Source organism: Populus nigra, chromosome 1 (genome assembly GCF_951802175.1).
Source record: "Populus nigra chromosome 1, ddPopNigr1.1, whole genome shotgun sequence".
Classification (NCBI taxonomy): domain Eukaryota; kingdom Viridiplantae; phylum Streptophyta; class Magnoliopsida; order Malpighiales; family Salicaceae; genus Populus; species Populus nigra.
Genome location: NC_084852.1, coordinates 26,655,691 through 26,727,779, shown reverse-complemented (window position 1 = coordinate 26,727,779; position 72,089 = coordinate 26,655,691). Strand labels below are relative to the sequence as shown.

At 33.6% G+C, this 72,089-nt stretch overlaps 5 protein-coding genes across 6 annotated transcripts; 1 reads left to right on the top strand and 4 right to left on the bottom strand.

Annotated features, from left to right (window-relative positions):
* Positions 1-4,940: 4,940 nt before the first annotated feature.
* On the bottom strand, positions 4,941-7,705 carry LOC133680878 (thaumatin-like protein 1). The gene is made up of 2 exons (XM_062103903.1): positions 7,663-7,705; positions 4,941-5,359 (listed from the first exon to the last, which is right to left on the bottom strand). The coding sequence occupies exons 1-2, from the start codon at positions 7,703-7,705 to the stop codon at positions 4,941-4,943; spliced, it is 462 nt and encodes a 153-aa protein (XP_061959887.1).
* Positions 7,706-14,839: 7,134 nt separating this feature from the next.
* Positions 14,840-16,189, bottom strand: LOC133680868 (thaumatin-like protein 1). The gene is made up of 2 exons (XM_062103889.1): positions 16,132-16,189; positions 14,840-15,586 (listed from the first exon to the last, which is right to left on the bottom strand). Exons 1-2 carry the CDS (start codon positions 16,187-16,189, stop codon positions 14,892-14,894), a joined length of 753 nt encoding a protein of 250 aa, XP_061959873.1. The 3' UTR covers positions 14,840-14,891.
* A 14,660-nt stretch (positions 16,190-30,849) lies between these two features.
* Positions 30,850-32,884, bottom strand: LOC133668103 (calmodulin). Its single transcript, XM_062087849.1, has 2 exons — positions 32,621-32,884; positions 30,850-31,525 (listed from the first exon to the last, which is right to left on the bottom strand). Exons 1-2 carry the CDS (start codon positions 32,694-32,696, stop codon positions 31,152-31,154), a joined length of 450 nt encoding a protein of 149 aa, XP_061943833.1. The 5' UTR covers positions 32,697-32,884; the 3' UTR covers positions 30,850-31,151.
* An 8,575-nt stretch (positions 32,885-41,459) lies between these two features.
* Positions 41,460-48,142, top strand: LOC133683072 (oligoribonuclease). Of its 2 annotated transcripts, none has more exons than XM_062106587.1 (8): positions 41,460-41,646; positions 41,848-41,979; positions 42,063-42,154; positions 44,691-44,772; positions 44,866-44,921; positions 45,727-45,813; positions 47,184-47,274; positions 47,746-48,142. In XM_062106587.1, exons 1-8 carry the CDS (start codon positions 41,478-41,480, stop codon positions 47,862-47,864), a joined length of 828 nt encoding a protein of 275 aa, XP_061962571.1. In that variant the 5' UTR covers positions 41,460-41,477; the 3' UTR covers positions 47,865-48,142. The 2 variants fall into 2 exon arrangements, with proteins under 2 accessions (XP_061962571.1, XP_061962579.1); XM_062106595.1 differs by having other exon boundaries at positions 41,461-41,646; positions 42,078-42,154.
* A 5,272-nt stretch (positions 48,143-53,414) lies between these two features.
* On the bottom strand, positions 53,415-57,365 carry LOC133694250 (mitochondrial arginine transporter BAC2). Its single transcript, XM_062115746.1, has 6 exons — positions 56,962-57,365; positions 56,790-56,865; positions 56,577-56,672; positions 55,934-56,450; positions 54,237-54,372; positions 53,415-54,003 (listed from the first exon to the last, which is right to left on the bottom strand). Exons 1-6 carry the CDS (start codon positions 57,076-57,078, stop codon positions 53,770-53,772), a joined length of 1,176 nt encoding a protein of 391 aa, XP_061971730.1. The 5' UTR covers positions 57,079-57,365; the 3' UTR covers positions 53,415-53,769.
* Positions 57,366-72,089: the final 14,724 nt, after the last annotated feature.

The window sequence follows — 72,089 nt, the reverse complement described above, 5'->3', positions numbered from 1 at the left end:
AAATAATAATCACATCAAATAAAAATAACAGCACAAGAATCAACTAAAATTACTTCCCCGGCAACGGCACCAAAATTTATTACGATGTCGTGGTTGCACAAATTAATTACCCTAGCTTAAAACACAACACACAAGATAGTATAGAGCAAGCAAAGGGTCGATCCCATGATGAAAGTTCAAGTCAGATTTTTACGTTGTATGATATGCAACTGGGAGGGGTTGTGAAGTTATCTAGGCTAAAGCAAAAGAAAATAGAAGACAATCAAGCCAAATCAAATAAAATTAGAAAATAATCAAGAAAACAAACCTTGGTCACAAGTAAACGTCCACTTACAGAAATCAGAACTAATCATGAAAATGAAACATCAATTTATATTCTAAATATTTATCTCTTATTAACATTGGTTAGTTAACGGATCCGTCGTATAACTAACCCTGGCCATCAAACAACCACAGTGTCCGCACTAGTAATTTAATTCAATGACAGCCTTAAGAACTAGATAAGTTGATTAATCAAGAAAAAATAATTGTCCACAGTCTATGTTTGATTTGATTGAATGTTCTCCTTAAGATTAATAACATAGATCTATCACAATTATTAAACTCAGTTGCTTCACAAGTTCATATACCACAACTTTTGTTTTGATATCAAACTTAGCAATAGATTATCTACAATAATAACTTAGAGTCCGCTCTAGCAATTAAAATAAACAATCCTAGAAAAAATAAGCATAGGAGAACAAACATATTCATCATATAAACTGGAAAGAAAAGGTAAAATAAATTTCACAGTTCTTGAAATCTGAAGGTTTTTGTGTCCTTGCAACCAAGAAAAAGATTTTAGCCTTGGATGTTTATTGAACAACTAATCAAAACGAAGGATGAATGCATGATTTCGGGTTTCTTAGAGGAAATGGGCTTTTTTCTCTTCTTGGCTTGCTGCCTCCCTTCTCTTCTCTCATTCTTTTTATATCCCAGGAAACCCTAGTCTCTATTTTACAAAATAGTCCTCCCTTAAGTAGACAACTTACATTTAAGTATTTCAATAACTATTTTCCTAAAAAAAAGAAAAATCCTTGCATGAAATCTTTAATCTTTGACTTAGAGGAGATAAATTGATGAAATAAAAACTTGGATGTCGGTTTAGATGCCTCTGAACGTAATTTGGACTCGTTTCTTCATGAAATCTGTTTGTTGGGAGAATTCAGATGTCATCTTTGAAAAATCATATCTCCCTCATATGACATCAATTTTTGGCTGAAATTTGAAGCGTTGATATTTATTTGAGTCTAGAATGCAAAAACATTGAATTTACATCAATTGGACTTCTATAGCTCAAGATATTCAAGTTGCAACGGTTGAAGGTCAATACTGGCAGATTGCGAGATTTGACTTTGAAGGCTGCGATTACCATGCTCTTATTTTATTTTCTTGCCTTAGATTTCCAGAAACACTAGGTAAATGTGAGTGAAACTACCAAATAATATGGTTACATCAATTGTGCTACTATTAATAAGCCACACAATCTGCAACGTTGATTCTGCTTCTTCTATTGATTTTTGATTTCTGATTGCTACTACTTCTCTACTTCAACCATCAGCGTGTTATTGCTTATTTATGATAATTGTTTCTGCTCCATTCTACAATGTTGATTCTTCTATTGCTTCTCTGCTTCAACCATCAGCATGTTATTGTTGATTTCTAATTACTGTTTCTACTCCATTCTGCAACGTTGATTTTGCTACTACTTCTCTGCTTCAATGTTTTCTGCTATTTTCTTTGCTATTGTTTCATCTTCCCTGCAATTATCTGCTATCAACTTCTGTTTTCTACTCATCTTCTGTAATATGGATCCTTTGTTTTTTGCTACAGTTGGCACCACTAGCAGTCCTTCTTCTCCCAACATTAATGCAGTCATGCTTCCCTCTACTGCTACAGCAGCTGTTATTTCACTGCCAAATACATAGCAGGCCATCAACCTCAAACTCACCAATTCCAATTATTTATTTTAGCGTATGCAAATGAAGCCATATCTGATTGGCTAAGGGTGTTCTTGTTTGTTGATGGCTCGATCTGCTTGATCTGTCTAGTCACTCTACTGTCACCTCTACAAACATTAATTCTGGTCCTTCCTAAATGTTTCTCTCATGGAAACAGCAAGATCAACTCATACTCAATGCTTTACTCCCATCCTTCTCCATTGATGTTCTTCACCTTGTGGTGGACTGCCCAACTGCAGCAAGTGTTTAGAGCACCCTTGAAAGTACCCTTGCCTCTCCATCCAACTCTAGGATTATGTAATTACATGGCTCTCTTCAGAATCTTCGTCAAGGTGATGATATTGTCACTCTCGACCTGCAGAAAGCTAAAAGCTTATTTGACAAACTAGCCAGGCAGGCCTATCTCCTTCACTGACTTTAATCTCTATGTTTTTCGAGGCCTTCGTGGTGAATTTTGAGATTTGGTTACTAGTCTGTTGACCAACGTTGAGCCTCATCCATACTGTGAGCTCTATAGTTACTTGTCTACACATGAATTTTTACACATGAGCTCTCTTCAATCCATTCCAGCTATTGCACCGTTGCTACCCACACTCTCCCTCTACATATGTTGCACAACGTGCCTTTGTTAGATTTAATGGCAGTGGCTCCTCTTCTCATCGGGGTAGAGGAAGAAGAGGAGGCTGGAGAGGTAACTCTTGCAGCAATTATAATCGGTACCCTAGCCAGCCTTACTGTGGAAACAGTGGGAGCTCCTCCTAGTAGAATATAGGAGCTACGACATCAATAGAAGCAAGAAGGGCAACACCAGTGGCCTCGACAGATTAGATGCCAACTTTGCAGCAACATCAGACACTCTGCACAACAATGCTCTCATCTTGTGCATAATGGGAATCAAGCTTCAACCAACCTCTCCTTTAGTGATGCTTTAACAACAAACCCTATCACTTGGTTCAACGATACAGGTGCAAACCAACATGTTACTTCGAACATTGTCGGTATGACACATGCAGACCCTTATCTTGGTAATGATCAATTATGTGTTGGTGATGGCAAGACACTTATTATATCTAATACAGCTCATAAAATTTTGCATGCTCTAAAACAAACCTTTACTTTGTCTAATATTCTACATGTTCTAAAAATTAAGAAAAGACTTTTATCTGTTCAATAATTTTGTCATGAAAATTGTGTCTTTTTTAGTTTCACTCTTTTTTTTTCTATGTGAAGGATCTTATATCCATGATAGTGTCTTCCCCAGGCTTTTCTATCTACCTTTGCTGATGTTTGGCATCGTTGCCTCAGTCATCCCAGCTCTCATGTTCTAAGTCTCTTAGCGTCAAATAAAAAGGTTGTTTGTACTTCTTGTCCTTTAAATTTTCAATCTCAAGCTTGTCCGTTAGGCAAATTATCTCGTCTGTCTTTAAGCCCTATAGGTCATCAAACATCTGCTCCTCTTGAACTTGCTTTTAATGATGTGTGGGACCTTACTCCTATGTTATCTTCGGATGATTTTTGTTATTTTTTGTTATTTTTATGGATGCACATACAAATTTTATCTGGTTTTATCCTCTTGTCCTCAAATTTGATGTCTTCAATGTGTTTCATCAATTTCAAGTCTTCGTTGAACGACAATTCTCTCGAAAAATTAAATTTGTTCAAACTGACTGGGTGCTAAATATCGTAAATTAAATTTATTCTATAAAACCATTGGTATTCATCATCACCTCATATGCCCACATATGCTTGAACAGAATGGTATTGTTGAGCGTTGTCATCGTCACAATGTTGAAACTAGTCTTACCCTTCTTGGTCAATGTAAGGCACCTTTAAAATTTTGGACTTATGCTTTTGAAACCTCTTTTTACCTCATTAACTGTATGTCTACACCGGTTTTACGCAATAAATCCCCTTTTGAATGTCTGCTTCGTCAACTACCTAATTGATTTTTTATGTACTTTCAGATGTCTATGTTTTCCCTTCCTTCGACCTTATAATGCTCATAAATTAGACTATAGCTTTACTCCATGTGTGTTCTTAGGCTATAGTTCATCTCATCTAGGGTATCATTGTCTGGACTTATCGTCTCTACATCTCCCGTCATCTTCGATTTAATGAACACGTGTTTCCATTTCTCAAGTCTGCCCATCTCCCTCCACCCACCAGCCATACCCATCCGCCTACCGCTGTCACACACCTTCCCTCTCTCACCATCTTTCTGTCTACCACACCATCAGCCTCACCACCAATTTCCTTTAACCCTGATGTCCCCTTATCACCATCTGCCTCCATATATATTGATCATTTTGCAAGTACAGGGTCTGCAACATCGATGTTGTTTGTGTGTGCGTCTCCTCCAGCTGTTGTCTCTCTAGCACGGTCATCCAGCTCTTCCTTTCCATCCAAATCATCTACCATGTCTTCACCAAGTCTGGACCTCTGTGTTGATCTGTCCAGTTATACTCTTGTGTGGCACTGTTCCCTATTAAGACCCCTGCTCCTTCAGCACAGCGACAACACCCTATGGTGCTTAGTCCCAGATATAACAGGACTGTCAACATCACTTCAGTCGCTTATTCTTCCTCATAACCTCCAGCTTCACGGGTAATGTCTCCCTCCACTCTCAAACCTCTTACTTTTAAGGAGGCCGGCCGTTTTATTTGCTGGCATACTACCATGAAGTCATAAATTGCAGCTTTACATGCCGATGGTACCTGGTACCTTTTGATCCCTCCATGAATGTGGTTGGCTATTGATGGGTGTATAAAATAAAGTGTTAAGCCAATGGTGCTATTGACCGCTGATAATTAATAAAGAAATAGAATAATAGATTTGGTTAACAACTCTTTATTAATTATCATAAAAAAATATTAATTAAATGTGTTGTCCTCCAACTCTTTCCATAAAAAGAAAGAGTTGTGAGCCACCACATACATTTGATCATGGACAAAAGGTAGTCAAATAGTTGCCTCCGCTAGGACAAGTAAACGTGCTGGATTTATCATCATAAGCATAACTATAAGCTTGAGGACACTGCTTCTTGAAGATCATCGAATAATGGTTAGGAGGACATTTGTCAGGTGTACTGTACTCTCCTGTGCAGCAGAACTGCGGCTGGTTAAATGCCAAACACGCGCTCTTGCAGGCAATCACAGTCCCATCTGGCCCCCTCACTGCTAAACGAGGATCACAAACAGCATTCACGTTAGCTGCACAGCTTGTAGAACTGCAGCCAGGAGAACCTCCTTGCGGGGTTACCGAAATTGGGATGTTAAAGCCATCAACAAGGCTTATATCATAATAATCTTTCCCACCATCACCGCTTAGAGTAAATTCTGCCAAGGATGCTGAATTTTGACCTATATAAAAAGATATTTGTTATGTATTTAGATATTTTAGTTTTCAGATCAAGATTATGCTTTTACTCTTTTTTTTCTCTCTCTTTATATTTGTAATGCTTAAATTTTATTTTAGATCAGGACAATTTTATAATTTTTTTTGCGAATCATTTTTGTCTTAATGAATTTATCCTTACTCTAGGCTTATTATCAAATATTAGATTCATATCAAATATTTAATGAATATTAAAAATAAAAAAATCTTTATTAATAAATTAAATATATACACTAACATGAAGCTCATCCACCTAGATGTATTGGAAAATAAATGAGGCATCAATCAGTGGATATCTCTATATGGTGGTGACATTTATCATTGACTACCCCAGGTATGTCTGGTGCATTTCATAAAAGAAAGATCTAAAACCTTAGCAAAGTTTTAGAGTTTAAAAAGAAAGTTAAAGTGAGGTTAGTAAGAAAATGAAATACTTATAGTTGAAACAAGGTTTGTGATAATTGAGAGGCTTGACCTAATGAGATAGTTATTAGTACTTAAAAGTGTATTTTCATTAAGATTTTATATCATCATATTGCACTTAAAATATCATTAAATTCCCTAACTTGAACATATTTTATAATAGCAAGCACGATAACATAAGATATATTTGATTTATGGTAAATGTTCATTTTAAATGCAGGCAAATCTCACATTCTAAAGGATTGATTGATATGTTTAACTATTGAAAGTGAAAAGACAAAAGGAGGGCTAAGCTTAAAGAAGAGATGATGGTTCAATTCAAACTAGAACACCATTCGGTTATTGGATCATAATTGGAGCTGTAGAACTTGGATTTAGGTCTGGTTTATATGGATGAAAAGCTAAGACATAGGCCTAAAACTTTCATGAAGAGTCCAAATTCAAATGGGCCATTTTCAAGTTCAAATTGTAGCAACAAAAGAGAAGTCGGAATCTATCTTGCAGCCCAAACACTGTTCAGTGTTCAGCTCATATCTAGAGTTCTAGATATCCAAATGAGCTCATTCTTGTTTTGTTGGAAAGCTGAGACAAATGCCCAGAACGTTCATGTAGACTATCTATTCAAATTCTGACGTTAGCAATGATGTTTTGTTCAGACAAGAAGACAATGGTTGTCACCAAGTCAAGAGGTGGTCATCCACTCAATAATTAGTCATCAAATCAATAGTTCTGAATTTTAGCCTATAAAAGGAGGCATTTACCATACATTTAGACATTTTGGTTTTCAAATCAAGATCACTCTCTCTCTTTTTATTTTAATGTTCAAGTTTTATTTTATGTTATATCAATCTCTTGTTTATGCTTTCCATTTCCTTTACTATTCTTAGTTAACTTATATCATGTTCATGTTCTTATATTGTTTATTTATATTTTTCTTCTTCATGATGTTTAGCTAAGTTAATTTTGTCAAGGTGAAAAGGTTACACTAATAGTATAAGAATAAGTATAGTATAAACTCAATATGGACTTTAATGTTTGATACTAACATATTTTGTATTTGTTATCTTATTCACTTTTAATACTTTGCTTGTTAAATGGTTAATCTAGATTTATGTTCTATAACCCTTGGTACAAAAAATACTTGGCATTTTCATAGCCCAAACCGTATGGTATAACCGACACATGTGCTATGAAAGGAACTTGATTTGTTGTTAACATAAGTTATAATCACAAATATCTAACAACATTTACAAGTATTAGCATTATTCGAATAAGATAGCTAATGTAATCATGTTAACAATTTATAATCCGATTGGAACCTCCTTTGTGTGTGGTTTCTAGTTGAGTAATAAGATTTTATACTATACTTGTTTGAAATACCATTAGTGGATCCTCTAACCTTAACAGTTGTTTTTATCACTGTTTAATCTTTAAATCAATCTTACATCTCAAAGTCCTCATTATTATTATTATTATTATTATTATTATTATAGTTAACCTCTATGTGGTTCTACCCCGGTCTTGCTGAGTTATTTATTACTTCGACACTCCTGCACTTGATAGAAGACATCAACTCTTTGGTCATGTCACCTTCCCTTCCCTTTCTTCCTCTCTCTCTATCCTTTCCCTTGTTTCCTTCTGCTCTCCTTTTCTTTCCCCTTCTATTTCTCTCTTTCTTTCTGTTTTACTCTGTTCTCCTCTCTATAATCTCACTCGTCTCCCCCTCCAGCTCCTCTCTCACCCTAGTATTTATAAGATGGAAAAGGGGGAGAGAGGGCTATTATCCTTGTCCAGTCATGGTGTAGGGGTAGGGTGGCTATGGTGGCCTACCCCTAGAGCCACTTACAGGGAATGGCTCTCCTGGCCTTTTCATCATAGTGGTAAGCCATGAGGGGGTGTGGGTTGTGTTGGGGTTTTGGGTTTTTGGGAGAGAGAGAAATGAAAGCTGCAAAGGAAGGGAAGAAAAACCTTCTTCCCCTGCCTTTGCATGTTAGGGAAGAAGAAGACACATAGTGCCATTCAAAACAAAATTATTTTGAACTTCTTTTTATTGAACAGTGCATAAAACAACATCGTTTTGAACAAAATGTGTCGTTTCATTTAAAAGAAAATGGCACCAAAATGTATTAATTTCCAAATCAGTCCTTAATTTTTTATTTGTTCAATCAAGTCTTGAATTACAATTTTCATTTTAAGAATCAGTTCAATTACGTCCCTGCCAAAATTGGATGTCAGTCCTAAAGTTGGCCTCTTTTTTCACTTCGATCCTTGGTCTCGAATTTATGCCATTTGACCCTCAATTGGTCAATAAACTTTCAATTATCCAATTTAGCCCCTGATTTAAACAATTTCAGTAGCTCTATTTATACGCTTTTTCCAGTTTGGTCTTTAGGTTTGGATTTCTTCAATCAAGTCCCTAATTGGCCATCAAACTTTGATATTTATGCAATTAAGCCCCTGATTTGACCAAATCAACTTTTAAAAATTGTAATTTGACCTCTGAACTGTAATTTCTTCCAATTAAAGCCCAAATTGACTAAAAAATCAATTATTCTTGCAATTAAACCCTCTATAAGTTTACTAGGCTAAACCAGTTCCGGCCCAGACTAAAATGATTGGGTCGGGTCCGGCCCAGTCCCCCTAGAATAGAGTATGTTGGGCCAAAATTGGCCCAGCCCTTGTTTTGGGCTGATATTGGCCTAACTCTGTTAGGCCTACCTTGACCTAGTTTCTTTTTCGGCTAACCTCGACCCAGTTTCTTTTGGGCTAAATCTCAGCTCAACCAAGGTGGGCTCAGCCCATATAATTGGGTTGGGCCCAACTCAATGTATTTTTATAATATAATAATAATATTATATATTAAACAAAAAAACAAAAAGTTCCAAAAAAATTCAAAAAAACCTTTCAAAAAATTTCTGATTTTCTTGCATATTTTTCTACCAATTTTGATTAATATTGGTTTGTATTTGTATACTGTAAAAATATAAATTTGGTACTAAATTCCCCCAGATTTCTCCGAAATGTTGTAAAAATACAAATCTGGTATTAAAACAAAAAACAAATACCTTGTTTTCATGCATACGACCAATTATCTCAAAATATATAAAAAAAAATATCTCATATCGTATTTTCATGCAAAATAAAATTAAAAAAGAAAAATATATGTTAACATGCATTTTGAGCTTTAATAACCAGTTTATTAAAGTCATCAGAACTACGCCTATATTTCAAAAAAATCAAAAAATATATTTTATTTTTATATATAAAATGTGTTCCCGATATTAAAAAAGTAGTTTTTTTATATATAGACATTAGAACGGTTATGTTTTTACCTGATATGATAAAGATCTCTTTATTAAAGAGGACTTTTCTTAAACCTTAAACAGACCAACAATTAGAAAACACAACAATACTCTAGTTATATCAGACAATGTAGCTTACCTTATGTAAGATGTATTAGAGGTACTAATACCTTCCCGTTACGCAATCAATCCTCATGCCCAATCTCTGAGAGTAGTTGGGGTTCCTAGTGACCAAAATATTAGGTAGTGACTCTCATTCCCTCTTTCTAAGGATAAAAGACGAGAATTCTTTATCCTGTCCATTTCCCCACACCACATGGCAATATGGAATTCTAGGAGGACATTCACTATGATGTCGCACCACATGCAACAATTGAGAAAGGGGATGGTTGGATTTTGGTCTTGACTTGAGTTGTTTTGGTTGTGATATTCGTGATCGATGTTGCTGCTAGCATTATTAGTGTATGTCATTGGCAACTGCTATCATTTGTTGGAGGGAGTAGTTGTTGTTGTTCTAGGATTCAAGCAAACACCTAAGGCGAGGTCAATTAGGTGTTCCACTAATAATAACAAATATTAAAATTAATTCAATTAAACACAATTAACCAACAATATAATTTGATTGTGTAAAGTAAAGAGTAAAGGGATAGGAATTGTAAACTCGGTTTTTAATGTGGTTTAGCGAGTTTATATACACATCTCAAGCACCAAATTGGTCTTGTGTATTTTTTTTCTTTCACTAGTCCAAATTGAAGATTAGAATTTTTATTTGATGAATCCACACCAAGATTTTAAACCACTTGAAGATCATTTCTCTTCAAGATTTTTCACCACTTGATGAATTCACACCAAGATTTTTCCCTCTTGAAGATATGTTCTTTTCAAAAAATTTCCTTGGTGATGTTCCCTCACCAATACCAAGAGTTTTATCCTAACTCTCAAAGGATTACAAGGATGATTTTACTCACAATAAAACTCTCTCGAAGAGTAGATGATATAATTTAAACTCTAGTATCTCCATAACTTTCTCAATAGCATTTAGATGATTTAAAGGTCTTTATAAAGTGTCATGAGTATGAAAATAAATGCTCTAGTGCTAGAATATGAATGTTCAATTCTTAAAACAGCTTCTATAATATGTATATTCAGAATCCTCTTTTATTTTAACAATAATGAGAGTTGTTTATAAGTTTCCAAACAAACCAGCCATTTTTAGTCGTTGTAGCTCCATTAACGGCTGAACCGATCAACCGATTCAGATTGGTCAAGCCGATTGGTCGACCGATTCCTATAGTTTCTCAGATGTTCATCACGGATGAATAAGTGGTAGACCAGTTTACTTGGTATTACCAAGCGGTCAACTGGTTCAACTTAATTACCAGATTTGAATAGTTTGAACCTGTTGAATCTTGAACCGATATTAATCCTATATATATACAAAATTAAGTGTGTAAGTTCATTTTAATTTTGTTATTAAGCTAAAATATAAATATTTACTTAATTACTAAAATGAACAATTAATTCTTAGATTCTCATATGTTCTTCACTTGCTTTTGTGGCTAGGTTTTAGAGAAGAAGAAAACTATTTTTTTTCTACACTTTCACTCCATTTTTTTTCTTTTCTCTATCTTATGTTTTTCTTCGAGGGTCACTACGGTTTCTTACCCACTCTTTTTTTTTCTCTCTAATTTTTCTATGGAGGCTAGAGTGTTTTTCTACACCTCCTCCTTTTTCTTACCTTGCCTTTCTATTTATAAGCAACGGGGCAGGTTCTAGAATTTTTATAGGTGAAACAATCATATCCTTTGATTTCTTTGGGTCGATTTTGACCCTTCATCATTAATATTTGGTACAACATGCTCGTGTTCTATAAAGCTCACACCAAATCTTAATCATAAAGAGTGGGGAGGAGAGAGAGAGAAGAAGAAGAAAATGGGGCTGTGATTTTTGCTTCAAACGCATATGGTCTTGAAAACTTGATTGCTTGTCCTAAGGTCATGTTAAGACCTTGCCTAGTTAATTAAGAGTGCTCTTACCCAAGGTTAAAGTTCAAGAACGGTATGAGAAGGTGGAAAAAGATGTTGATAACTATTGGGGTCATAGGTTTTCCTTCTTCTTCTTTTTTGTGTCTTTTGAAAATAAAAATGCATAGGACTGTCAGGGAGTTTTTCCATACCATGCTTGGGCTTTGGATGTATGTTTCCTTGACATGAGATGATGGCTACCTTGCTTTGGATCGATCCCTTGTTAACGATGATGCATGAACCAGGCATGGAAATCTTCAATGACTATCGTGCACGATTTTTATCTAGAAATAAGTTTATCACGGGTTTAAGAATATCAAAGAAAAGAAAAGAAAAAAAGTTGTTACGGGTCTTTATGGCGCAAACACGCTATTAAGACAAATTTTTAGGGTTTTGTTTTTTCACTAAGGACATGTGTGGTAAATATGCCCAAACCTATTTTTCTTTTTTCTTTTTTGTGTTTTGTCAAACTAATCTTAGTCTAATTTTAATTATTTTTCAAGTTTTGAAGAGCATTTTTGCAATTAATTTTCCATTCTTTACCCTTTTATATTTAAAAACAAATTTATTAAATCCACAGGTATCTGACTTAAGTTTGAAAAACATTAAAAAATTTAATTTGTTTATTTTAATATGAATTATGAGCTTACGTAAGATTTATTTTTTATATTAAAAGAAACAAAGGAAAAAATATGTTTTGGCATTATAACAACTAGGCTTCACTCATAAACCTATGGGTTCACTGTACTAGGATAGACTTGCTTTAACCAATAGACAAATCAATGATGAGAAAAAAACAACAATACCTTAGTAATAATTAGACAAATAAACAATACAGTTTATCTTAGATATGATGTACTAGGGGTGATAATATCCATCCTATACACAATCAGTCTCCTTGTCCAAACTCTAAAAACTAGTTCAGGTTAGTTAAGAATAATTGGGAGGCTTAACCTAATGGTTAGCCAACCCTTTCTATATATATGTCTAGGGCAATATACAATAGCAATGGTGGAGGTTACCACACAAGAGTATGTAGATAGTATTTTCTATAAAATATTTCCTATATAAGTACATTCTATAATATGCCCCTTCAAGCTGAGGGTGGAGGATCAACCCAAAGCTTGAAACGAAAAGCAGTAAATGAAGAAGTAGGATGTGGCTTAGTGAAGACATCAGTAAGTTGATCCCGAGAGGAAATAAAACGAATCTGAATTTCCTTCTTGGCAACTCTATCTCGGACAAAATGATAATTGACCTCAACATGTTTTGTGCGAGCATGAAAGACAGGATTCGCAGACAAATAAGTGGCACCAAGATTGTCACACCAGATGATAGGAGCAGGAGCAGAAGCAGACGGAATCTGGAGATCTGTTAATATGTACTGAAGCTAGATAACCTCAGCAGTGCCATCGGCTAAGGCTTTGTACTCAACTTCAGTAGAAGAGCGAGTAATGGTACGTTGCTTACCAGATTTCCACGAAATCGGCGTCTGCCTAAAGAACACAAGGCAACCACTTGTAAATTTTCTATCCTCAACACTGCCTACCCAATCTACATCTGTAAAACCATGTAAGGCAAAAGAGGAACTACGAGTAATATGCAAGCCATGGGATGTCGTGCCCCGAAGATAACGCAAGATGCATTTCATGGCAGCCCAATGAGAATCTGTAGGAGCATGCATAAACTGACAGACTCTGTTAACAGCAAAGCAAATATCCAGACACGTAAAAGTGAGATATTGAAGAGTACCCATAATTTGATGAAAGCATGTAGCATCAGAAAATAATGGATCGGGCAGAATGGTAGCTTTGGATGTAGAGCTAGGAGTATCAACAGTTTGCAAGATAACATACCAGCCCAAGTGAGGATATCAAGTATATTTATGCTGGCGGAGCATAAGACTCAAACTAGTAGACTGAACCTCAATCCCCAAAAAATAATGAACAGAACCCAAGTCGCGAAGCTTAAATTTTGAGCTCAGTAGCTGAATGAGGCGTTGGAGCAAAAGAGAGTTGTTACCCGTAAGCAGAATATCATCAACGTAGACCAGAAGATAACAAATATCAGCACCAACGGAAAAGATAAACAATGAGGTATCCACCTTAGATGCATGGAAACCAATAGATAACAAGAAATCATTCAGACGAGTGTACCAAGCCCGCGGAGTCTGTTTTAAACCATATAGAGATTTATGTAAGCGACACACATGAAAGGAGAGAGCAGAATTAACAAAACCTAGAGGTTGTTTCATGTAGACCTCTTCATCAAGAACACCGTTAAGGAAGGCATTATGAATATCAAGCTGATGAATTTTCCAACCACACGAAATGGCAATGGAGAAGACTAATTTGGCGGTCGCCTGTTTGATGACAAGACTAAAGGTTTTAGAGTAATCAATACCTTCTTGCTGAGTGAAACTCCTAGCAACCAGACGCGCTTTATATCACTCGATGCTACCATCAGATCTACGTTTAATCTTATACACCCACCGATGAATAGGTTTCTCACGGGCTGAAGAATATATATAAAAAACAATAAAAAACTTGTTCAATTTAACATGTTAAATTCACAAAACAAGGTAATGGAAATAAATAATTTCATAAAAAGTAAATTAAAAAAAAAACATAAAGTCTAACTAAAAAAAACATAAAGTCTAAATCCTAGCTAATTCAATGTTGTGAATCCAATGTTGGAGGTTAAAATTCTAAAAAAATTAAATTAAATTAAAAAACAAAAAATAATCAAGGGTTATGAAAATGAAAAGAACAAAAGATTTGTGGATGAAATTGAATAAAAAGTTATATTAAAAAAAAAGATGAAAAAAAAGGTGGTTTGATTCAAGTGGGGTAAACTTGTTGAACTTGCAACATAGGTTACGAAAATGAGAAATAAGATCGCGAAAAAAAAAACATGAAACTCAAATCTCAACCAACCTAATGTTGAAGGATGAAATTGTAAAATTCAAGTCAAACAAAGTTAACCCTCAAATTCATGACATGAGTAATAAGATCGCGATAACTCTATAGAAATAAAATTTAAAAAAAAAACAATGAATGTCAATTCCCAACCAACCAAAAGTTAAATAATGGAATTGAAAAAAAAAAGAAATTCAACCCGGGTTATATGATCGCGATAACCCCAAAGAAAATAAATTGAAGAAAAAATATCAAATCTCATATCCCAACCAACCCAATATTGAAGAATAAAAATAAAAAAAAAAACTAAAAACAACCTGAGTCAACTCAAGTTAACCCACCAACTTCATAATATTAGTAATGAGAATTAGATAACCCCATATAAAGCAAACTGAAAATAAATATGAAACTCAAATTTCAACCAACTCAATGTTAGAGGATGAAATTGAAAAAAAAAATTGTATGAAAAAGGAAAAAAGCCATCCCCTGGTAACCCAAGTCAGAAAATTGTATTAAAAAAAGTCTTCTCAGTACCATCTACTTGGCAAAGAAAGATAATAACAATGTTTTGAAATTGAAGGCGGCAACAGCAGCCAAAAATAATTTAAAACCATCTACTTGGTACATATAAGTTGATCAAGGGTTGCTAATTTGTAACGAATGGCATACAGTTTTACCATATCAACAACATGAAAATTGATAATTGATGTGAATCCCAAATCTATTATTCTATTTCTTTATTAATTATCATAAAAAAAACATTTATTAAATGTGTTGTCCTCCAACTCTTTCCATAAAAAGAAAGAGTTGTGAACCACCACATACATTTGATCATGGACAAAAGGTAATCAAATAGTTGCCTCCACTAGGACAAGTAAACGTGCTCGTTTTATCATCATAAGCATAACTATAAGCTTGAGGACACTGCTTCTTGAAGATCATCGAATAATGGTTAGGAGGACATTTGTCAGGTGTACTGTACTCTCCTGTGCAGCAGAACTGCGGCTGGTTAAATGCCAAACACGCGCTCTTGCAGGCAATCACAGTCCCATCTGGCCCCCTCACTGCTAAACTAGGATCACAAACAGCATTCACGTTAGCTGCACAGCTTGTAGAACTGCAGCCAGGAGAACCTCCTTGCGGGGTTACCGAAATTGGGATGTTAAAGCCATCAACAAGGCTAATATCATAAAAATCTAGCCCACCACTACCATTTAGAGTAAATTCTGCCAGGGATGCTGGTGGGATCGCACCGGCTCCATTGCATTCTATGACACCAGAGGCACAGTCAGCAGTAGCACAAACAAACTTTCCTGAGGCATCTGTAGAGCATTGCGTTCTGGCCCACAAGCGGCCAGACCATGTTGCAGGGACACTTAGCGAATATGAAGCACCTGTTGCCAATGTGAAGCCAGTTGAAGATATAGGCGGACGGCCAGCAGCCGTTAGAGTTCCTGGCCAGACTGTGTATGGACAGTTGTTTTTGACGACGAAACTCACAGATTGAGCTCCTGCATGCGTGCAAGCTGCGCAAGATGCATTTTTTGTTCATATCAATAACTAAATCGATCTTAGTCGATTCAAAGAAAATTTTAAACAGTCATGCGGTTCACGAGTAAACTGATTCGAAAATATTTTTATTATCAAATAAAAACACAAACAAGTTTTAAATACATCAAACTCTAATTTATGTGAATCTATTTTATTTTTATTTTTTCATATAAAAAGAATAGGACTTGAATCTAAGACTTGGCCTTCGTTTTCTCTACGGGACTAAACGTCCGTACATAATTCAATATTTAAAATCTTGCATTAATTCACTTATTTTTCTTTTAAAAAGATAACATAACCCGGGTTTTTTTTAATATTTTTTTTTCTTTTTTATTTTTTATCCTGAAACTCCCTCCAGGATATGTTTATTGGATTCACGAAATCCATTGAATAATGAAAACTAATTAATATTGCATATGCAAACAGAAAATATATATGTAGAATAATCAAAGTGAATAATATGCATAATAGAGTTTTGCATGCAAGAATCTAATATATGTAATATTGTAAAACTACTTGCCACAGAGGAAGATGACGAGGGTGAAGGTAATTATAGCAAAGGGCATACGACTCTCCATTGTTGCGATTCTTCGATGGGCTGAATTAAGACCTTTTCAATCTTTTTCAAGAGATTTGAGGTAAGCAAGAAACACCCTATATTTTGAAAAGATTGTGTGTGCCAGTTAATATATATATATATATATATATATATATATATATATATATATATATATATATATTGTTAAATTTGCAGTGGAAACTTTTGGAGCAACCAAACTTTTGGGTCCGCACAATAAATTAGTTGCATTGTTAGAAACAACACAACCATATAGATTACGTTGTTCTCAAAAATGCATCACCTAGGAATTAAAGAAAATTGAGAATCTTAAAATAGACATTGGTCTTACAAATTTATGTATTAAGTTACTTATGTCTAATGAAATATCGATGTTATCCTTACCACATCTTTTCAAATAAAAAGTTACATTTACAATATGTTTTCTAAATTTATTCTACATATGTTATTAATTATCTAAATTTATTTATAATCTTATTTAAGATTTTTTTAATAAAAAATTAATGTCAGACCATATGAATAAAAAACTTGTCGATAAAGAAAAATCTTGATGTTAATCCCTAAAAATATGTGATTTCATCGATTTAGAAAAAAAAAAATGTTGATCTAAAAAAATAGGTGATAAAAATAGGATATTTCATTGGTTTAAGAAGATTTTGACGTTAATCTCTAAAAATAGGAGATTTCATTCATTTAGAAATTTTTTTACTTTAATCTTTAAAAATAGAAGATTTCATTAATTCAAGAAAAATTAGGCATTAATCCCAAAAATATATAATTTCATCAATTTTGAAAAAATATGATGTTAATCCTTAAAAATAATAGATTTCATCAATTTAGGAAAAGTTGGATGTTAATCTTTAAAAATAGAAGATTTCATTGATTTAGGAAAAAAATCGATGTTAATCCCTAAAAAATATATGTGATTTTGTTTATATAGGAAAAAAGGATGTTAATCCCTAAAAATAAGGGATTTCATTGATTTAGGAAAAAAATCAACATTAATCCCTAAAAATAGGTTATTTATTTGATTTAAGAAAAAAAAGATGTTAATCCCTAAAAATAAGGGATTTCATCAATTTAGGAAATAAATTTATGTTACTCCCCGAAAATAGACTATTTTGTTGGTTTAGGGGGAAAATGGCATTAATCCTTAAAAATAGATGATTTCATCAATTTAGAAAGAAAAAAATGAACATTTATAACTAAAAATAGTGTGATTACATTGATTTTTAATAAATATTGATGTTAATCCTTAAAATAGGGGATTTCATTAAAAAACCTATTTGCGAAAATGGGCGTTGGACCCGTATGGATGGTGAAAATTGAGCTTTAGCCCTACTTTATTGAACATGTCTAGAATGACCCGAAGGGTGCCAATTATACTCATTGGGTCTATGTGAGGCTAGGTTAACCCAGTGCAGGTCCACTTGCAACAAAAAAGATAATATGTCATAAAACACAGATAATATCCAAAAAAAACATGATTACAAATAAAAATGATAAAAAGAACATGATAGTTTTTTTTAATTTTCAATCATAATGTTATCACTTCGAGAGTGACCCTGCTGATAGAACAACAATTTACTTAATAATAAAAAGGCGAATCAAAAGGGTATTGTCAAAGGCACCCTTCAACTATTGATCCTATTAAAGTTTAACAAAACAATTTCTTTTGAGAAACATAAAACCGCAATTCAATCATAATAGCATACAATCATTATTTATATATTTATTTTTTATGTGAAAACACCGCTATAGTACTTTTTTAAAAAATACATCCACATGAAAAACCTATCATAATGAAAAATTAAAAACATATAAGAAAAACCAAGCGTCCAATACTCGGGGCATCATATCCTAGAGTTGCCACACCATGGTATAAATCACAACACTTTAAGTGTCACAAACATTCACAATAATACGTAATCAATCTTAATAGATAAACATTTCATCACAATATCTAACAACATAACAAAAAAATTATTCAACAATCAATTTAGGATTCAACAACCTTCTAGAGTGGCTAAAGTCAATCGAAATGATTTAAATCAAGGGAAGAAGTCGTTGGACTATTAAGGGTAGTATTGGCACATGACAGCCACGTATTGGTGTGTGATAGCAGTTGTTGGTGGTATGTGGGTTCACGCGCTAATGATGGTTGTTGTTACTCATTTTGGGACACCACGTGCTAGAGACGGTGTATACTTTTTTTAAAACAGAGTATAGGAGTTTAGCTCATATTCGCCAGAAGATTGACAAAGCACAGAAAGAAATATTTTTGTGTTTTGAAACCTTATTTGAGCTGTTTTTTGCTCTTTTTATCCTTCCCCTTTACTACCAAAATCATCAGGTTTTCTTAGGTTGATCAGGATGTCTTCATAATGCTAAATTCGTTCTTTTTTATCTGGTCTTTAAGGTTGAATAAATCCCTCAGAATTTGCACTAAAAAAATAGTTTTGCTGCTGTCGTTTTTTTGGTTCCAACTTAGGCTCCGATTCTGACTCAGTTTCGTACGATATCTAACCATCCTAGGTATATTCTGTCACTCATGACATGTTGAAAAATTGACCTGCACCTTTATTAGGTCCTAGGGATCATTGTTCTTAGGGCAGATTCTCAATCAGATTTGGATGCTTAGCATTGTCAGATCAAGAACCTTTTTGACCAACTAGATTACTGCCAGATTCTATTCTCTAAAACGATTTTATCTCACTTCGACTCCTTCATCAAAGTTGTAGTCCTAGACGCGTAGATGATTTTGGCTTTTGAATCGCTTGATTTCGATATCAGAAGCTCAAGATATTCGTGTTTGAATATCTAACATGAAGGCAGAGAATTCTGCCGCGAGAAGGATATTGACCCGAGTCTGCACTAAAAAAATTCTATTTTTGGCTTAGTTTTTGTGATTTTTGTTCGTAGTTCATACTCTCAGTCATATCAGGATTCTCGACATTCGTCAGTTTTTGAGTCAGACCCGGAAATCTCTTTTGACCAACTAGATTGCTGCCAGTTTCTGTTCTATAAAACGATTTTATCTCACCTCGACTCCTTCATCAAAGTTGTAGTCCTAGACACGTAGATAAATTTAGGCTTTTTAATCGCTTGATTTCGATATCAGAAGCTCAAGATATTCCCGTTTGAATATCTAGTGTGAAAGCAGGGATTCCTGACCGCGAGAAGGATATTGACCCGAGTCTGCACTAAAAAAATTCTATTTTTGGCTTAGTTTTTGTGATTTTTGTTCGTAGTGCATACTCTCAGTCATATCAGGATTCTCGGCATTCGTCAGTTTTTGAGTCAGACCCGGAAATCCCTTTTGCCCAACTAGATTACTGCCAGTTTCTGTTCTATAAAACGATTTTATCTCACCTCGACTCCTTCATTAAAGTTGTAGTCCTAGACACGTAGATAAATTTAGGCTTTTGAATCGCTTGATTTCGATATCAGAAGCTCAAGATATTCCTGTTTGAATATCTAGTGTGAAAGTAGGGATTCCTGACCGCGAGAAGGATTTTTGCCCAAGTTCGCGGGACTGATTCGAAGGATTTTTTTTGGACCAAGGACTGAATTGAAATGTGCTAAATTGAGGGATTGAATTGAGGAAGGACATTGAAAGTTGGAGAGGGGGGTTGGATCATCATAAATGACAGGATTTTTACCACACCGAATAAGGAAAATAGGACCTTGCAGCTGCACCCTCCAGCTGATTTCTTTCTCTCTTTTTTTCGCTGCAAATTCCTGCTGTTTTTCCTTTATCATCATGCCTGAATTTTGGAGCTGCAACCACGTTTTTTCTTGCCTCATTTGAAAGGGAGCAGCTGGCCCTATGGAAGGAAAGAAAATAGCCACACCCTCCTCTAAAACTGGAAAGAAATCAGACGTAAAGCACCAACACAAAATCAGAATATTGCAGCTTCCTTTTGCGTTTTTTTACTGCAAATCAGTAGGGATTTACGTCCTAGAATTAATGCATTAAATCTTTCCTAAATAGAGATATGTTAGACTATATATAAACCCCTCTAATGACCTAGCAAGGGGCGGCAGAAAGAGAGCAGAAAAATAGGAAAAGAGAGAAAAAAACACAGCAAAGAGAGACAAAAAACGCAAGATAGGCAGAGTAAAAAAAACACAGTAAATAGAGGGAGTTTCTTTCTTGCATTCGGGTGTTATTGTGAGGAAAGAGGAGAGAAAAAAGACAAGACAGACAGGAGAGATTTGCTGCTAAACCTTGACAGCAACGTTCGCCTGGTTTTCCATTTCATCTTTTGCAAAAAAAAAAACGTTGAGACCTGCAGGTATAAGTCTGAACTTTCTCCTCCTTTGCTGCTTTTAAATCTGTTGTGTTGACGTTTTGGAAACCAGTTTTATCTTTGCTCTGCACATTTGTTTTTAATTTTAGACTACAATGAACGCTTGCCTTTTGTTGTTCCTGACGTTTTAAAAACCTGTTTCTTCTTTTTTTTCTTGTCTTTCTTTCGCTGGTTTATAAGGAACCATGGGAGGGGGGCTGTTGTTTCTTCATCCTCAGCTCCCTTTTCTGTTCGTTCTTTTTTTCTGCTTCTTGAGAGATTAGCCGACCATGGTTTTGTTTTTCCTATATACATGAATAAAGCATTTTTTTTCTTTCTTTCTTTCTTACTGTCTGCGTGGGGGAGTTAAAGCAGGTTTTAGTTTTGTCAAAGAAAGGGGTTTTGTGGGTATGAACACTGTCACTAAAATGGGTTTATGGGGATGAACACTGTCACTAAATTCTGTTTTATTTCTCTCCTGTTATTTTTTTTTAGTTGCTTTAAGCTTTTCTTGTAAATTTTAGAATATATGTGACGATTGGTTTCCTTTTATTGCGATTCTTGTATTTAATTGTGATGCTTGTGGTTTTTTTTAAAAAAAAATGTTTTCTTGTGTGTTGCATACGGCCAATACCCTAACATGTTTTGAACGCTCTTTTTTTATATACAGAAAATATTGGAAGTTCCGAATTAAAATGTGTTTTCGCATGGATTTCTTAAACACAACAAAAATTATTTTCTTGCATTTCTGGATTTTACAACATGTTTGTAAAACTCCAAAGGGTATTGGCCAATATTTCAAAAAATATAAAAATCTTATTTTGGGGGGAATTCATCTATTATTCACCGCTAATGTTTGGATAAAGAAATCCTTAAAGGACGAATATCCAAAATATTATTGGGAGTAATTTGTTATTATTCACTGTTAATATTTGGATAAAGAAACCCAGAGTGGTAAATATCTAAAATAATTTTCTAGGAATAATAAATCCGCACACATCCTTGAAAGAAACCTTGATTCTAATCGAGGACATTTCAATTTTTTACCCCACGGTTTACAAGTTGTGAGAGTATAAAACACTAAGACAAAAAAAAAAAGGTTTTTAAAGCACCCTAGATTTCTAAATTTTTCTCCCTCCTCCTTGCAATTTACGAGTCGCAAACTCTTGAAAAACTAAGGGGAAAATGAGCTTTTAAAGCACATGGAACTTCCTTGGATTTCTATCCTAATAATTTTAGTTTGAATCAAAACCTAGAAAACTGATGGGATTAGAAAACACCAACACCATAGCAATTATAAGACAAACCAAACACCAAGCAGCTTACCTTAGGTAGGGCGTACTAGGGGTGCTAATACCTTCCCTTTACGCAACCAGTCCCTTGCCTTAGAATCTCTGAAAGACCAGTTAGGTTTCCTAGTGACCATAATACTAGGTGGCGACTCCCTTATTCACAATAAAACAAAAGACCCCGAAATCAATCGAGGATCACCGCGCTCCACTCGCGAGGGTGCGATAATGGTCACAAAGGTGGTCAGCCAGATAGGGCGTGTCATCTCTTATCTTCTCTTCCATGTCGGTGATGTATTCCACCACTATTTGAAGAGGGAGATTAAGCCACTTAAACATTTTATTTTTCTTTCTTGTTTTTCTTCTACCCCCACCACTACTTCCATTTTTACTGACACTATTATTGCTGGTTAGGAAGTTGTTGTGATGATGTTGAAAAGGGATAATAATTTTGATGGTGGTGTTTTGTTTTGGTTGGTGAGATCAAGAAAGAGGATGGTTGGATTTTGGTCATGACTTAAGTTGTATTGGGTTATGATAATCATGATCGATGTTACTACTAGAGTTGTTGGTGTATGTCATTAGCAGCTGCTATCAGTGGTTAGAGGGAGTAGTTGTCGTCGATGGTGAATGTAGAGTGTCGCACGTCCCCCGCGCGGCGTCTGTGGTGATTTTTGTTTTTGTTCGTTTGATTGGTTCTTGAGAGTCACCACCTAGTATTTCATTGAAGGGTTACTAGGAAACCTGAGTGTACTGGTCTTGTCAGAAATTTGCGGGTAAAGGACTGATTGTGGCTAGGAAAGGTATTAGCACCCCTAGCGCACCCTACCTGAGGTAAGTTACATTGTGATTTAATGTGATAAAGAAGTTTTAAAAATTATCTTTTCATCGGATATTAGAAATACGACTTACATGTAAGTTCATAATCATTTATCGTGAGCAAATCAAAACATTAAATTCTTCTTTATTCTTTGTGATTTTATCATAAAAAAACATCCATAAAAAAAAATACAAACACACACATTCACTTTTACTATATTTTTTTTCTTTTCTTTTTTACATTCACATTTACACACAACAAATTATTAAAAAAATCAAAACTAAACGAACAGTACATTAAATAATTTATGATTTACAAAATAACCCCCCCCCCAAATTTAGAGCAGTGTTGGGAAGACTTCTTGCACTTCAGGAATAGTGGCGGCGCGTCTTCTCCACATGCCCCTGCCACTAGTGGTGTGTGGGTTCACACACCACCACAAGAACAAACCGGGAAACAAGGCAATCGAGATTGGCTTCTCCTTTTCCTTTCCTCGTCGGCGGTGAGGATCACTGTCACCTGCAATAAGAGAAAAACACACAAGCAGCAGTTGATTTTAAGTTTTCCTCCTTGTTTTCAGATCTACCTCTCTCTTCTCCTTTTTCATATCTGCTTCTTTCTCTCTGCAAATCCCTTTTTTTTCTTATGTTTCAGGTGGTCGGCGGTAGGATCAAGGGACTGCTAGCGAATGGGTTTCTGTCGCGTCTGTGCAGCTACCGAAAGTTTAAAATCCCAAAGCAGGGTTTCTCCTTTTTTTTTCAGAGAGGGGGGCGGCCGAAAGATCAAATGGGTTTAGCTTTCTCCCTACTAGGGGTGTTTAAAATAACCGATTAACTGAGAAAACTGATAAAACCAAAGAAAATTAACCAAAAAAACCGAACCGAAATGAAAAACCGATTAAACCGATTGTCAAAACCATAAATTTCAACAGGTCCGATTTGGTTTCGGTTTTGAACTAGAAACCGGTACAAACCGAACCGGACCCACTAAAAGCCAAAAGTTACACAAATCTGAGGTATAAATAGTTAAACTGTAACCTAACCCTAACAGTTAATATAACCTTTCTGCCTGCCTCTCATAAAAGCCGCTGCCTGCTCCAAAAAAATTCTCAATCTTTCTCTCAATTAATTTTCATTCTTCCTTTCCTAGTTTCCCAAGCTTCCTTTCAACCCACTCTCAATCATCCTTTCCAGTGGGTTGTTGAATGAGCTTTCAATTTCAATGTGAAGGTCACAATTTTCAACATCACATACACATCCAAAGATTATAAGCCTCTGTAACTTGAAAATTTACAGTAGCTTGTACTTGCTATATATACTCCATAGGAGAAGAACAAAGCTACCACAAAGACAATATCTTTGTCACTTGTATCTTTTTCTTGTTCTTATCTTTCCTCCCTTTTCATTCTTAGTTGTCTTTCTTGTGATAAGTATTCGTGGTAATGGTTGAGATCGATGGGATTAATGGCAATGAAAACCATGGAGGAGTTGTTTTGGATATTAAAGATAATTATCCATCTAGCTCCATCAAGAAAGTTTCTGTCTTGAACTTCTCTGTGCCTTTCATGCAAAAGGGCTGTAAAATCTATCTTCTTTTTGTGCGGCTGTGCTTGTGTTTTCTCCTTGCCATATGAAAAATCCGGATGATAGGATTAGGTTTCCCGGTTTTTTTGCCAAAAAACCGGATTTAACCGAACCGGACCAATTCGGTTTGAACCGGTTTTCGGTCCGGTTCGATTAATATTTCACAAAATTAATGTAATGCAGTTCGGTTGGTTTTTTGAGTCTAAACCGAACCGAACCGAACCGTGAACACCCCTACTCCTTACAAATGTGTAAAATTGTCCCCCTTGTGTATATGTTGGAAACTCCTATTTATAGGTAAAAATATTGTTAGGTCCCCAAACTTGGTGCTTCAACTTCATTTTTTTTATAAAATTTTTTTTATTTTATTTTTTTTCTTATCAACATCGACTCAAATAAGAAAAATCATTGATTTTAAAAACAACGCATTAAAATTCGAACGCATTCTAAAGACCTTTAAAAATTTAAATTCTTTTTAGACAATGCTGATAATGCTAAAAACAATGCAAATATATAAAAAAAAACATATTTTTTCTAGATTATCATTGTTTTCGCTATTTTTAGATTTTTTTAAAATTTTATCAAATAAGTAGGCCAAAAATTGGATAACAACATAAAGATAGAAGTCATCGATAGTTGGCTGTTGTGAAATGATAAATGGTGGCTAGCCTTTTTAATATGGTGACAAAAGTCAGCTTATGGAGTTGTTGGTGTGGTAGTCTATGGTGGTTTTAGGTTGAAAAAAATGGTTAATGGTGGTTATTTAGTGGCTAGGTTTCAGTGAAGAAAAAGACTCTTCTATTTTTTCTTTTTTCTACTCTCACTTCATTTTTTTCTTTTCTCTCTTAAGTTTTTCTTCAAAGGTGGTTAGTGTATCTTACCCTCTCCTTTTTTTCTTCTCTCTAATTTTTTTATGAAGGCGAGGGCTTTTTTGATACCTTTTTCTTTTTCTATTTATAGGCAAGGGGGTAGGTTTTAGAATCCTTATAAGTGGTGTCATAACTCATTTCTGAGTCATTCTTCAAATTCAATTTTTTTCTTTTTAAAATAAAAATCAAAAAATAAAATAAAAATAGCAAGAAGAATAGCATTTTTGGCAAAAACAAGTTGGGAGAATTTCAAATGAGGAAAAAATCATATTGCAATTTCAGATGGAATTGAGAGCCTAATTTCACCCCATCTTACCCAACACTTGAAAGACAATGTAAATTCAAGGTCAAGTTACATGATTACTGAACAAATCTGCATAAAAATTAAGCCCGTGGACATGATTAGATATTTAATACGCTAATTTGATTTAATCTTGAGCCAAATCAAGAATTTAATTATGTTTAAAAATTAATTTGGGTCCAATTAAATGATTTAATTAGGTGCAAGGTCTTAATTATACTTTAAATTGGTCAAATTAATTTTATTAGGGGTTTAATTGGTGAAAAACTAAGTTTGGGAGCCCAATTTGAGCATAATTAAGAAGATTAGAATTTTAGATCAAATTTAATTTTTACCAAGTCAATTGGTTCAAATCAAGGGTAGAATTGTAAGAAAATTAAAGTTTTAGGGTCAATTAAGAGCTAAATTGAAGAAATCCACAATCAATAACCTTTATGTAAAAGGCGTCGAACTATGGGGATAAAATTGGATGAAATCAGGGGTGAATTTGAAGAAAATTGAAAGTTTAATGATTAATTGAGGGTCAATTTGCATAAATTTAAGACCAATCACCAAAATATATAAAAAAAAAAAGACGTTGAAACCCAGGGCTAAAATTGAAGTTCATCAGGGGAAAATTGAAGCTAATCAGGGGTGTAATTGAAAGAAATCATAAATCGAAGGACTAAAATGAACTTTACCAAAATAGTGTCATTTTAGTTACTGTTCATCTTCTTATTTATATTTTCGCCTGAAAAGACTGCTCAAGGAGCAACCTTCCCAAAGCATTTTAATGGTTCATCTCTCAACTAAATTTGACAAAACTTGCACACAAACGATGGCCTGACATCTAACTACACCATAATGTGGTCACCATAATGTGGTCCGTTCTGGCCGATTGACGCCACTTCCCCAAAATAGCCAACCCGACCAGCCTGTTTTCACAGTAACTCTTCCAGTTCATGATGGCCACTTTGAGCTAACGGTTAGGATCCTTCGAGGTCAAATCAAGGGCTAAGATTTGACACAATAAAAGATAAAATATCTTTCTTCCACCCTTTATAAATAGGGGTGGATTTCATGGCCTAAGGAAGGAGAAATCTAAAGCCAAAGTTTGAAAGAAAAAAAAAAACAGCCCCTACCCCTGTTTTTCCAGCCTCTTTCTTCACCTCCTCCACCGTTGATCTCAGTCACTCTTCCTCCTCCACTATTGTGTCCTCACTCACCACAACCTCAGAACCATTGTGAGTCGCCAACACCACCACCAGCCAACCACCTCACCTAAGGAGCAGCCACTGTGAGCTTCCCTCTCTCCTCTACAAGCTTTTGCTTCTTCCTCCCACAGCTAACGTCGACCACCATTTCTTCCACCAACACCTCCTGAGCCACCAACCAGACCTCCTCATCACGGCCACGATCCCCATGCCAGGCAACCTTCTGCCCTTTCTTCTCCTTCTTTTTCATCCCCCGTAACAGCTGCATGCAGAATTTATTTTTACATACAGCGACTAATTAATTAACGTGGTCGCTAGGTTGGGCCAGCAACCACGTGGGTCGTGGGATGGACTTGTTCCAGCCCAACCCATAAGGTTAGGTCGGGTCCAGCCCACTTAAAAAAAAAGGGCTTGTTAGGCCGCCAGTCGGCCCAACCTGACTAGGTCGAGCTAGACCCATTTCGGCCCATCTTGGATGGTTGGGTCGGGTCCAGCCCAATTTATAATAATAATAATAATAATATATTATATTAAAAAAATAAAAATAAAAACTCCAAAAATTTTCCAAGGGTCATTTCAAAATATTTATGATTTTCTTGCATGTTTTTTCAACAATTTTGCATAGTATCAGGTTGTATATTTACATTGTAAGATACAGATCCAGTATTATAATACCCGATTTTCTCCAAAACTCTTCTAAACAAAATTCAAAAAAATCTCAAAACAAATTAAATTAATTTCCTCTTTCAAAAACAAAAAAAAATGTTTTGTTTTCATGCATAAAACAAAATCCTAAAATTTTTCCAAGTATGTTTTCATATAAAAAAACAAAAACAAATTGCATATTTATCACATTTTAAAAATGCAAAAAAAAAAGTGAATATTGTAACTAGTTTATGATTATCCATTAGGATTTGGCCAAAATATTAAAAACTCTTCACCAATCATTTTGTTCATATTAGGGTTTAGATGTAGACTTTAATTTTTTTAGGTGTAAAACTACACGGTAGAGTATATCATCAGGTATTAAAAATACAAAGTTGAAATAAATATACACTGCTCAAATTTAAACTTTAAAACGGTTAAGATTTAGCCCGATAAGGTAGAAATTTTCTCACGAAGGGAAATCTGCCTTTGACTTTAGAAAAAGACCAACAAATAGAAACTTGACTTAAAATAACAATCAAATAACAATGCAGCTTACCTTAGCTACGGTGCACTGGAGGCGATGCGTTTTTCTCTTGAACAACCAGTCCCTTACCCAGACTCTTATGGACCATAGGTTTTCAAGCAACCATAATATTAGGTGGTGACTCTTGAATCTTATAATCATAATTTTATGATTAAACTCAAAACCATTTTTCTTTCCAACAACACATGTCTTAGAAGGCTCATAGTGTGTCGCCTGACATCGCCCCGCGACAGGTGGAACAATAATATCCTTTAATTTCTTTAAGGTTGATTTTGACCCTTTCCCATTGATAAATATATGGTACAACATGCTTGAGTTGGCTTTGACATGCTTATTCAAACATTAATTATGATATGATTAGATTGTTTATGTTCTCACTAAACCTCTCTCATCATTTAAGTTTATGTTTCTACTATCCAATCTAAATGTGGTGTCTTCCTCATTAACTTGTGAGGGAGTATTGAAGCAATATGATAAAATATAATTCTAGGATTACACCTAATTATTTGTTGTATTATTAGTAATGTATATATTATATTTGGGTCTATTACACAAAGCCCATTAATATTAGCTAAGGTTAGTTATTTACATATGTATATACATGTAATGCATGTGTGCATATTTATTATTAAAGATAATATAAGGCAACAACTATAAAAGTATAGCTCATAACAATTTCTTCTCTTTCTCTCGAGCTAACTCCCCCAAGCTATTTCTCTTCATTGTTCTATTGTGTCAAATATTTTTTATTGGCACGTGTTACTTCAAAAAACAAATCTGAAATATACATAAAAGGCAATATATTCCACAAATAGTTCCATTCCACCCCTAGTTCAAATATGATAATATGATCTATTTATTTACTTTTATTGCGTTGCTTATATGCATTAGTAGAATGCATTTGATGATGAACGGCAAATAAATCACATGAAGAGTGACGAGGTCGAACTCTAGAGGATCAAGCATTCTCGAAACTTGCCTCGCTTACGTCGTTTCTTTGCACCTTTGTCTTTGTCTTTCTTGGAGATAGAGCCCTTTATACTAGCTTCTTGCCTCTCTTCAATTCTCAACCTTCTTTTTCTGTACGGCAATTAAACCAATTCAAGCTATTAGCTTCTTTAATATTGGGTAGAAAATACGTAGTTTTTTTTTTTTTGTCTAACCCCTTTTAATATGTATTTATTGTGTACTAAATTCTCCGGGAGAGGTAACAAGAGGTACGAATAATGATGCTTTTTTTCTTGTATAGTTGTATTGGATCATTGAAAAGAAAAGGCGAATTTTTTTAATGATAATATAGATTAAAAATCTAATTTTGAAAAAGGAAATCCTGCTAGGAACAAAAAAAATCAAAGAAAATGATACTATTTCAGGAAAAAAAAATCACTCTGATGCTGAATGCATATCATAATGTAACTACTGAAACCCTAATCACTATAAAATTATAGCAAGATTATTTTAGTGTCAAACACCAATTACAAATAAGCATTATTGAATTCTCTCTTATTCATCAAGGGGAAAAAAAACTCTAAGAATGCAAATTATGAGGCTTCTTTTGGGGGGCAAGACGTGAAGGAAAAGCATCAAATTAATTATTGCTAATAAGTGATATCTTGGAAGACATCATTTCCTTTTATTGTTCTAACTGTTCTCACGTATTTGTTGATTTAACTGAAGAAGAAAACATTGCAAGCAAGGTATAGAAATCATGACTCACAGTAAAGTTCAAAGAAAGGCATGCATTATCAGTTTATCACAACATAACGGGTTTATTTATTTATTTATTTAGATCCAAACCTAGCGTATTCCTTTTACTATTTTTTGTATTTGTAAAGTGAAAGGAATTGGATGCCAAGAACATGCTAATTTTCCAAAGGATGGAAATTTTGATAGCTAAAGCTTTTTTGTAAATACCAACAAAAGAAAAAAAGGATTTGAGTGACTGCAAAAATCCGAAATTGAACTTGGAAGATTCGAACTATGAACTATTTTTTAAAATAAAATAAAAAAAATTATTCTCCCTTTGAAACCAAATTGTTTTGGACAACGATACGCTCACTTTGAACATTCGTTTTTGAAGGGGAACAACGCAGAAAGGAGCACTAAATATTCCAGCACCACTCACCAAGAAACATCAAACCAGGGCTTAACTTTTAAATCAACAGAAAACCCAAGAGCAGGGTTTTCAACCAATTACGACGGGGTCTTTCAAAAAGAATTAGATACTTGTCTTGAGACAGACTCTCGGCGGGTCAGAAAAATACACCAGCCATAAAAAGGTAAGGCCAGGGTTTAGATAAAAAGTTATTCCTCATTCCGCTAGAGGGAACCAAAAATATCCTCTTACATGTGACTCCTAAGGAACCAGTGTCCTGTGACTTTGTGAGCTAGCGAATTTGTTTCATGAGCCCGCAGAGAAAAAAGGGTGTTTGGAAGCCAAACTTGTTTCATACCCTCTAAGAACAAGAATCCAGAGATACAAACAGGGATGAAAGGCCTGACCCAGCACGTAGGCAAGGATTAAGACTTTTTACATGCAGCCCAACTGTTAAGTTGGACTCGAAGAACTGTTGCGTACCCTAGTGGTTATTGGCCGAGGCCAGGCAACTGCACTAGCTGTCCAGACACCTTCTCCAGAACAAGATTTAATGAAAACTCAAAGGGCTTATAGTAAAAAAAAAAATAGTTTGAAGTAGAAAATATACCTCCAGGAAATGCCAAATACAGCAAATGGCTAGCAGAGAAACTCCACAGTCATGCCATCTTAGGCATTGTTGAATAGGGGGTTCAGATAATCATTCTTCGCTTATTGAACAGCTAGCGCGGTTGTCTAACCATGGTTTAAGAGATCGGCCCACAGCCATATTAAAGTTTGTTTCCATAGAGAAGGGGAGAGGGGCAAATGCAATTAAAGTCAGAAACGAATTGTCCTACCATATGCAGCTAATTTGTCTTTTAAATCGCAATTATTGCTGTGAAATTTAACAGATGAGCAACGGCACTACATCAGATTGCATGAAATTATGGCCAAAGACATTACAGCACAGAAAAATGTCCAAAAACGCCACATACATGAAAAATGACAATGAAGTTTGAAATATCAACAAAATTAGTCATCCATATGAAAAAAACATCCAATTCTCCCAATTGATCTAGGTTCTTAATACCAAAAGTAGAAAGAAAATGTCAAACACCAATGAAAAGATACTAACACGCCAAGCTACTGAACAAGAAACAGAGCAAACAAGTAGACATTATGGAAAAGTGCCACAAAACAATGCAAACAACAGAACGGACAACCCAATGAAGTCAATGACACCAAATGAAGATGTCACAAGGGGAAATGGAATTCTCATCAAACTTATCTGCCCCGTTTCCCTTTTTTGTTTTATGCATCAGATTTTGGGTTTTGGGTGAGTGAACCTCACTTGGCCATCATGACTTTGACAAATTCCTCATAGTTGATCTGACCATCACCATCCACGTCAGCCTCACGGATCATCTCATCAACCTCCTCATCTGTCAGCTTCTCCCCGAGATTTGTCATGACATGACGCAGCTCAGCGGCAGAAATGAAGCCATTCTGGTCCTTATCAAAAACTCTGAAAGCTTCCTTGAGCTCCTCCTCAGAATCAGTATCCTTCATCTTGCGGGCCATGAGGTTGAGGAACTCTGGGAAGTCAATGGTACCATTCCCATCAGCATCAACCTCATTTATCATGTCCTGGAGCTCTGCCTCAGTTGGGTTTTGACCCAATGAACGCATCACAGTCCCCAGCTCCTTAGTAGTGATGCAACCTGTGGTAAAATCAGAAACAATTATCATGTTGCTAGTGTTACCCCTTATCAAGTTCGGAAAATGAATACCATTCAAAAAAAAATCCTGATGTTGATGTGTTCATAGAGGACTCAGATACACAAAGATCAACAAATTGCATGTGGTATCGTAAAAATGAAAGGGCAAAAATCATTTGAAGTGAAAAGATGGAAACATATATGCATATCCACCACAAAGAACGCACATAAATCATAAAAAGAAACGAAAATAAGGATTCTAGCTGCATTTACAGCAAGATATACAAAGAAAAGCAGACAAATGCAGATCAAGTTCCAACCTTCTATTACTAAAAAAATAACACGGCAACGTTTTAATGCCATAAACATATGGGGTTATAAAACACAATAAACTTGGAAAGCCGCATAAGCACAAAACTTAGACAAAACGCCTAACATGATATAACAAGCATTGAGAGATATCCAAACACTATATGGCAATTATTCCTCTGGCTACTGCTACAATTCAACGATCAAATAAAGTAACGCCCACCCTCCACCACTTCGCCTTCGCCTGTCGACTCTCTGGCAACATTTGAACCTCAACTTTAATCATCAAACACAAAAATCCCTACAGTTCCAACAACGATTTGCCAAAGCAAGTTTACCAAAGTTTAAATCAATCAACATTTCTCAAACACAAAAGAAACAGCGCAATAAATGAACAGATACATCATCAGTCTCATCCCTACCGCAAATGCAAATGATTTCGCACAAAGCAGCAAATAAAAATTCCACTACAAAACACATAAAATCCATTTTCAAATTGTCTAAAAAAACAATCAATCAATCCGGTCAACCCGACCCGAACCAAATCAAAATATTAAAAAAAAAAAAAGATCGCGATCAAACCCTAGCACATTTCACAGCAGATCCCCAATGAAATGAAAAATTCTATAAAAATACAAGAAAAAGACCAATCGATGTGGATAAAACGCAGAAGAGAGACAGATCACGCTTAAAAAGAAGAAAAACTGCAATAAAACGAGAAAATAACAGAGGAAACAGATCTAAGAAAGAAAGAGGTGACGAAATAAGAAGAGATCTAAGAGAAGAGACCATCGCCGTCCTTATCGAATAGGCTGAAAGCTTCCTTGAACTCGGAGATCTGGTCTTCGGTGAGCTGATCGGCCATTTTTGTTTGGAGACTGGAGAGAAGGAAAATATCGGGGAGAGAGAGATGAATAGAAAATAGCAGGAAATGTGGTTATAATAATAGAGGATGATGATATTTGCTGGCTGGTTTTCTCGGTGCGTGCTTTGATAAAATCTGACTCTTGGCTTTGGAAAATAAATAGGCAATGGAGAGCGTCTACGTGGGGTTTATTTCTTTTCTTTTATATATATATAAAAAGGAAATGTGCCCTCGATGGTGGTGTTCCGCATCTGATTCTATCTCATCCGCACCTGATAATTCCTTTCCCTTCCCTCAACTCCTTCCTTTCTCCTTTACCACTCTACCCCTTCCAATTCTTCTTTCTCAATTTTCGCTTTTTCTTTTTTCTTTTTCCTTTATTTGGTGAGAATTAAAAATGGTAACTCTTGCAGTGACAAGACTTCCCAATTTATTAAAAAAAAAACTATCAATTTACTTTATACGGTGAATGAGTTTCTTTTTGAATTAAAATCATTATATATATTCTATTACATATTAATTTGGTTAAATCAGTGTATTTATATTTTGGTGATTGGGTTATGGGTTAATTAAATATTTATTCAAATAACTTTTTATTTTAAAGTAAAGAAAAATATTACTTGATAAATATTTTGGATATCTCTTTTACGATATTTAAGATTTTCGTAAAGTAAAGTCAATAATTTATATATAAAATGAGTAATAAATATATTAAAGAGTATTAAATTTCAAGAATAAAGTTGTTTTTATGATGAATATAAATGCATTTTTTAATGTTTAATATTGAACTTTTTACCTTGATAGTTTATAAGATATTTATAACTTATGAACCTTGTATTTTTTTAAGTAAAGAGGTTGAAGAGTCATTTTACTATGTAATATTAATGAGAGATAAAAATATCTTATGTATTAATGAGGAGAAAAAATAATTGGAATTAAAACACTTGCTAGACTATGAATATTAAATCATGTTATTGGGCTAAAAAAAGCTAGAGTCCAGAAAGACAGGCACATTCTATGAGGTTGGGCTCAGGTATTCTGCTCATGTCCACGATCTAAGCTAGGGTATGCAGCCTAAGCCCACAGGGTGTTGGATATGGATTTAGTAATTACACTCATGATTATTATAGACTTGTTTTAAAAATAAATATCTTCTATCAAATATTAAAATAAATATAGATAAATCTTGTTTCAACAATTTCTTATATGAAGTGTACCATTTTCATTTTATTTTCAATAAAATGAAAAATATGTGTCATTACTCACCAATTCATCAATATATATATATATATATATATATATATATATATATATATATATATTGTTTAAAATGCTTCAATTTATATGGTCAATCACTATAGAAGAAATTATATTATATTGATCTCTGTTATATGAACAATACCACCTTCAACATGTGTCAATCTATAATAGGTCAGTAGTTCATCAATGAATTTCTCTCAGTATAAAATGCTTTAATTTATGTTATAAATCACCATATATTCATATACATTTGGCATGTTTGGAAGTATGATTATAGTTGTTTTTTAAAGTATTTTTCATTTAAAAATATATTAAAAAGATGTTTTTTATTTAAAAAAAATCATTTTTGATATCAATATATTAAAATAATCTAAAAATACTAAAAAAATATTAATTTAAATTAAAAAAAATAATTTAATTTAAAAAAAAAACTCTTTTAAAACGTAAAAATAAAGTAATATAAACGCATTTATATGAAAATGGATAAAATTAACCTCTACTATTTTCAATCGATTTTCAGTAGAAACAGAATATGTACCCATTGTTTTAGTGATTTTTCAAAATTTTGATGAATTTATAATATGTTTAAAAGTGAGTTCAATGTGAATATCTAAGAGGATTTCAAATTTATAAGTTTTAAAGAAATGATCAGCATTCATTTTGGATTTCATTGCTTTGGCTTTCAAGTTTTCAACCCTTTCTCCTTCAGCTCTCCAAGTAACCATAATCAGGTTACACAAAATAATTTGATTGCAACAAGGAGAGCATCACCGAGACTAGAAGGAGGAGAAGGAGAGCGCTCTGATTACCTTCTCTTAAAACATACACTAAAGAGACTTGTCAATCTTTAGTTAATAACTTCCCACTCTTATTCACAATAATCTAACGAGATGCCAATGATTGCAACTCTTAAGAACTAAATTCACATCCTCAAACGAATTTTATTCAACCATAACCAATTTATAGTAATACGATCTAAAAAAGAGTTGAACAAAGAAATTTGAATTCTAGTATAATTATGTTTATTGTCTAGTTTTACAGCAACAATCATAATTCTCAATCCGACCATTGGATCAGGCTGCAAATTTATCCAGAGCTACCCGAAATATTATTCTATGTTGGGGTAAAAGTTTAGGTCAATCAGAATTTAGAAAGACCTTGCAATATATGGTAGAACAAAATGTACAGATTTTGTTATTTATTTCTTTTTGACTTGTAAACTTCTTATTTGGTAAGGATTGTTTTTCTAAAAGGATGAGACATCTTGTTTTTTTAAATTTCCTATAAGGAAGATCAAAGAAAGGCAACAAAGGTTTTCATGTTTTTAAAGCTACACAAGGAAAGAATGATTTTTTAAAACTACAATTAATTAATTATCTTAGATAAATAAGGAAACTTAAGGTGACACAACTTCAACAATTAATTTTCTAGTTTTTTATATATCTAAATGTGACAATAAAGATTATAGTGTTTCTAGAATGAGAATTTCGTTCATGACATTATTTAATCTAAAAAAATTATCTATCTTAAATTATTTTGATTAATTAGATACAACAGCTTTAGTTTATATGTCAAATTTATTATTTTTATTTTTTTCTTCATATTCGGGCTTAGTTAACATACTTTAGGTTCATTGTAAATGGATAAATATTAGCCCACAAGTTTTAGATCCATTAAGGTTACTAGTTGAACCATTATATAAGGATTTGTAAGCTGAAATTTTCAGCAACCATTAATTCATGAAATAAACTTGTGTTTTGCGTGATGCAACATATATATATTTTTTTTGCTCGGACAAAGAACAAATTGACTTATCAAGGCATAACCAATCTTGTGGCATTCTCCTTATACTTTTTATGTGCAAATTTGTATTCATTGGGTAGGGGTTTCTTATTCCAATAGTATTAGTGCTTTAGGATATATTATTATTATTATATCACACTCTATCAAATCTGATTTATTAGCTTTTCATGAGTTATATCATCTTCGTTGTGGGTCATTAGACCATATAATCAAGTAATAAAGAGCTTAAACACCATGTTAGAAGCATGCCTAACATAACAAGAAAAATTCAAACTACCAACCACCAAGGTGATTCCTAAATAAGCCATTGAAACCACCCCCTCTTGCCCGCATTACTAGGAGATCTACCATCCATGTTAAGCTTAACAAGACATGGAGGAGGGGATCATATAATAAGAGATCCTATAGCATCAAAGTCCAAAGTGAGTCTTCTTGGTACATGTAGTCTTTGTAACTTCATCATTTTTGCATTTATTTTCAAAGTCATTCATTTTTTTTTAGTTGTGGTATAATGACATATTATTTCATATTATCATCTTATTGGTGTAGCTATGAGCGCTCCGAGAAGTCACCATTACAAGTAACTTAATTGGCCAAGAATCACTACCAATGAATAGCAATTTAATCAGAAGATATTGATTCGATCCAATTTTAATGGGTGAGTTTTTTTTTTTTAGTTAACTTAACCGATGAGTAATTGATAGATTACAAATATTGTGAAACCCGACTTAAACTTAACCCGAGATATATATTTATATGATATAAATATACATGTATATATTTCAATATTGATGTAATATACATATATTTATAATATTGTTATTTTATTTTTTTGTTGAATAATAAATAAAAGTTGATTTATTTTTATAAATATTTAAAACTCAATAAATAAAATATAAATATCTAAATTTTTTACAATAAATAATAAATATGATATAAAAATAAAAAAAATTCATCCAAGATGAATACCCATTCCCATTCCTAGCCATTTACAACCGGAGGAAAGATGCTAAAGTCATCAACAATGATGTAAGAAAAAGAGAATACATTGCTGAAAACACCAGCAGGAAGTTTGTGGACTGAAATGGTCAGCTTCAGGCCAGCAATCAGCAAGTGGAGGGAATGACACTTTTTTTTTTGTGTTCCCCATTATCGGATAGATCTATGGCCTCTTCAAATTCACCGACGCATCGACTTCACGATCTTGAAGACCACACCAGCTGTGTAAGGCCCCTGCTTGGTGTTCCTTCCAGAGCAACCTGCTAGACTTGGGCGGAGGTGAGGATGATAGGCGCATTAAATTTTGGAACACCCAGACTGGCACATGCTTGAACTCGGTGGACGCCGGCTCATATGCTTGTGCTCTTCAGTGGAACAAGCAGGAGCGGGAATTGTCTAGCTCTCATGGATTTTATTTAATAAGAGAAAGATGAGGCCATTATGATACATTTTTCATTGATGCATCCTTGTATTTATAGTATTTAATTAAATGCTTGAGAAAGAACTTGTAAAATAATATTTTTCAACTTATAAAAGCACTTTGGGTATTAAAAAAATAATCATAATAGCAAACCTATAACATTTTACATTTTTTTTTCTGATTAAATTCACTTATTTTTAACTCGGTATATAATATAAAATCAACTATATAAATAATAAAATTTAAAGAATAATTTGTAAAAGTATGGTTGCAAAGTGTTATTGTGCTAAAATATTTTACATTACAAAAATTACAATGATTTTAGTGATAATAGCGGAATAATAATGATGTGTTATAGCATGAAGGTGGTTTGAGTGATATTGAAGGTGATGGTGGTTTTATAATAGCATATAAAATTTTAATTGATTTTGATATATTGTTTATATGTAATAAGTAGAAACAAGGGTGTATTTTTTTTTAAGTTACATCGTTTAGCACGATGTTTAATGTAACAAATATTAATTTTATTATTTTTGAATTGTATATTTCATGATATTATAACATCATGATATTATAAACAATTATTAATTTTTATCTATCATGTTAATAATCAATCATCAGTAAGCATTCATATAGACTACATACACATAAAATACAATAATATTATAGAAAAAAAAAGGTATATAAACATAATGTGCAAAATATAAAGTTTATCAACACACCATAATTTACATATCCTAAATTCAAATATTAATATCATATTGTTTTACAAAATACAAGTGGTTTATTCTTACTACTACACAAATTATTACATGATCATACAATTTCACAAGGTGCATATTATGAGATTGCTTGATACCATGGTCATGAGATGATCTTGTCACAAATTAAACTTAATGTAAGTGCATAAAAATTAATTATAGTATAATTGAGCAAATAAGCATGTAGTTGTGGTTAAGATTAATATCTAATGAGTAAGTTCACGTTAATAATTTTTTATTGGGTTTATTTTGAATACATTATTTCACATCTTCATGCAACAGTAGTCCACGTTACTTTATTTTAAGCTATATTCAACAATCAACTAATGATATGTATTATAGTCTATGAATCCTATATATACAAAATTATTCATTGCGTAAATGGTTCATCGTTAACTATAACCAATCTATATAGCTTTTTAAACATGATTTTTGGTCATAAATAATATGTTATAATTTTCCTTTCATCATATCGATGAATGTTTTCAATCGAGGCTATTCTCAATATATATTTTTGGTTATCGTAGCGTGTACACCATTAACTAAAGTTAATCTTATCCTTTACTTCTAACTATCCAACATGGATACCATTAAGCGGGTTAATCTTTTCATTTGTTCTCGGCTATCCAACATGGATATTATTAGTCAAGGCTAATCTTTGACATTTTTCGTAGCTATCCAACATAGAAGCCATTAGCCAAAACTAACTTATCATTTATTCTCGACTATCCAACATAGATATCATTAGCTGAAGCTAATCTTTAACATTTATTACAGGCTATCCAGCATGGATGCCATTAGCCAAAGCTAATCTTAAGATTTGTTAATCTCAATATTCCTTATAATTCAGGGTTAATCAAATAACAGAATTCAGACGATAATACCTTATAAAAAAATACCTTAAGAATTTAACAAAATTAGATGCAGATAGAAATCACATACCTACTTCCCCCGTAGTATGTCCTCGCTCGATCGAAGATCCGATTTCTATTGCCATAAAGAGACCATTAATTAATATATTTTATCTCTAGGCATCATCAAAGATTATTTTCACACACATATATATATGCACACACACATATAAATATATTTTATACGTGTGTATTTTATTCATGTCATTGCATGGTAATAATGTTATAATAAAACATTCATTCCAACTTTATTGAAAATTATCAACGAAAACTAAGTCATTACGACACTAAAAATCATTAACGAAAACTAAGTCATTACACTGAAAATTATCAACGAAAACTAAGTCATTATGATCTTTCTTTTCCCAAGTAATATCTTTCTATTACAATTTCACCCAATCATCAAATATTATTAAGGAGGATCTATTAATTACCATTACATTCATGAAAGCCCTTCTTTTCTATTTTCTTCCAAGATGGTTGAAGCCTATGTCTTTTCCTTACCAAGCATACTTTTGTGTGTTTTCAATATGATACTATCAAATTCTCATCTATTATAATATGACATAATATGTTCTACACATTTCAATTTATGAAGTTCTACTAGACATGTTCAAGAATCATGCTTATTTCCATAATCTCATTTAGTTTATCATAATGTTATTAAGTAGTATTTAATTAAATTCAAGTAGTTACATTTTAAGGATTTTCTTTCCTAAATCTTTATGGTGGCTGAAATATAGGACATTCTTTCTAAGTGTTAATTTCATCATTCTCAATCATTTCTATTTCAAATCATTAAACACAAGCTAATAACTATTCTCATATTATGTATAAATTCTTCTACTGTCTTGTTTGTTTCTTTAAAGATGATCATCATCTAATGAGACTTTCTTTATTTTCTTCTCTTGGTCGAACATGTTGTCTCTATTCCTTCAATTTTATTCATGTAAATTATCACTTTCACTTCAAATATGTCTATATTAACATGAAATAATCATATATCAATTCTCTAAGTTTACGATTAAAAAAGTTCTACAATTCATGGTGTAAAACAAGAATATTAGTACTTCTAAAATATTGTTTCAGCTTAGACATCTAATTCCAAGTACTAGTCAAAGTCACAAATTAACAAATTGTATCATTCCATTCTATTCTCCCTTCACTTCTTCAATAGACCAACCCTAGCTAGGGTTTTCTCTTTAACATGTACCAATTTCTTTTGTTATAGAATCTAAAAATATCATTTTTTTATTCCAACTTTTTAACCTCTTCATTTAGTCTTTCACAATCATGAGATATAAAAACCTCAAGTTACCTTATTTGGGGTTTTCCTCCTATTTTATCAAATAGTATCAAAACAATAAATGTAAGAGTAAAGGTCATTTTTATCACACGAAATTAAACATAATTTAGGGGAGTGTTTTTTTGATTTTTTTTTTATTTTTCCTTTACCATTCACTATTGTTCCAACTGGCCTCCTCCTCTCTCTCTCTCTCACTACTTCAATGTTTTTTTTTTCTTCACCTTACATCTACTCCTCTCAGTCAAGTATTTTGTATGGGTGGCATGCAAGGGATTTCTTTGGTGGAACTTGTAAGAGAAAGGGTTGCCATGGTTGTTTCAGCAGGCTACAGGGAAGGAGAAAAGTCCCCCCTCCCTCCCTCCCTCCCACAATGTATTTATATCCCCTCTTAAATGAGGGTAGGTCATGTTTGGATGTTGTATTCTCTTATCTTAGTGTCTTTTAAATTGTTTATTAGCTGGTTCCCTCATGTTTTTTTTTAAGTAGTTACCAGGTCAATTCTTTTTTTTTTATAGAGTTTTACAAGTTTATAATAGTAATGAAATAATGACAATAGTGTAAGTGATGACAGAGACAATAATAACAAGATAAGGTAAGAGTACAGGTGAAGAGATGATGGTGGCAAAAAATAATACAAATGGTGGTGGTGAGAAGGTGATATTAATTTATGGAATAGTGTATGGGTGGTGGTGGAGTTATAGTATTACTTTATCTGGTTTGAAATTATTAAATGACAATGTGAATCAATATTTATTTATAAAATATTTTATAAATAACTTTACAAGATAAAAATATTTTATAAAAAATAACTTAATTTTAAAAATTAAATATAAAATTTATTTATGTTACACAATTCTTTTATAAAATATTTGTTTAAAACAATACCAAAAAAGTCACACAAAATATTTTTACTAAAAAAAAACCTTAGTCATAATTAAAACTTGACTAATGTTCTTTTTACACCTCAAAATAATTTAATTTTTATGGTGTAGTATATATAGAGACTGTGTGTAATGTTGAAAAACAGAATCTTGGAAGGGTAAACACCTCGAAGGAGAAGCCTCTTAAATAAAGAACTTGTTTTTCTAATTCTTTGTTCTTCAAGCTTTTTTTTTTAAAAAAGAAACCATGTTTTGTGATTTTTATAATTTTTTTCTATATTTTTAAATTATTTTAATATATTAATATTAAAAATAATTTTTTTAAAATAAAAAAATATATTATTTTTATATATTTTTAAATAAAAACACTTTAAAAAATTCCACTTAAACATTCTAAAGTCTCAATCACTAACTTAATAGGAAAGCAAACTGCCTTAATATGAAAGGAAGCCCGACTTGCTTGCCATCCGCTTTCAAATTCGCAGTAGCAGGAAAGAAAATAAAAATGAACCTCCTTTCTAATGCGTTCTCTCTACTGGAAATCGACGCCGAAGACGATCGAGTAAACATCGCTTCCTCTTCAAAGTCTAAATCATCTAACAACAGAGGTACTCTCCACAATTTTGCTCCTCTTTTTCACTCACACACTGCACGCTTTTACATCTAGGTTAATCCGAAGGCTCGAAGAATTTTGACTTAATTGTTCTGATAATTATCTGATTAAGCAATAATTACAAGAGAAACACAAAAAGGTTTTGCTATTTAATTTTTAGTATTGATTTTCGTTGATTTAATTTTTTTTTCAACAGGAAAGAGCAAGAAGAAAGTGAGTGACTCTAATTTAGTGGTAAAAATAGAGAAACAGAATGAGGAGAATTTGGTTACATCTTCTTCAGAAGTTTATAAGATGCCGCTAGTGTGGATTGACTTGGAAATGACTGGTACGTTTGTGCCTGTTCGCGTTTGAAGGTTTTGAGTATTATCCGCGATTTGGGGTTGTGTTTTTTAGCTCATAGTTTTCTAGTTGTTTTGGTTGCAGGTTTGAATACTGAAGTAGATAGAATACTGGAGATTGCTTGTATAATAACAGATGGCTATTTGACCAAGTCAGTGGAGGTATTGTTCAACTTAAAACACTTTTTTTCTGTTATACTTGATTTGCGGCTTCGATTTGTTGTTTTGTTTTATTGTGTTTGTTTTTTAGTTTTTATCCTATGGAAGTGATTTGCTGTTTTTGCTATTAACTGGAGGTTATGAAATAGACAACTTGAAACTTAGAATGATAGAAGAATGAGTTGTGGATGTCAGGGTTTTAAACTTTTGATGTGGTTGGGAAACTGAGATGGCAACAGTATCCGAATCCAATGGGTATTTGAACGAACCGATCTGAATGGGTGGTTTTTTTAATGAAAAAAAATAGTCGTGGTTAGTATTTGGATAAAATCTGAAAAAACATTCGTGGCAATGGTTAGATCATGGTTTTCGTGGTATTCATACGGAAATCCCAACTGCAGTATAATCAATATGAAAACACATGTACTTATTATATTTATTTGGTTATATTGTGAATGGATGTGTTTTTAATTTTTGTTTTTGTTTTTAACTTAATTGGTTATTGTTAATGATATGTTCATATATTAATAATGCTTTTGTCTGCATATAGTCAACTAAATTTGTTAAAATTATTGATTCTAGAAAAATTTAAAAATGATTTATTCAATTAAGTCTTTTTTTTAAATAAAAAAGGTGTATGGGTCATGGATATCTAAATTCTGATGGTTTGGATATGGTTATTCAAAATCCAAATCCAATAAATGATGAATAGGTTATGGTTATGGTTATTGTTTTTTCATTTGCATATGGTTATGGTTATACTACTATCCGAATCTGTGGTTACCTATTGCTATCCCTGTTGAGAAATGGTGAATGCTGGTGTCTGAGGACCCAGTACAGTTTTAGCCTCTACCTCTTGATTTTACTGGCAATTTTTCTTAAAACTTTCAACTTTTTGCTTCAGAAATTCAATGTTTTAATTAGAGGGAAGTGGAGGAACTTATTTCGTTTGTTTAGATCCTCACTTCTTTTCAGCTCTTAGGTCAGATAGGATGGTTTAGAGTTGGGACTGACCTGGTGATTTTATATGCACAGCTTTTCAATAATTTTTTATCCATAATTCTTTCAGTTTAACTCTTGCCTATCATATTTGGGAGGCTAACCACCCTTGAAGGTCAATCTTTTGTTTGGTTGGTGGTACCCTATTACAAACAGTAGTAACTTGTAAGTGAGTAAAATGAGGAAGGTACTTGCATCTGATATTTGCATAATTTGCATTAATATAGAGATACAAACTATCTCATTTTGCGTTGTCATTTTATCTTTGTACACCTGTCTTTTGGTATATGCTGTGAACAATGGTTATCTCCATGATGGCTAGGGTTTTGCAATTGATGCTCTTCTCTGATTTAGGAGGAATACAAGAGAGGTGGAGTGCTGACAGCAAAGAGTTCAGACCTCTTGTATGGTTGCAGGAGTTGACTTTTTAACTTACTCATTAATGTTCTGGATCCTCTGGCTGCTAGTCAGTAAATTGTTACTGTTATCTCTCAACCATTCAATGCATTAGTGGGAGCGAGGCTAACTAATGATTGGTTCAGATATTATCAACAATATAACTTGGGTATAGAAACATCATACAATTTAATTCAAGGTTTCTCCTTTACATGTTAGAGAAATGGGTTTTGCAGAACAATGAAGGGCTTGAATTGCTTCGTTTGTTTCTACTGTTAGGTTTCTATGCTCTAAGATGGTTAACCTACTGGGATTTCCTTCAATCCCAGGGTCTTTGGCTATGGGATCTGCTTTAGCTATTCTTCTTTTCTGTTGAAACTTGTAATGAAAGCTTCAGGCAGGAGACTGGCAAACTTTCAGTTCTTCTACTGGATACTGTTGTTTTCAATCATGGAGGGGTACATGCAGAATGGAGGGCTCAAACCTCCTGAAATTTTCAAGTTTCAACTATTGCTAGTAGGATTTAATCCTTGTGAAACCTCTTCCTCATCTTGAAGCTTTCTCTACTGCAAGGATTTTGAGCACCTATCATCCACCTTTCCTAATTTCATAGACTCAATGATCTTAGACAAAGCTAGACAGATGTGCTCAACCAGGGCTTGTTTTCTCCTTGCTTATTTTGCTGTTTAAATTTGATGTAGCAGAGGATCAGAGCTCCGAAACAATGGTTTATGTGGATTTCACAAATTATTTGTTCTGAATGATAATCCAAGTCATAAAACTTGAAATGTTACTTTTGGAATTGTTTTGGCTATAATTTTAACTGTGGACTGACTTATAGAGAAGCTAGGCAGAAAGAAGAGTGTTGGACACTATAGTCAGATGTCATCATTTTGTTTATTTATAATACTTGTGGTTGGTACTGCATGGGAAATGGGAATGGAGTAATCCTGTTCAAAAAAGAGGATCTCGTGAAGCGTGATGTATAATGAAATGTTTAAATATATATACATATGGTTCTGCTGTATCATTTGCTCGTTATCATGCTGCACTTATTCATGGTCCTTTATTCCTCTTAAATAACAAATATTATGCATGTATGATTACTCCTAATCTTGTAATCCCTCAATTTCTCCTCTTTTAGGGTCCTGATTTGGTTATCCATCAAAGCAAAGAATGTTTAGATAGAATGGGAGAATGGTGTCAAAGTCATCATGCAGCTAGTGGTATGAACAGTTGATGATAAGAAAGCGAAAGATATGAAATGATTTCGAATGATTTTCAATAGTTGTCTTGACTAACAAGTCACAACATTCTAGGTTTGACAAATAAGGTTCTCGGAAGCAAAATTACTGAAAGAGAAGCTGAAAAGCAGGTATGAAAGAACTTTATCAAGTGGAAGTCATTGTTTTAACAAGTATTCCCAGTCAACAGTCTCTTGTGATGTGTGCTTTATTGTTATTCCATTGGCATGTATTTCACAAAGCAATCCTCGGAGAGTATTGAACAATTCTGTCTATTAACTCCCACTTGGGTCATACTGGTTCTCCTAACTTCTCTTTCACTAAATCTTGACCTTCAAATGGTTCTTCATGATTGGGAATGTTCTCGTGTGCTTCATACATGTAAATGATCATATATATTATTTTTATGTACATTAATAAAAACATATAACCTTGGCTATTTTGTTTGTTTTCTAGTTTATCTAAATCTTTCATCTTGTTTGATGCACATGAATTTTTTTTGAGATACCTCTTTCTTTTATTTTTTGCATTTTTTTTCTCATGCATTGTGATAGTGGGTAAAATGTCTATGTGAAAAACATCTCTTAAAACCTTGTTCTCTTAAGTTTTGCGTATTTTTTCTTCTCATTCATTTTTTACATGGATATAATGTCTTCTATGTGAAAAACATATCTTAAAACCCTATTTAACAATTAATCACATCTAATTCATAATCATGTTCCTCTTTCATTTCATTTTGACTCTATCAAAAATCTAATCCTTTCATTTTGATGTATAATGTGTTTACTCACATCTAATTCAAAAATATAATCCCGCAATCTTATAGTCATGTTCCTCTTTACTTATTCATGTAAGGTAACATCTATATCATGGCATTCTAGTTGAATGTTTTATTCATGTCTCTCCTGCACCTAATTATATGCTTGAATATTGCAGGTTATAGAATTTGTGAAGAGACATGTTGGTACACACACACCTCTTATAGCAGGAAATTCAGTTTATGTGGATTTTCTGTTCTTAAAGGTATCTGACTGTTTTACATTTTCTTTCCTACCCACCATAATGTGTATTAAAGAACCATTTATATAGTGCACTTCTTTAATATTTGGTTTCTGAGAGTTTTTATGTATGAAATCAATTTGTTTCATCATATGGGTGCTCATCAACACCAATTGTTAGCATGCTTAGTTTTGGATGATTGTTGTGAATGTTGGCTTGAGATCTTAAAGGCATGCCAAAATTTCGAAGCAGTTGCATAATCTAGTCCAAGTGGTTGCAATTGGACTGTTTTTTTTTTTATCTTGCTACACTCATATGAGAAATATTTTTACCCCTAGAACAGTGCATTGTCATTGGAGAATTGCATAGTTCTTCCAGCTCAAGGGATTAACTAGTGATTGCACTTTACTTGGACTCTTTTTTTTTATCTTGCTACACTTGAGAAATATTTTTACCCCTAGAACAGTGCATTGTCCCTGGAGAATTGCATGGTTCTTCTGGCTCAAGGGATTAACTAGTGGTTGCTTTCATTTGAGGACAAACTGCATTAATATTGTTAACAGTAATGCTGGTCAGGTTGTCATGCAGATCATGTGCATGGAGATATTCATGCATTCAGTTTCATTTGATACCCTGACCTCATATGTTTGATGTCTTCTTTATTCAAAATAACCTGTTGGCATTTTGTGATCTACTCTCTGTGCAAGATTTTGTTTCCTTGGTATTTAAACATCAATGCATGCCTGTAATATCAGGGATAAATTATGAGAATATGGCCTAATTTTGTTTGTTGAATGCTAATTCCGGGGCGAACTTGACTGGTGAGATCAGGTTGCAAAGACATGGGCCCAATATTGTATTGATTCGAGGAATTTTGAGAAACTGTAGATGTTAGGCCTTTACATTGGAAGAAAAGTTTTTGGAATATCAAACCAGATTCCCAGACCTTGGCAATCTTATAATGCTTTAGGGGGAGGCCACTAACCTCATTCCCATAATTTTTAAAATGAAATGCAGTTGCGGCAGAATATGAAATTTTTGGAATATTTTTTATGTTCAAAGTAAATGTGGTATCCAACATTCCATCGTATCTTTCTTGGAAATTCATGCAATTTTAATAAATGGAACACTACTTTAACATGTAAGGTGATTTCTTTAGGGATTTTTCTTTCCTTTTAACTCCAAAGAATGAAGTCAACAATTGCATGATGCATGTTTTGTTTATGTTCAGTGATTATCATCCCAATTTTCTGTGATACCTTGTTTTCTGTTTCTTCTTTTAGTTTCCCATATTTTTGCAATATTGAATGGGGATGATATCTTCCTTACTAATTGTTCTGTAACTTTATTTCTCTTATCGTGAGCTTTTTTTTTTTTTTTTGTCTCCTTTGCAGAAATACATGCCAGATTTGGCTGGTCTCTTCTCTCATGTTGTCGTTGATGTTAGCAGTGTCATGGCTTTGTGCATGCGCTGGTATCCTCAAGGTAAATGTCTAAAATTACAACATAGATATTGGAAGTTTGTTATGTATCATTCTTAGGGATAACTCAACACCATTGCTGCAAGTCAATGAGGGTACCATGCAAACCTTGCTTTCTCAGTTTTGTGTTTGAGGTGAATCACTCTCATGTTTCTCCAGGATTGTATCTTAACTCTAGAAAGCGAGTGGGGTTCCCAATTCCTAGAATCCCCCACCCCCCTCTCCCCCTCCCCGCATTCTCCTTAATGGAGGATGTCTTGTCTCCTCCCTTCCAACCTTCCAGGAAAGGTTAGACCAAAAGACAGAGATAGAAGAAAAGGTGAAGACAGTGTCACAAGTCAACACTTAATAGTGTTAAACTCTATTTATCTAGTTGATATTTCCTAAAATCAATAAACAGTTGGAGTATTATCACCTGTTCTTATGTCGTTTCTGTGTTGAAAGGTTTGTTTATCAATTAACATAACTTGTACAGATCGGAGGAAGGCCCCTCAGAAGGAAAATAAACATAGAGCCTTGGATGATATCAGAGAAAGCATAAGGGAACTCAAATACTACAAGGAAAATATGTTTAAACCAAAGGCTAAGAAGTGATGCGTAAAGGCACTGCATGCATTCCTTTGTGCAGGCGCTCTTTTTACAGCACCCCGCACACCATCGCCAATTTTTGCCAAAACTGCCTCTCGGTTGTTGTAGAAGGTGCATGTAATTTTAGCTGAAATGCTCAACTATTGAATGTCCGTTATCATTTAATCTCGAAGTATGGCTGGCTTTATGACATTACAACACTTGTGTATCTATCTATGATGAAGTCATGGTTGTGTTTTGAAAAAGTAGCTTTAAAAAAAGCTATAAATTGTAACTTTTTTTAACCAAGACTTTAAAAGGGTTTTTAGTGTGATCATGCAAAACTATGGTGTGTTGATTGATCGAATATTTTTAAATCCATGGTTGGGGTAAAATGTAGACGCGCACACAGAAACATTGAGCAAGGAAAAATGGAAATATGGCATACAAATGAAGAGTTTATCAACCAAAACAAACCTTCTAGCAGGAAATATCAGCAGCAATGGCAACAGAAATACAAGGATCGAGAAGCACATGATCCTGACACCAAGCAACATGGCAAAACATGACGATGAAAATGGAAGCAGTGCCCCATTACACGTTTATGCAGCAAGAGGACTTTGGGCCTACAATTTCTTTAGCCACACCCAACAGGAGCATAGTTGCAACTAGATCTGAGATGCAGAGTCCTTTAATAGATTGTTCCAACAGAATACTAAGGGCAAGGAACATTGTTGCTGCAGTCAAGATCGATTGCCACTGGAGTCTTTGTTGATAGATCACATCGCTGATGTGCCCTCCAGTTTCTTTTAATTCTACAATAGAAATTCCATTTCAGAAAACTAAACCCATTAATGATTCGTTCAAGAAGATTAAATCCATGTTACCTCGTTTGGAGAAGCGCGGTTGCCATGATGTTGATCAATGATTATAGGGTGGTGAACATTACGAGTTTTTTTTATAGTGTAGTAACAGTTATATTTTAAAATATATTTTTATTTAAAATAATTTTTTTTAGTTTTAAAATTTTATTTTTGATAACAGAACATTACGAAAACAATAAAAAAAATTTTAAAAAAAATTATTTTTAAAACACAAACAAAAACCATCTATATATCAGAGAAATGGATGTCTCGAATATTAGCTGCTACTCCTACGTATCGATTCAAATTATAATGCCAGTGAAAAGAAAAAGGATTAGTTTGTCGCCTTGCAAATTTTGCATCAGATAAGTTTAAGAGCATGTTAACCTTCAGTTGATAAGTCGCAAGAAGACAATTTAGCAGTAGACACTTGTGATTTTCTTATGAAGATCTCTGATTTAAATCATGGATTTAATGAATAGGACAAGAACCATGTATCCGTTGCATTCTTTGGTTCACTGGAGTTGAGCTCTTGTTGCCACAATGTCCTCACTTCCACCTCCGCCTGCGCTTCCATTGCTGTTCATAGTGGAGTAATATACCCAACTCGAGAATTGATAACAAATACTTGGGTTGCTAGATTACCAAGTAAGATTATATAGTTAATTATTTTTTATTAAAATGATAACACTTTATTCTGTTTTTGTTTATCTAATTTCAAATTAAGTTTAGGGGGTTAATAGAGTCATTAAAAATCTAACAAGATTAACCAAGTTTTATCCGATCATTATTTTATTAAACTTAACCATCTAGGTTGGTGGCCCAGTAGTAAAAATTTGGGATCAAGAGGTTTGCTTTCTCTGTGGTCTCAGGTTCGAACCCTGTGGTTGCTCATATGATGGCCACTGGAGGCTTACATGGTCGTTAACTTCAAGACCCATGAGATTAATTGAGATGCGCGTAAACTGATCCGGACACCTATATTAAACTAAAAAAAATATTTTATTAAAATCCACTTTAAATCAGTTTCAAGTCTTCGTGTTTCAAGCCAACCTGCCAGGTCAAGCATGTTTTACACTATTAGAGCAACAAAAATGATGAACACGCCAAGGTAATTACTAGTGTTTATTTACTTCCAACAATTATTGCATTGCATTATTTGGGTGGGACAAAACTTGGCAAAGACCATTACAACATTTGTAATGAGGGGTTTTTCTAGGGAATAATTGGAAAATGATAATTATATATTTCTGCCATTTAATAATTAATATAGACGTGCCCCCCTCCACAGCCAGAGGGAGGAATGTGGGATCCATTTTCATAAACAGGCCTCAACAGTGCCTTTCACTACGCACTTTAATCCCCAGTCTTGTCAGCAGCAATGAGCAGCCTGTTCTTGTGTAAATGCAGAGAACCCTAATGTGTTTTATGCAATGTTAGGAATTATTAAATATATTTGATCATGTGTAAATTATAGTTTAATTATACTATCTCCTTAGCCATGAATGTTTTTATTAAATACGATTATATATAAATCCTTTTTTAATATTTTTTTCTAGATTGAGAAGTTAGCATTTTAAATTAGCTAAAGTAAGATTTTAATACCAAGTATAAAAAAAATCTCATCTTTGATGGTAATAAAGATCAAGAGTAAAATATGTGCTGGCTATGAAATTAATCAAAGCAAATTAGCAAATTCCAGGCTTATTTTGTTTTGTTTAGTTCTTATATTAGTGGTGTCTATGAAATTAATCAAAGCAGACAAACGGAGGAAAACAAAAGGAAAAAACTTAAAATATGTGAAGATGACTAGTTATTAACATGTTTATTAAACTCGGCTCGGCCTATTAAATGGTTTAAAATCTGGCTTAAATTGTATTTTTTTTTAATTATTTTGAAAGATAACTTAATAAAATCTGAATGATAACCCTGTTTGTTAATATATTATATAGTTGACCTGGTCAAATCTAGATAAGATAGGTTAATGTTGACTTGATTTATTTTTTATTTTTTTACCTAAAATAGCATTATTTTATTTTTAAAAAACTGTATTATATATTTTGACATAGACCCACTAAGCCTGACGAGGAACTAAAGTTTGATAGCTATGGCTACTAGCATTCCAAATTTATTTTTTAAAATATAAGCCACATCGACTATATTTTCGGCAGTCTGGCTTTCTGCATGTATCTAAATTCTTCAACGACAACAACAAAATCTTCTAAATTATCCCCAAATGTTTCCAGCTAGAGAGAGATGCCATTTATTTTGGAGTCTTTTTGGAAGGAATTGATGGGATTTCTGTTTGAGAGTGTGGTTATAATTATTTTTTAAAATGTTTTTTATTAAGAAATATATTAAAATAATATTTTTTTATTTTTAATATCGACGCATCAAAAAATCTAAAAACACCAAAAAAAAAATTAATTTGAAACAAATAAAAAATAAAAATATTAATTTAAAACAAAGAAAAAAATAAAAAAAATTATTTTTTTTAAAATATTTTCAAAACACAAAAATAAATATATTTATAATTACAAACAATCACATATCCAAACACACCGTAGTGATCTTTTTCCTTCCAAGAATCCCAATTGTAAAATAAATAAGCTTACAGCTTATACAGTTCAGATGCTTTGCCTCTTCGACCAGTAACAGCTCCGTGTTATCTTGCTTCTATATTTTTTCTGCTATGGTTCTATCTCACCAGTTTTCTACCATGCATCATTTTGCCGTGCTCTATGTCGAACGAACTTTTTTAAATGCCAAAAAAAAAAGTATTAAGAGCGCATTGAATTTTTTAACTACATTATTAACCTAGTTTAATGTTCAATTTTAAAATCTCGCAACTTATTTATCTAACTTGAGTTTCCAACCAAATTATACAGGAGTTAGCTTAAATTAAATTAATTAATTTTATAGGTCTAAATACAATTTTTATGATTGGTAAAAATATTAATTGTTTTTTAAAAAATTATCTAGATAACAAAAAAATTATTGAGACAATGACATATTGGATCGATTTCAGTCCCTCAGCGACCTGAGTCATGGACTCCTTTGCATTTAATAATTTTTTTATAAACTATTTTTTTAATTATATGATAAAAATATATGGTCACAAAATTAAACACAGGCCTCAAAAAAAATTATTTGAGACCTTAGACTTGTTGAAAAGCGAAAAAAGACATCCCAACAAATCTATTTTGGCTTTATAATTGTTTTCTTAAACAAAAACAAAATTAAAAAACCGACAAAAATAAATCACAATATTTAATATTGCAATAACAGTAATTTAATTAGTTGTGTTTAATAAATTTTTTTATTAAAATCAATTTGAAATAGAAATTGATACATACATAAAATTTATTGAATAAAATAAAAAGAAAAATATATCATGCAAAGCTGCATATATTAAAAATATTATAATAATTTTTTTTCTAAAAATAAATTTAATATATAAATAAATAACAAATAAATCATATTAATATCTTCAAAAATTAAAAATATCTAATCTAATTAAAAAATAATCACTATTTTAAAAAAGAATAAATAAGCAAAAAAAATTCATAGAAGTAAAATACAAACTTAAAAATTATTTAAAATTTATAAAAGAAGCTTTAAATAAAAAAAAATTAAAACTATATATATTAAAAAAGAGGTCAAGCCAAGCATTATGGGCATGCACACGGACACCCTTTATATTTTTTTAGAAGGTAATGAGGTGGATAACAAGTTGTCCGTCCAATTTATTTTGAAAAAAAATAGATGATGTGTTGTTTAGAATTCTTAGATTCTAACCACTATGATAACTAGAAAATTAGAATATGTTTTTTTTCTTTTTAAAAACTTATTTTCAACTACAAACACTTAGAAAACACTTTAATAACCTTGTTAAACCAACCCTTAACCTTTAAAAACACAAAAAACCACTTCAAAACCCAAAATCAACATGAAATTTAATTTCTTTCCTATGTTTTTTAGGCACTTTCAAGGTAAAAAAAAAAAAAAAAAAACACTTAATTCAAACTCATCTCATTATATGAAACCATTTGAAATAAAAATCTATCATTTTGGTGACCGGAATCATAGAAATGACATCTTTCTCTTTAGGTTGAAATCATAAAAATGACATCTTTCTCTTTAGGTTGAAACTTAGTGATTCCTTCTCTCCTCTCACCCAATAAGAACCGAAAAATAATGAAAATAATGTATAATTTTGAAATTAATTTTTCTAGAATTAAAAGGGCCGAATCTTTCTCTTTAGGTTGAATTTTAGTGATTCCTTCTCTCCTCTTACCCAATAAGAACTGAAAAATAATGAAAATAATGTATAATTTTAAAATTAATTTTTCTAGAATTAAAAAGGCCGATTACTTAATAGCTAAAAATGATAGAGGACTTAAATGTACTTTCCAAATAAAATTGAAAAACATTATTTATTTTACTCGTATTTTTCACTTTAGTCATTTGTCTTCCAATTCAATCATATTAAAAAATACATTAAATTGAATGCTAATTTGAGTAAATAAAGATGCAATCATGCAAAAATTAAAAAAAAAAAAATAGAATGAGAATCAAATTAAATATTAAAAAAAAAACCACTCCTTCAATTCACAATAATATTCAAGATACGAGATGGTAAACAATGATTTTAGAATAATAAAAACACCACACCATTTAACTTTTATTGTAATAAATGAGATCACACAAAGTATTGGGTAGGAAAAAAGGAGGTGTTTCATTGAAAAATTATTCAGTTTGAGACAATTTATCAATTTAGCTTGATGGTTTTGCATACATCTGGAGTTGCTTTGAAATCTTGAAGCTATTCCATGGGCAAAAATGCAATATAATGAAATCTTCCTCAATCAGAGAAGGGGGAATACCGTGGACATAAAGCAGTTTTGAAGAATATTTTTATAAGGATAGTTTAATGATTCTTTTTTAAACTTGGATATTAGGCGAGCGGTTCATTTTCCTCGAACACCGCTTTGCCAAGCTGCAGAAGTAAATAGTTCATTTTGCGCTGAGAAACTCTTCGCAGTGAACATGGACTCAGCCAGGCGATTTTATAACAACTTGTTCTCTTTTGATCCTCTTTTCTTGGGTCCCTCTGAAACAAGGTAATTGACCGTCAAATAATAACTCCCAACAATCATAAACGATGCAAATCCACTGCGAGCCATTCGCAACCCCAGGCCACGAAACAAGATATTCCTGTCTGCAGGGTGGATCCCTGTATACCTCTCAAATCTATTCCCTGGTCGTGTCCATCTCAACAAGTTCCTCTCCATAGAAATATACTGCAAGAAAACAATATTGCCACATTAAGTTTTTTGAGGTAAATTCACTCCCTTCTCCGCTTTGCCTTTGTTTTTAACTCATGTCAAGTGAAAACCAAAACCAAAATGCCAAAACGTCAGAAGAATGGACAGAAACTCAAATAAATAATCCATCAAGATGATGCAGTAGTTATTTAAAAAAAAAATGAATAAGAAATCATCTATGTTAAACCTGCCAGTAACAAGAAGCAAACCTTGGGTAGCACTGTGCACTGTGATCGACATTTGGCAGTGTCAAAACAATGAGATGCAGCTGCAGCAATGGAACCAGAAAATCCAGCAGCAAGACTAACAGATAGAGGAGAGAGTGAGCCGACTTCTTCATTAGACCTAACAAAAGGCATAATACTATGAGAAGAAGAGATAAAAATAACACAGTATTGCTACAGAGTGCTGCACAAGAATTTACTGGTTTCCAGCAGGGAAAATATCACCCCCTTCCAAAAAAAAAAAAAGAGGGAATGAACAGGCTGTACAATGGCACTGAAATTATTGTACGGTATCTTAATGCAGTGCATCATTTTGAATTATATAACCGCAATAGAATTGAATAAGTTTCTAATAACTACCATGTCCCTTGAATCCTACAGTGTTTTTCTCATCCATTTAGTTTAGGTAGTTCCTTCAATGTCAAAAGGTTACTAGGAAAACTAGGTTTCAGCATAAACATAAAGTACTATAGGTCAAGCAAGTGTGCGAGTCCAAAAACTCCCAATGAAAGCAGCCATTCTAAACAGTTCCGTATTATGAGTGATCAATATATAATTTTCCAGTGATATAATCTATATAAGAACTGTCAGTTAAGTGGCTCTTTCAAGCATCTAATGCAAAAAAAGGTGGCAAAAGGCCTGAGATCTACATTTACAGTAATTAGAATCCCGAAAAGATGCTCAATCAGAGGAGATGGAATTCATTCAACAGCTCTATTTGGAAAGCATTCTCAGTTCACCCAAGTCCTATGCAATTACCATCTTGCAGCATTTGCATCTTATTTTAAAATGAGCTCAACCTAAAACATAAAATACATTGGAAAAAACAAAAAAAACTACATATTATCGGCAAAAAATTCTGTGGGACCTTTGATAAACAATGTGAGTAATCATTGAACAATTTCAGGTGCGATTTAGACAATACCTAGATATATTAAAAAAGAAAGAAAGAAATGAAAGAAAAGAAAAGATAAGATAAGGGATGGGTATGGTGGTAAATGGCTGGCTGTTATTTTGGCTTTGAAGGAGCTAAGGCTAGCATTCTTCTCTAAAAAAGGATATTGACAGACAAACATTAAATAATAGAGCAGAGAGGGGTTTAAATGAAACAAAAAAAGAAGCATATATAAACTGTATAAACTGACTGAATTATCAAACACTACACTTAACAACCTCCATGTAGGAGTTCTAAAGTAACATAAATGTTGAACATTAACTAATTTAAATATAAAATGCACGTATAGGCAACTGCCAGTCACCTTATTCTAGCATCCTTTACCTTATACCATATGCTCCAATAGTGTTGGTAAATATACCTGGTATTCACATAAAACCCTGTAGACCACTAGATACAGACACAATAACACATCACAATTTCACTGGCAAAACATGACTTTGAGAGCCACATGGTTGCAAATATATCTCAAACCCTTGATTACGTTGCTTCCAAAGATAGCAGCAGAAGACACTTTGAGACCAAGTTAGCAGATGTTTAGCAATGTTTTTCTTTTCTTTTTTCCTCTGAACAATCTTCTCAATTTCTTTAGGAAAAAATGCCTTGCCAACTTGGGAATTACAAAACTATTACAGATTAGCAACACAGTTGTAGGTTTCAAGAATATCATTAGAAGCACTTAACAGGGAGTCTTGCTCAGATTAGTAGATGGACATTTTTTTCAAACCTGGGTATAGGATCCATCCCAACTGCCTTCCAGTTAAGCATTACATCGTGCATAAATTGCCAGCCACTGAAGAATACCCCACCAAAAATAGAATCTCGAACAAGTCCTGATCTGATCCCTCTCCACAGTGCACCCCATCCTTCCAAAGAGATGATGCTTGATGGCTTCCGAACATCACAGACTGATGGCGCCTTCCCAGACCCAGTCATCATCCATGGGTAATCTAGCAAGGCACCAGCCAGATTTGGATGCTTACTGGTTAGGGTGGATAAAAGGGTAACAAAATGGTTCAATGCCTTCTTATCTGGAGTATGTCCAGGTAGTAATTTAGCAATAATGGGTGCAACAGCTCTATTTTCAGTAACAGGGGTTGATCTTGGAACTCGAGATGCAGATGTAACCTGTGCACGAAGTTTAATAAGTTCAAATGGAGAGCATACAAGTGATTCCAATGCACCAGCGACCATTCCAGCCATAAGGGCCTCAGAGACATACACGTAGCTGTATTCTCGACCATCTGCCAGAATGTCAATAGCTCAATCAAAATTCATATATTCAGAACTCGTTTCCATAACTAACATCAAGATATAAACTCGTTTGACTCAATACCTTAAACTGACAGGGAAGGGGAAATTCTGAATACCTTTACAATAAGCAGTTAAAATTTCATAGGCTCCAAACCGAGCTCCAAGGCCAAGAGTTTTGCCTACAGTCAACCACCCAAAACCGCTATACAAGCCTAGCATGTTCATTCAAAGAAAAGGGATTCAGGATTATGATACTACTCACGCATTAATCCGAGAAGAAATTCTCGTGAAACAGACAAAAAAATAATCGACTGAAGCAGAATTCGTACCTGAATTCCCAGATAAAGAACGAACTCTATTTAAAGCCTGAAGTGATGTTAATTGTTTACCAGAATTCGAACCAACCTGATCTCCATCTCCAACAAAACAATAATGCAAAATAAGTAAGTGATTACATTAAGAAAATGTAAAAGAAACGAGGAATAAAAAGGCAGAAGAAACCTGAATAAGCACTTTGATAGTATCAAGCGGGTAAGTGACAGCAGTGGCAACTGTTACCGATCCTACTGCTGCAATCGCATGGCTTACGAACAACTGGTTCTTCAACCACTCACCCATTTTCGTTTTACAGATAAAGATCACTCCTTGAATACGTTTTTGGCGTTTCTATGTAATGCATGGGACTTGTTCGATGAAATGCCTGAACCAAAAACCCTTTTTTATAGCAAAATTAAATTTGCAAAGGTGTTGTAAGTGAGGGATGCACAAGCAAAGAAGAGAAGGAAATTCAAAAGGGATAGTTTTGGATTTGATTCTACATGCAACCCAGCTATGTAACTCTGGGGTTTTGTAGTACTTGGGGCTTCGACAGAGACAAGTTCGGTTTTAGAGGCTTCTTCTTTTATGTTCGGGGCGAGGCAATTGATTTTTGTACCTGTAGTTTACAAACTGTACGACTTCAGTCCTTGATATTTATAATTTTTTGATTTAGACCTTTGATTTTTGAAATCGCTCAATTCCAACCCACTCACACATTTAGTCATTGATATTAATTAGTAGATACATTCATTGCACATAATCTCAATCTTGATAGAGTGTGTGTGTGTGTGTGTGTGTGTGTATATCGAGTTCTTGTGTGTTTATAATAGTGAATTTGTTCATTGTCTATTTTTTTATTTGCACCCAATTACAGGGTGCAATGAATTTTGGCTTATACAAAAATGAAGTTGATATAAAGATATTAATTTTAAATTATAAGGGTAACATTATACTCCCTTGTGTTCATAAAAGTCTAAAACCCTCTTGGTTTAGCGGGTTTGTTTTGCTGTCCTCAAGGCAAAACAATTCTAAAGGGACTTGCTATTTTCCCTTAACATTTTTTTTCTTTTTAAAACATTAACTTCTCTAAAAAAAAATCTATAAAATTATTTTACTATCCAAACCGTAAAATTTGATAAATACCGACCTGAAAAAATTTTGAGCTGGTTTTTTTATTGATAATTAATTAATTACTTTATTCAATAGGTAATGAATATAATTTAAATATTATTAATTTCGATCCAAATTTAACCTAAAATAAATATTTATATTTTTAAAATTCAATATAAAAAATACATATCTCAATATATATATATATATATATATATATCATTTAACAAACATGTATTACTATTTTATTGTTCTATTAAATAATAAATAGTCATAAAAAGATAGTTGAAATCCAATAAATAAAATATGAGTATCTAAATGTTTTACTTCATGAGTAAGAGGTTAAGTATGGATATTAAAAAACTTGCCCTACCCCATGACTATCCATTTCCATCCCTATAAATAATAGAATGTTCATTTTTAATTAAATGATGCAATTATAAATAATTAGTGACTAATAGTTAGGAAATAGGTATAGGATTTGTCTAATGATTATCGATGAAGTCTTTTTTCCGTACCTTTAGATTTCATTTGAATTTTTATTGGACATATAAAGTAAAAGAGTTATAAATTGATGGTCTACATGGAACCACTCGAGCAATTGGCAATGCCAAGTTTGCATTTGATTGAGTCGTATGTTTTTCTTTTTTCTTGGGAAATTTTTGCATTATGACTACAAGTTCAATCGTTTGCTTTGTTTATTGATCTTCAAAACAATGAGATAAGGTATATATTTTATGGATATTATGTTTTCAATAATAATTTATTTTTTATTCTTAAATTAAAACTATAATTTTGCATTTTAGTTTTCTTATAAATTTATCTTTTCTATTCTAAAACACTAATGAGTCAATATATTTGGTTAAGATTTTTATAGATAGAAAAAATCTTAAAAAATAAAATGGATCTGACAAATATATCAGACCCAAAACACTTGGACTTGATAGTTAGCCAAACTCAAAGTAGCGTGGGTCTAACAAATATGTCAGACCCAAAGCACTTGGACTTAGCAATCAACCAAATCCAATGTAACGTGGATTTGACAAATATATCAAACCCAAAGCATTTGGATTTAACCATTGCCAAGTTTTAAGGCTATATGTCTGATTTTAAACGATCTCCTAAAATAAAAGTATTAAAGACATGATAAATCGTTATGCCTCTTCATCTAGAATAATCATTCATATTGATGTAATGATTTCTTTATATTCATAGGTGTATATAAGGTCTCTTAAAGGACCTACTATATTTTTTGTCTCCTTAATGATATGTAAGGCGTATTTGTCTCTCATTAATGCCGCCGAAAGCATGGGACTTTGCAATCCTTCCTTTATATGAAAACAACAAGATTCAGGAAGTATAAATACCCTCTAAACCATTTAAGTAAGGGTTCATAACTTTTTATCTCTTAAAATAAACTCATATAGATTTCAAAGCATTAACCAACTTAAAACTCAAGAACAAACATCTTTGTTCCTTAAGTTTAAAGGTCTTTTAAGTCATTTATTGTTTTTTCCATAAATATATTGACTTCATCATCGGGGGTATTTAAATCCCCTGATTGAAATTTTTTTTACAGTTACTCAAGTTTTTACCATAAACCTAGAATTCCTTAAACTAAAGAGAAGAAATTCAAGTACTCAAACATATTGATTAAACATTATCCCAAACACTAAATAACTCATTGTTTACATATCTTGGATTTTAGGACATCATCAATGGTGATGTCTGTGAGAAACACTTACAAAAAGTCATAAATAAGTTTATTGTTTTACTGTTTTTCCTTAATTATCATTATCAACTCCTGGAAAGGTCGAGTTAATGATCTCCCCGTCACAGCAGATACTTTAGCCCTTGTATAACCAATCCTTCAATAACTTATAGAATATATACACCTCCTCACCCAAGCAGTGTTGAGAAATCAACAAGCGAGAGAAAATCCACTTCAACAAATCTCAACCTCTCCTTAGCAAGTTGCTACATCTATACACTCATCTCTACGACAGTAGGCCTCATCTAGTATTCGTAGATGATTACACTACTCAGAAGAATACAGGCAAAATGATCTAGTATAGGGTTGATGTAACCATATTATTCGATAGTTTCACCCACATCTACCTAATGTTTTGTCCATGTTTTATATATAAAATGCCTTGATATTCTTTGTTTTATGTTTTGAAGGCATTTTTGGATGAAAGATGCAAAAAGGAGTAAATTGGAGGTAATTGGCAGATTTGACCTTCAGTCGATGTTTTGTGCAGAGCGTGAGCTCTAAAGGTTGAAATGAAGTGATTCTAGTGGAATTAAAAAGGTAACATCCATACCTTTCTGGACATCTAAGGCAAGAAAATAAAATAAGAAGAGCATGGAAATCGCAGCCTTCAAAGTCAAATCTCGCAATCTGCCAGTATTGACCTTCGGCCATTCCAACTTGAATATCTGGAGCTACAGAAGTCCAATTGATGCAAACTCAATTTTGTTGGAGTCATGACTCAAAGTTATATAAATGCTCAAAATTGCAGCAAAAAACGATGTCATATGAGGGAGATATGATTTTTCAAAGATGACATCTAAATTCTGCCAGCAAACAGGTTTCGTGAAGAAACGAGTCCAAATTACGTTCTGAAGCATCTAAACCGATATCCAAGTTTTTATTTCAGCAATTTACCTCCTCTAAGTCAAAGCTTGAAGATTTCATGCAAGGCTATTTCTTATTTTTTAGGAAAATAGTTATTGAAGTACTTAAATGTAAACAGTCTACTTAATGGAGGACTATTTTGTAAAATAGAGACCTAGGGTTTCCTAGGATATAAAAAGAATAAGAGAAGAGAAGTGGGGCAGCCAGCCAAGGAGAGAAAAACGCCCCCTTCCTCTAAGAAACCCTAAATTATGCATTCTTCCTTCTTTTTGATTAGTTGTTCAACAAACATGCAAGGCTAAACACTTTTTCTTGGTTGCAAGGACACAGAAACCTTCGGATTTCAAGAACTGTGAGATTTATTTTACCTTTTCTTTTCAGTTTATATGATGAATATGTTTGTTCTCCTATGCTTATTTTTCCTATGATTGTTTATTTTAATTGCTAGAGTGGACTCTAAGTTATTATTGTAGACAATCTATTGTTAAGTTTGATATCAAAACCGAAGTTGTGATATATGAACTTGTGAAGCAACTGAGTTTAATAATTGTGGCGGATCTACGTTATTAATCTTAGGGAGAATATTCAATCAAATCAAACATAGACTGTGGACAGTTATGTTTTCTTGATTAATCAACTTATCTAGTTCTTAAGGCTGCCATTGAATTAAATTACTAGTGCGGACACTATGGTTGTTTGATGGTTAGGGCTAGTTATACGGCGGATCCGTTAACTAACCAATGTTAAGAAGAGATAAATATTCAGAATATAAATTGATGTTTCATTTCCATGATCAGTTCTGATTTCTGTAGGTGGATGCGTGCTTGTGACCAAGGTTTGTTCTCTTGATAATTTTCTGATTTTATTAAATTTAGTTTGATAGTTTTCTGTTTTCTTTTGCTTTAGCCTAGATAATGTCCAAACCCCCCCAAATTACATATCATCTAGCATAAAAATCTAACTTGAATCTTCCTCGTGGGATCGACCCCTTGCTTGCTCTATACTATCTTGTGTGTTGTGTTTGAAGCTAGGGTAATTAATTTGTGCGACCGCGACATCGCAACAAATTTTGGCGCCGTTGCCGGGGAAGTAATTTTAGTTGATTCTTGTGCTATTATTTTTATTTGCTGTGATTGTTATTTCTTTTTTTGAAAAAAAAAAAACAGAATTTTTGTTTGCTGCGGTACTGTTCATTACGGCAGCGGTACTGTTCAAAACATATTTTTTGGTGGAATTAGGTATTGACAATTTGTTTCCTGAAGGGAAACGACGTTCTAAACAGGACTAGTGGTAAACCACTAGCCCCACCCTATCGAGGCCAAATTCCACTGTTTTCTAGGGTTTTTAGGCAGTTTTTGTTTTCTACCGTAGGATTTTCGTACAATTTGCATTGTTTTCGATCTCTTGTGTGGTTGGTTTATTTTGAGTTTTCTTGATGATTTATGCCAGTAACCTGTTCTACTAATCAAAGTCAAGTGCATTTTGATCTCGAAATAGAAAAAACTTTACGCAGGTTACGAAAGGAAGCTCGCCTTAACACCATGGCTGTTGCACGACAACAAACACTCAAGGAGCTTGCTGCTCCTAACGTGGAAAATCAGCCATTGTGCATAAACATCAACAATAATGTAAACTTTGAGCTCAAATCTGGTTTTATACATTTGCTACCAACTTTCAATGGTCTTGCAGGAGAAGATCCTCATACTCATCTCAAGGAATTCCATATGGTTTGCATTGGCATGAAACCAAATGGAGTTGATGAAGAACAGGTTAAGTTGAAAGCTTTCCCTTTCTCTTTAAAAGGGGCAGCAAAGGTATGGCTTTTCTCCATTCTCCCAGGTTCAATTGGAACGTGGAATGGCATGAAGAAGATCTTCCTTGAGAAGTATTTCCCAGCATCTCGAGTTGCCAACATAAGGAAAGAAATATGTGGGATTCGACAATCTCATGGAGAGACACTTTCCGAGTATTGGGAAAGATTTGAGCAACTGTGCATTCAATGCCCTCATCATCAAATACCCGATCAGCTGCTCATTCAATATTTCTATAAAGGATTGATGCCTACTGACCGTAGTATCATTAATGCTGCAAGTGGAGGGGCATTGGTAGATAAGACACCCGAGGCTGCACGCCAATTGATCTCAAACATGGCAGCCAACTCGAAACAGTTTGGCACTCGTGGAGACTTCGCAAATAAACGAGTAAATGAGATAAGTATTTCTAACCTTGAGAATAAAGTTAATGATCTTACTTCTCTTGTGCGTTCTTTGGCTTGTGGCAATGTACAGCAGGTGAAAGTTTGTAGCATATGCTCCTTACAAGGACATGCTTCAGATATGTGCCTAACAATGCAAGAAGATTACATTGAACAAGCTAATACAGTTGATGGAGCATTCAATGGACAACCTCAGCGTAAGTATGATCCTTTTTCCCACACGTACAATCCTGGATGGAGAGATCATCCCAACCTATGGTATGGGAACCAGCCTCAACAAGGCAATCAAAGCCGACAATTCCATCCCCATGGATTTCAGTCCCAACAGAATTATCAAGCAAGACAACCCGCTCCATTAACAAACTCCAATGTTATGGGGTCGTCATCCAGTGATGATCTTCGTGAGATGATGAAAACTTTGGCTTCTAACACTGTGACCTTGCAACAAAATGTCATGTCTTTTCAACAGGAAACAAGGTCAAGTATTCACAACTTGGAGAAGCAAATGGGGCAAGTAGCTTCAAGTGTGGGGAAATTGGAAGCACAAATGAATGGAAAATTGCCCTCCCAAGCATTGAATCCAAAAGAGAATGTTAGTGCGATCATGCTGCGAAGTGGGAAAGAACTTGAAGAGAAAAGGTCGAAACAAATTGAGATGGAGGAAGAAGAAGAGATAGAAACTGAATTGAGTACAAAAAAGAAACATCCTTCTCCTTCACAAATTGAAACCACGACCAACACTCTAAAGGAAAGTCCTCAATCAATGACTTCCAGTTTTAAAACAATTCCACCCTTTCCTGTGAGTTCTTCTAGGTCAAAGAAAGAGGACAAAGAAAAAGAGATTTTAGAGGTTTTCAAGAAAGTAGAACTCAACATTCCTTTGCTTGATGCTATCAAGCAAATTCCCAAGTATGCAAAATTCTTGAAGGAGTTGTGTACTACCAAGAGAGCTTTCAAACTGAAAGGTCATGAAACGGTAAGTATGGGTGAAGTTGTATCTGCCGTTGTTCAAAAGAATCTGCCTTTGAAACAAAAAGACCCAGGTGCGTTTACTATCCCATGTGTTATTGGTAATGCTAGTTTTAAAAGAGCTTTATGCGATTTAGGTGCATCCATTAGTGTTATGCCCAAACATGTTTATGATTCTCTTAGTCTTGAGCCTTTGAATAAAACTAGCATTATAATACAACTTGCGGATCATAGTTTTGTTTACCCACTTGGTGTGATAGAAGATGTCCTAGTTAATATTGATAGTTTGGTCATTCCATGCGACTTTTATATTCTTGATATGGAACATGATTCTTGTGATTCATCAAACAGCACTCCTATATTGTTTGGGAGACCATTCTTGAAAATTGCCAATACAAGGATAGATTGTGGTAAGGATACTTTGTCTATGGAAGTAGGAGATGAAAAGATTGAATTTAATTTTCATGATGTAATGAAATATCCTTATAGCAATGTTTATTCTATCACATGCTATGACCAAGTTGATAAGTGTGTGCAGCAAGTTTTTGATTTTGATTGTGAGGATGGATTAAGCGTAGCTTTGAGCTATGGCTATGATTTTACCAAGATAGAAGAGATGGACAGGTATATATGTGTTCCCCAAAACATGCATGAATCAGCATTGGCTTTGCAAGCTTTGCAAACTGTTCCCCATGATGCAGAAGTCATTCACCCCATCATAGACAATGAATGGGTGGCCCCTATCCTTTTGGTGCCCAAAAAAATTGGAATTACATTGGAAGAAATACGAAATGATGCTTATGAGAATGCTAGGATTTACAAAGAAAAGACTAAGAATCTTCATGACCGAATGCTTACAAGAAAGGAGTTTCATGTTGGAGAGAAAGTCCTTCTTTATCATTCATGTTTGAAAATTTTTCCTGGAAAATTACGCTCTTGTTGGATTGGACCCTTTGTTGTTTCTAATGTTTTTCCTTATGGTGCAGTTGAAATTACAAGTTTAGAAACCAACAAAGTACTCAAGGTCAATGGGCATCGTTTGAAACCTTTCTATGAAGGTTGGACGGTAGAACTCACCGCTTCTATAGAGTTAGCTGAACCAATCTATGAAGAATGAGCATGCCATATGTCAAGCCAATGACATAAAATAAAAGCGCTTACTGGGAGGCAACTCAGCATAAAAAAAAACAGATTTGCTTTCTTTTTCCCTTGTCTTTTATTTTTCGCATTTTACTTTATTTTTGTCATTCTCCAATATTCCTTTTCTTTTATTTCAACATTGAGGACAATGTTGTGTTTTAAGTGTGGGGGTATTGAGAAAATTTTAGTTTTCTTTGTTGTTCAAAAAAAAAATTTTGTGTTTGATCTTTTTAACTCCCATTGGTTTTTGAGAATATGAGTATTATGTATGAGAATTAATTGAGATAGATGAAGATATAAATCAAATGAAGGAGTATGCATGCAAATTTTAAGGTTTAATTGGTTTAGGGATTGACTTTGAGAATATGCCATATTGACTTTATAGTGTTATACCAATGCAAGCTTTTGAGCCTTCAACATTATATTCTTTGATTGTGCCTTCTTTCAATGATATTTATCTTTAGAACTTGCTTCATATCTTGTTGAGATTACATTCATATTACATACATACATGAAGATGATAAAGGCATTAGGAATTTTAACCACTTGAGCCAAAAAGCCAACCTAAAGCATATTATCCTTAGTGAGTCCCTTTTGAGCTTGTTTATCTTTTCTTTGCTTTATCCATGTATAAGCCTTAACTTTCTATATGTTTTCCTTTTCCCCTGGCCAAGGATTAGTAGCGCATATACTGATGATATCTCATGGAATTATGGTTGGAAATTATGTGAAAAGAAAGAAGAAGTGATGCTTGATGAAAAGATGGGCAAAGTTGCCAAAGGTAAAAAAAAAAGGAAAGAAAAAGAAAAGAAAAAAAAGAAAAAGAAAAAGAAAAAAGTGTTCCTTTATGTTCTTAAGATTTTATATTGAAAAAGCTTGAAATCAAAAGAAGTTAAGCATTGGTGATTAAAGATGGAAAATTTATGTGCTTTGATGGAATATCTTGTTTGAAATATCATTTTTCAGAATGCTCTACTTTCTTTGGTTTGAACCTTTTTCTTTTACTCTCTTTTACCTCACCTTTACCTTAGCCCCATTACAACCAGAAAATAAGACCTTTTGATTCATACATTGTTTGTAATATGTTAGTAATGGAGATGAGATTGAAGAGCAAGTTTATGGTAGAACATATTCATTGATTGAATTTGAGAGATTTAAACACATAAGCCTTAAACACGTGAGTGTTGGAGTGTATATCAATGAGAGGACCTATCACTTTGGCATGGCATAGATTTCATTTAAATCCCGACGATTGATTGAGTTTTGAAGTTTGCATGTAAATGAATTCATGAGAATTATACTATTTATCCTTCATGATTGTATTCTTGTTTATAATGCATATATTCTTGGACATTGATGGGAGATTAAGAGATTGATCATAGCTATTTTCAATTTGATTTTATTTATCCTTTCTCGAGGACGAGCAAGAGCTAAGTGTGGGGGTATTTGATGTAACCATATTATTCGATAGTTTCACCCACATCTACCTAATGTTTTGTCCATGTTTTATATATAAAATGCCTTGATATTCTTTGTTTTATGTTTTGAAGGCATTTTTGGATGAAAGATGCAAAAAGGAGTAAATTGGAGGTAATTGGCAGATTTGACCTTCAGTCGATGTTTTGTGCAGAGCGTGAGCTCTAGAGGTTGAAATGAAGTGATTCTAGTGGATTTAAAAAGGTAACATCCATACCTTTCTGGACATCTAAGGCAAGAAAATAAAATAAGAAGAGCATGGAAATCGCAGCCTTCAAAGTCAAATCTCGCAATCTGCCAGTATTGACCTTCGGCCATTCCAACTTGAATATCTGGAGCTACAGAAGTCCAATTGATGAAAACTCAATTTTTTTGGATTCATGACTCAAAGTTATATAAACGCTCAACATTTCAGCCAAAAACAATGTCATATGAGGGAGATATGATTTTTCAAAGATGACATCTAAATTCTGCCAGCAAACAGGTTTCGTGAAGAAACGAGTCCAAATTATGTTCCGAAGCATCTAAACCGATATCCAAGTTTTTATTTCAGCAATTTACCTCCTCTAAGTCAAAGCTTGAAGATTTCATGCAAGGCTATTTCTTCTTTTTTAGGAAAATAGTTATTGAAGTACTTAAATGTAAACAGTCTACTTAATGGAGGACTATTTTGTAAAATAGAGACCTAGGGTTTCCTAGGATATAAAAAGAATAAGAGAAGAGAAGTGGGGCAGCCAGCCAAGGAGAGAAAAATGCCCCCTTCCTCTAAGAAACCCTAAATTATGCATTCTTCCTTCTTTTTGATTAGTTGTTCAACAAACATGCAAGGCTAAACACTTTTTCTTGGTTGCAAGGACACGGAAACCTTCGGATTTCAAGAACTGTGAGATTTATTTTACCTTTTCTTTTCAGTTTATATAATGAATATGTTTGTTCTCCTATGCTTATTTTTCCTATGATTGTTTATTTTAATTGCTAGAGCGGACTCTAAGTTATTATTGTAGACAATCTATTGTTAAGTTTGATATCAAAACCGAAGTTGTGATATATGAACTTGTGAAGCAACTGAGTTTAATAATTGTGGCGGATCTATGTTATTAATCTTAGGGAGAACATTCAATCAAATCAAACATAGACTGCGGACAATTATGTTTTCTTGATTAATCAACTTATCTAGTTCTTAAGGCTGCCATTGAATTAAATTACTAGTGCGGACACTATGGTTGTTTGATGGTTAGGGCTAGTTATACGACGGATCCGTTAACTAACCAATGTTAAGAAGAGATAAATATTCAGAATATAAATTGATGTTTCATTTCCATGATCAGTTCTGATTTCTGTAGGTGGATGCGTGCTTGTGACCAAGGTTTGTTCTCTTGATAATTTTCTGATTTTATTAAATTTAGTTTGATAGTTTTCTGTTTTCTTTTGCTTTAGCCTAGATAACGTCCAAACCCCCCCAATTTACATATCATCTAGCATAAAAATCTAACTTGAATCTTCCTCGTGGGATCGACCCCTTGCTTGCTTTATACTATCTTGTGTGTTGTGTTTGAAGCTAGGGTAATTAATTTGTGCGACCGTGACATCGCAACAAGGGTCTTTAACCTCAAGGGTCATTGAGCCATTCCATAAAGCATACACGCCCTCATGATGCTCGAATGCAAAATGGTTTTTCTAGTCATCCGTTTGGGTAGCATAAAAAAGAGGTTGTCCATCTATCACTCCATCCTACCCTAGACACATCAAGTTTCCCCGAACCCGATATGCGTAGGAGTAGAAAACAACTGGAAGGACTCATCCAGGAGGATGCTACACTCCTTATCAAATCAGATATTCTTCTCTATCCAAATATATGTTAAACATTTGCATACTCAAAGATTACATTGCCACCAAAATGACCCTGGATAACTATTATGGACTTATATATCCTAGAGAACATATATAAAATATACGCAGTAGTCTAGAGTTAGTTATTTAGGACAGTCATGTCATGTGCAAGATCCTCCCTACAACCTTCAGAGGTTCAGTAAGAGCTTGGTACAACAAACTAGAACCAAGTTCAATAGCTAGTTTCAGTGACCTCTGTGCCAAACTAATGGCATGTCTCAGTACAAGTATTCCAGCTAAAAAGAGTTCAACTGAACTCTTTGGAATCACCCAAGCAAAGGACGAGTCTACAAGGGATAGACGATTTAAGACTTAATCGAATCAGTAGCTTTAAAAGTCCTTATCAATAGGGTGAGAGAAAAAACCTTATGAAGGGAGTTGTATGCCCTACCGGATAGAAGGTTACTAAAAGTGAAGCAAACCATGAAGAGCCACATTCGGGTAGAAGAGGCAAGTACATTGCATCATAGTCCCTCCTGTTTTACCAAGGACAAACAGCCAGAAAAGTCCCCCAAATGAGGTCGTTCACCTAAGTTGGACCGCTCTCTCAGAATAGACAACAATCTCAAGAAGAGTCAGAAGGAACCATTCAAAGAACATCCGGGTTATCCTAAATCATGTGCTTCTCTATTGAACACCTCCCTCGCTGAAGTCCCACAGCCACCTAAGGAAAAAAGTTTGTCTGATATCCTTTGCCCAAGAAGTCTCCTCCTAGTACACATACATCTAAAAAGTATTGTCTTTTTCACAAAGACAAGACACATAAAACTGAGGATTGCTATGTATTGAAGAAGGAAATTGAAAGGCTGGTAGCTAAGGGCTACCTTCGTTAGTTTCTTAAGAAGGATTTTCTCCTTAAGTAAAACAGAGAAGAACATGGTCAATCTGCTACAGCTTTACATAAGATCAATGTAATATTAGGGGGAACCTCTATAAAGAGGATTCTAATAATGGAAAGAGGAAGTATAGGAAACAAGTCATCACCACTACTAAATCATTGGTTCAATAACACAAGCCAATAGTTTTTCCTCATAAAGATGAAAGTGTGAATTTTCAATATGAGGACGTTCTCATCATTTCTATTGTTATCTCCAATCACAAAGTATATTAGGTACTAGTAGGAGATGATAGTGTAATTAACATCCTATTCATGGAAGTTATAGTCCAAATAGGAATATCCTCTTCAAAACTAACACCGGTAAAAACTCCTTCATTTGTATAAAGGGTCCAGGCATGCCAGTGAAGGGTGCTTTAGAGTTACATGTTGTAATGGGCACCCCTCCGGAATGTGTCTCACTCTAGCAAAGCTTTATGGTGATTGATATGGCATTGGCTTATAAAGCCATTTTAGAAAGACCCCTTCTACATCAAATCAATGTCATCATCAGTACCCGGTACTTGGCATTAAAGTTCCCAACTCAGAAAAAGTAGCCACATTACGAGGAGATCTGGCAACCTCAAGACAATGAGCCACTATTTGTTTGAAAGGCAAGAAAGTGTTGATATCGGACCTGGTAGTCAGTCAAGCCCAATGTAGTGTGGGTCTGATAAACATGTCAAACCCAATACACTTGGGTTTGGTAATAAGTCAAGCCCAAAGAAGCGTGGATCTGGCAAACATTGTAAACCCTCGAATAAACATAGGATCGTAGAAAAAGAAAAAAAAAAGAGAAAGACCTCGATGTGTAATGGAGACTCAATATGAAAAGAAATGAATAAATAGTAGAAATAATAACAAATAAAATGTGTAAGGGAGAGAATGATCTTCATAAATAAATTTAAAGGTATGATGGAAGTCGAAATGAGGGTTATGAATTTTGGATTAAAATTTGTAATGTTAGCGGAAACGGAGAAGAGTCTCAATGGATAAAAGGATTATTTTTCATAAATCAGTGATGGATGTGATAATATTGAATTTATTGAGTATAAATTAAGGGGAAATGTTATGAGAATCTAAGTAAATAAAGTAATGCATGAAATTCAAATGTTAGCGTAAAAGACACTAATTGTTTAGTTTTACGGTATCAATGATATATCTCAATCCGACCATTGGATCAAGCTGAAAGTTTATAAGGAATCTCCAGACTTATTAGTTTATCTTAGGTTAAAATGTTATGCCAATCAGAGTTTGGAAAGGTTTTACGAGAGTACTTAAAATCGGGTAAATTAAAGAACATGACACAAGGTAGGGGTGAGCAAAAAAACTGATATTAAACCGAGAAAACTGAAAAAAATAACCGAAAAAAATGAATCAAAAAAAAAATTCGAACTAACCGATTAAAAAATCACAAAAAAGTTCCGGTTCGGTTCAGTTCGGTTTCCAAAGTCTGAAACCGATTGAACCGAATCGAACCGAACCGGTTCAACCAGGCCAGCACTAAAAAAAAAGCAAGTATAAATAGGATGTTTTTTCTAACCCTAAACCTAAAGTAGCATTCAACCGCCGCCCCCCTACTCTCTGCATCTCTCCCCTCCCTTTTCTCTCTGCATCTTTTATAACCCTAAACCTAAAGTAACATTCACCCCCCTTCCTTTGCTCTTTGCATCTCTCCCTTCCCTTTACTCTCTGCATCTCTCCTCTTTGATTTTTCTTCATACTCCACGATTGTTACTTGTTAAGCTCTTGCTCCATGCTCCTTCGGCTCAGCAGGAATCCATTTTGGCATTTTCTTTTAAAGTTAAAGTAGGTAATGAAGGGGACGGCAGAGCAAACCCTTCTTTTCGATGGATGGTGAGGATCTATATAAACTATTTGTAATAATGTTTTGATGGTTTTACATTTTAATACTTTTGTTCTTTCCTTTTGTTTTGTGTATTTTTTTGCAAAGTTTAATTTTTGGGCAAGGATCTAATAAAAAGAAAATTGAGGTTGAATTTCTGGATATCATGCATGCCCAACCAATTTCTGGATATCATATCATGCCATGCTTGTTGAGAAAGCCAAGATTTCTCAGAAAATAAGCACAGATCTGTGAGATTAAAAACAAGACGAAAATAGAATCCCTAAAAAAATATGAACAGTGAAAAAACCCAAAATAAAAACTCAATTGAAATAATTTCGGTTTAAATCGGTTTGGAATGGAAAATAACCAAACCGAACTTTACATGGTCGGTTCGAATCGGTTATTAGTTCGGTTCGGTTCGGTTCAAAAACTAAAAAAATAATAATTTCAGTTTGATTATTTATTTTGGCCCAAAACCGGAACAAACCGAAAATGCTCACTCCTAACACAAGGGGCATTAATAAGGGTATTTTGGTAATTTTATATAAAACAATATTCCCCTCTCCTCCTTTTAAGACAACCCACGTCCTCTGCAAAGGTAGAAAATAGGAGGGAGACCATTTTTCTCCTATTTTCTTCACCTATTCTCCATTTCTTCAAGCTAAATCAAAAGGGAGTGTTCTTGGGAGAATGATATCCAAGAAGACAAATCAAGTGACTATACTTAGAGAGTTATAAAGCTTGGGGGAAAAAAAAGAGTAGAAGCTAGAACTTGAAAGAGAAGGACATGAGTTTTGTAGATTTTTACAAGAACTCATTGAAATAAGTTAAAATAACGAAGGTAAGGAACATACCCTCAAGTAATTGTGTTTTTCTCTCTTGTTCTTGCATGAGGAGAAGAAAACCTCCAAGTTTAAAATTTTAGGGTTCATGTAAATATTTCAGGGGAATAATTGTTCTTGTGAATTTCAAGATTAATTGCATGATAATGGCTTGATTTGCAGGAAAAAAAAAAGAAGGAATAAGTTGATTTGAAACTATAGGTTTTGGGATGGCAACAAACCAGGAACTTCAGCAACCATATCTTGGCTTTCAATTGTTGGATTGGTCTGGATTTTGGATATGTTGTTCATCCAGATGTTATATAAAT

Excerpts from the sequence above, each read along its gene's own strand:
- LOC133683072 (XM_062106587.1), top strand. The coding sequence starts at position 41,478 with ATGAAAGGAAGCCCGACTTGCTTGCCATCCGCTTTCAAATTCGCAGTA. Across the intron at positions 41,647-41,847 it reads TAAATCATCTAACAACAGAG|GAAAGAGCAAGAAGAAAGTG; the intron begins GTACTCTCCACA and ends TTTTTTCAACAG. Across the intron at positions 47,275-47,745 it reads CATGCGCTGGTATCCTCAAG|ATCGGAGGAAGGCCCCTCAG; the intron begins GTAAATGTCTAA and ends TAACTTGTACAG.
- LOC133668103 (XM_062087849.1), bottom strand. The coding sequence starts at position 32,696 with ATGGCCGATCAGCTCACCGAAGACCAGATCTCCGAGTTCAAGGAAGCT. Across the intron at positions 31,526-32,620 it reads ATTCGATAAGGACGGCGATG|GTTGCATCACTACTAAGGAG; the intron begins GTCTCTTCTCTT and ends ATTTTACCACAG.
- LOC133680878 (XM_062103903.1), bottom strand. The coding sequence starts at position 7,705 with ATGGCTTACCACTATGATGAAAAGGCCAGGAGAGCCATTCCCT. Across the intron at positions 5,360-7,662 it reads GGCCAGGAGAGCCATTCCCT|GTCAAAATTCAGCATCCTTG; the intron begins GTAAGTGGCTCT and ends CTTTTTATATAG.
- LOC133694250 (XM_062115746.1), bottom strand. The coding sequence starts at position 57,078 with ATGGGTGAGTGGTTGAAGAACCAGTTGTTCGTAAGCCATGCGATTGCA. Across the intron at positions 56,866-56,961 it reads CTATCAAAGTGCTTATTCAG|GTTGGTTCGAATTCTGGTAA; the intron begins GTTTCTTCTGCC and ends GATGGAGATCAG. Across the intron at positions 56,673-56,789 it reads TTCTTTATCTGGGAATTCAG|GCTTGTATAGCGGTTTTGGG; the intron begins GTACGAATTCTG and ends TGAACATGCTAG.
- LOC133680868 (XM_062103889.1), bottom strand. The coding sequence starts at position 16,189 with ATGGAGAGTCGTATGCCCTTTGCTATAATTACCTTCACCCTCGTCATC. Across the intron at positions 15,587-16,131 it reads CCTCGTCATCTTCCTCTGTG|CTTGCACGCATGCAGGAGCT; the intron begins GCAAGTAGTTTT and ends CATCTTGCGCAG.